At 43.6% G+C, this 71,323-nt stretch overlaps 4 protein-coding genes and 1 long non-coding RNA gene across 5 annotated transcripts; all 5 read left to right on the top strand.

Annotated features, from left to right (window-relative positions):
- The first annotated feature begins 160 nt into the window (after window positions 1–160).
- Window positions 161–1,126, top strand: LOC146758625 (olfactory receptor 14C36-like). Its single transcript, XM_085514889.1, has one exon. It carries the CDS (start codon window positions 161–163, stop codon window positions 1,124–1,126), a length of 966 nt encoding a protein of 321 aa, XP_085371015.1.
- Window positions 1,127–10,935: 9,809 nt separating this feature from the next.
- LOC146758624 (olfactory receptor 14C36-like) lies at window positions 10,936–12,170 on the top strand. The gene has a single exon (XM_085514584.1). It carries the CDS (start codon window positions 10,936–10,938, stop codon window positions 11,899–11,901), a length of 966 nt encoding a protein of 321 aa, XP_085370710.1. The 3' UTR covers window positions 11,902–12,170.
- Window positions 12,171–39,953: 27,783 nt separating this feature from the next.
- LOC146758623 (kinesin-like protein KIF20B) lies at window positions 39,954–41,803 on the top strand. Its single transcript, XM_085514582.1, has 2 exons — window positions 39,954–41,156; window positions 41,597–41,803. The coding sequence occupies exons 1-2, from the start codon at window positions 40,009–40,011 to the stop codon at window positions 41,766–41,768; spliced, it is 1,320 nt and encodes a 439-aa protein (XP_085370708.1). The 5' UTR covers window positions 39,954–40,008; the 3' UTR covers window positions 41,769–41,803.
- A 669-nt stretch (window positions 41,804–42,472) lies between these two features.
- LOC146758622 (kinesin-like protein KIF20B) lies at window positions 42,473–45,160 on the top strand. Its single transcript, XM_085514596.1, has 4 exons — window positions 42,473–43,048; window positions 43,288–43,413; window positions 43,677–43,816; window positions 45,014–45,160. The coding sequence occupies exons 1-4, from the start codon at window positions 43,009–43,011 to the stop codon at window positions 45,158–45,160; spliced, it is 453 nt and encodes a 150-aa protein (XP_085370722.1). The 5' UTR covers window positions 42,473–43,008.
- Window positions 45,161–49,810: 4,650 nt separating this feature from the next.
- Window positions 49,811–51,882, top strand: LOC146758621 (uncharacterized). The gene is made up of 3 exons (XR_014934033.1): window positions 49,811–50,031; window positions 50,569–50,711; window positions 51,722–51,882. It is a non-coding gene; the product is annotated as an uncharacterized LOC146758621 (long non-coding RNA).
- The last annotated feature ends 19,441 nt before the right edge of the window (window positions 51,883–71,323 follow it).

The following is a 71,323-nucleotide window of genomic DNA, read 5'->3' as shown; positions in this document are numbered from 1 at the left end:
GTGAAGTTCTTGGAAAGAAATTCATGTTATGGTGTTAAATGATCATTTTTGAGAGGGAATACAAAATTTTGTAGCATAGCAGAAGGAGTGTCTCTGAGAATCGTCCCAACTTGTCATTATCTTCTGCACCCTGAACAGGACTCCAAGCCCAGAACAGCAGATGCCCAACAGCAGCTCCATCAGCGAGTTCCTCCTCCTGCCGCTGGGAAACACACGGCAGCTGCAGCTCCTGCACTTCTGGCTCTTGCTGAGTATCTACCTGGCTGCACTCCTGGGCAATGGCCTCATCAGCACAGCCATTGCTTGTGACCAGCGCCTGCACACCCCCATGTACTACTTCCTCCTCAACCTAGCCATCCTCGACCTGGGCAGCATCTCCACCACTCTCCCCAAAGCCATGGCCAACACCCTCTGGGACACCAGGGAAATCTCCTACGCAGGATGTGCTGCACAGCTCTTTTTCTTTGTCTTCTTTATCTCAGCAGAGTATTTCCATCTCACCATCATGTCCTATGACAGATACGTTGCCATCTGCAAGCCCCTGCACTACGGGACCTTGTTGGACAGCAGAGCTTGTGCCACCATGGCAGCAGCTGCCTGGGGAACTGGGATTCTCGATTCCCTGCTGCACACTGCCAGCACATTTTCTCTGCCTCTCTGCCAAGGGAATGTTGTGAACCAGTTTTTCTGTGAAATCCCCCAAATCCTCAAGCTCTCCTGCTCAGGCTCCTACCATAGGGAAGTTGTGCTTCTCATTTTTAGTGTCAGTTTATTCTTTGGGTGCTTTGTTTTCATTGTGGTTTCCTATGTGCAGATCTTCATGGCTGTGCTGAGGATGCCCTCTGAGCATGGAAGGCACAAAGCCTTCTCCACGTGCCTCCCTCACCTGGCCGTGGTCTCCGTCTTTCTCAGCACTGCCTGTTTTGCCTATCTGAAGCCTTCCTCTGTCTCCTCCCTATCCATGGACCTGGTGTTGGCACTTCTGTACTCAGTGGTTCCTCCAGCAGCGAACCCCCTCATCTACAGCATGAGGAACAAGGAGGTCAAGGATGCAGTGAGGAAAGTTATGAACAAATGTCTTTCAAAAGCAGTGAACTGCCCATTTTTTGGAATTCATGGCTTGTAAGGCAGCTTTTTACTGAACCAAGCTCTTTTCTTGTTATTTTCTGCTATTTTACATGAGTAATTTATTTGTATTATTTTTAAAAATATTGTATTTTTTTTCACTACAATGTCAGTATTTAAATCAATTGCTGTTCACCTAGTACCTTTGTAGTTTAGCCCAGACATGCTGTATATAGTAAAACAGGCTCTCTGTGAACCATAACATAATAAAGGTCATGCAGTCACTCTGTCTGTCAGCCTTCTTGTGAGACATTTCAGGAGCTGTCGGGGTCAGATGTTTTCAGAAACCCACAGTCCAGCTGGAAGCAGAGAGCTGTTCATCAGCAGCAGTGGACAGCAGCAGCAGCTGGTTTAAACTTTGGTTGTCAGGTCCCCTCTTCCTCATTCCCTGTGAGACCCTGCACACAACAAGTTCTTGGATGTCTGTTATCATGTCAGAAGTTCCCAAGCTTCCTCCAGGGCTTCTTCCAATTTCTACACGGACGTGTACGTGGCCACTGCCTCCAGGATGGTCTGTGGAGAGAGAAATCTCCTCAGATCTCTCATTGGCAAGTGGCAGCTCTGCCCCGTCCTCAGCCGCTCATTGGTTAGAGGCAGTTCTGGACCCATGTCGCCATCTCATTGGTCAGCAGCAGCGCTGCCAACTCCAATTGGCTGAGCCTCCGCATGTGCGAGTGGCAGCCATCTTCCTTCTCGGGGCTGCCCGGCTCTCCCCTCATTCTGCTGAAGCCACACGGCAGCTGTAGGGAGGGAACAGGGTAGTATGGGGCTGTGGATGGCAGTGGGATGGATCTAGGGGTGAATAGTGGGAGATATGGGGTTGTAGTGGGCTGAGGGGGGATACCAAGGGATAAGGAATGGGTGGCTGTGAGAAGAACGCGGGGGCTGTAGGGGGATATGGGTTGTAGATAGCTGTTGTGGGAATGTAGAGGGATGTGGAGGAGTGGAGCGGCTATTGGGAGAGATGTGGGGCTATATGGAGCATTTGGGGGGCTATAAACGGATATTAGGCTGTGTGGGGTTTCTAGGAGGATATGGGGCTTAGGGTGCTAGGGGGACTGCAGGGGTAGATGTAGGTGTATGTGAGGCTTGTTATTCCCCCTTGTTATTCCAAACCCAGTGTCTGCACTCCCCATTCTTCTAACAACTTTGACATAAACAGTCTTTTTACTTCCCCTGCCCAGTTTCTATGACAATTTCTTTCTCTCCCTCATTGTGGGGCCCTTCTCTCACTCTTCTATGCCCCCCTTTCCTTTCATCTACCAGGACTTCCACCTGCTGGATCATTTGATTCTTTCTTGATGTGTCCTGAAATAAGCCTTGCTCTCCACCTTTTCTATTAGCTCATGCCTCTCCCATACCTCATGTTCTCTTTTGGTATTTTGATACTGGCTCCACACAGTTCTCACTATGCCAGGTGGGACTTTGAGCTCTCCCATCTCCCCACAGCCACCCCAAACCTTGACCCAAACAGCACTTGCTCATTCTATGACTTCCATTTTGATACTCGTGCCCATTAACGAGAGTGCTATTACTTCCCTTCATAGCGGCCACTGTTTCATATGGCACCTGCCCCTCAGGAAATGGACTCCCTTTGACCGCTTTTATATCTGTACTGAGCAGATGAATTTAGTGACAGGATCCCAGATCACGGTGCTTCTGACCCTGCCTTTGGTAATCGTGTACAGACCCAGCAATCAGAGAAGTATCATGGTTTAGAAAAGCTGCCGATTACATGGCAAAGCAAATTAGTGACTGACTCATCATTTCTTTATCAGTTTAGCTTTCCATGGAGCCCTTTCCTTGACAGACCAAGTAGTTCCTCAGCATCTTGGAATCATCTCCTGTCAAAATACTTTAGTGATGCGTGAGGGCCTTAATAGTTCTACAAGGGAAACCTCTGGCCACTATAAAAAGGTACCAACATACAGCGACACCCCCCTTTTCTTGGCAGTTCTGAGAACTCAATTTGCCACTGTTGCCCTGGAAGTTTCCCTTTCCCATTAGACCCACTTGTGCCCTGTTCCTGGTATTGGGATCGTATTTTGTAGGGTCCATTTGCCCAGTATATCCTCATAGCTTCCCTTAGAACCAATCTTATAACTCAGATACAAGCACAAATGCTGGTGGAGAAACAGAGCATAGCACAGCCTGAATCGCAGCTACCTTGCACTATGAAAAGGCTGAGATGCACCACGTCCTCACCCGATGCCTTGTTTGAAGGGGAGGTTCAGCAGCCGCTCCACTATTCAGCAAGTTCTCCAGAAACCTCCTTCCTTCTTCCTGAGCAGCAGACTGGATGCTAAAACCTTCCCATAAGTCAGTATTAAACAGCACCTGTACCTGAAGCCCCAGGAGAAAACACAGTTCAGATCCAAGACCACAAAACAGTCATATTCTAGTCCAGTACAATTCAAGTTCTGATTTAAATTTCAGGACTAGCATTTCACCCACCCTGCTATGGAAGGGGAACAGGGAGGGGAAAGGAGAGGGGAAAGCAAAGGAGAGCCTTCTAGCCACACGTGCCCCTATAACCCATTCTATAGCCCCATATCACCCTATAGCCCCATACATCCCAAATAGCCTTGTATCCCACTAGAATCCTCCTACTGCACACCCACAGCTCCCTAGAGACACATGTCCCCCATAATCCTCCTATAGCCCACCCAGAGCACCTTATGGGACTCTTTTAGAACCTCCCCAACAGCCCTACATAACACTGCAGCCCCTAAGCTCCCTAGAGCTGTATGATCCCCTGTAGACCCCTCAGCCCAGCATAAGCCCTCTATCCCCTCCGCAGTCATCTATATTCTCCCCAGAGTCCCCACTGTCCCATATACCCCTATACCACATCAAAGTCCCTGACAACTTTCTATAACTCCATACCCCTCCTATGGCCACTAGGAAGCTCCCCATAGCCTCACATACACCTACATCTACCCCTGCAGTCCCCCTAGCACCCTACAGACTCATATCCTCCTAGAAACCCCGCACAGCCTAATATACCTCTATAGCGCCCCAAATGCTCCCTATAGCCCCACATCTCTCCCGATAGCCCCTCCACACCTCCACATCCCTCTACATTCCCAAACAGCTATCTACAACCCATATCCCCCTACAGCCCTCACATTCCCCTCACAGCCACCCATTCCTTATATCCCTTGGTATCCCCCCTCAGCCCACTACAACCCCATATCCCCCACTATTCACCCCTAGATCCATCCCACTGCCACCCACAGCCCCATACTACCCTATTCCCTCCCTACAGCTGCCGTGCGGCTTCAGCAGAATGAGGGGAGAGCCAGGCAGCCCCGAGAAGGAAGATGGCGGCCGCTCGCACGTGCGGAGGCTCAGCCAATCGGAGTGGGCAGCGCTGCCGCTGACCAATGAGATGGCGACATGGGGCCGGAACTGCCTCTAACCAATGAGCGGCTGAGGACGGGGCAGAGCTGCCACTTGCCAATGAGTGGCTGGGGGCGGGGCAGAGCTACCACTGGCCAATGAGAGATCTGTGGAGATTTCTCTCTCCACAGACCATCCTGGAGGCAGTGACCACGTCTGTGTAGAAATTGGAAGAAGCCCTGGAGGAAGCTTGGGAACTTCTGACATGATAACAGACATCCAAGAACTTGTTGTGTGCAGGGTCTCACAGGGAATGAGTAAGAGGGTATCTGACAACCAACGTGCAAACCAGCTGCTGCTGCTGGACTCTCAGAGGCACTGACAGATGTGAGCTTGAAAGCACAGACACCAGACAGGAGCCCAGGGATGGTCCATTAGCTGTTGCAGGTTAAAGCCGTTGCACAGTTTGATGTACAGCCATGTGCTTCCTGCTGGACTGTGAATTTCTGAGATCGTCTGACCAGTACAGGTCTAGAAATGTCTCACAAGAAGGAGGGCAGAGAGAGTGACTGCATTTCCTTTATTCTGTTAAGGTTCACAGAGAGCCTGGTACATTATGTACAATGTTTCTGGGCTACACAACAACGGTACTACCTGAACAGGAATTGGTTTCAATAATGACTTAGTAGTGAAAAGATTAAATTATTTTTTAAAGAAGAATAAGAATAGATTACACAGATAAAATGGCATGAAACAAACAATAAAGGAGAGCTTGATTCTGTAAAGAGTTGCATTACAAGCCATGAATTCCAAAAGATGAGCAGTTCACTGCTTTTGAAACACATTTGGTCATCACTTTCCTGATTGCATCCTTGACCTCCTTGTTCCTCATGCTGTAGATGAGGGGGTTCACTGCTGGAGGCAACACCGAGTACAGAAGTTCCAACATCGACCAGGAGCTCGGTGGCTGCAGTGCTCTCTTACTCCCTTTGGACACTGAGGGCAGGCTGGACTTTGAGCTCACTGAAGACTATGGGGTGGGTGTCAGTGCCTTGACTCGGCCCAGGTTTCCTGCTTGGTCTTGGGTTCTGCCTCAGCTTTGGGTTTGGCTGGATACTGTTCAGGCAGAAGACAGCTTCTCGAGGAAGTCATAATAGAACTTCCTATTCTGCAGGCAGCCGGAGAGCAGCGATACGGTGCTTTGGAGGCACGTCTGTGCTCTCTGGCAGCTCACAGAAGCACTGCAGACACCTGGCTGCACTTCAGGGGCTCCACCTTCCTGTGGGCTGAGAAAATACCAGGGACGAGGCTAATGATACACTTGCTGTTCCACAGCTGCTTCCACAGAACTGCTTCAAAGGGACATCATCCAGAACGGCCCCGCGTTTGGATGGGCTACTCAGAGGGGGAGGTCTGCATCTGAGAAGGGAGGCGGTGGCCCTGTTTGCCCCATCCACAAAGTCAGCAGAGCTTGAATCCCCCCTCCTACCTGGCAGGGACTCCCTGCGGGACTTGAGGTGGTGCATAGTGATGAGGTTGCTGGCCAGGTGAAACACAGGCCAGCACAGGGTCATGGTCATGTCCTCCGTCCTGATCTCCTTGGAGATTATGTCAAAGAAGCCGAAGGTGGGAATCCAGACCCCCTGCTAGAGGAAGAGAAGGGAAAGTCAGAAGCGTTACAGGCTGGGATGAAGGCTCATCGTCTTCCTCACGAAGGCTCTTAGGCTTTGTCGCTGTAAACTTTCAACCCTGCATGATGGGGACCCCCAAACTGGTTCCAGCTGCCCTGTGGACATCTCATCACCCCACTGTTTTTGGGCTGTTCCACCCTTATCTTTATGGCCTTCATCCCTATGCACCGCCTCAAGTCCCGCAGGGAGTCCCTGCCAGGTAGGAGGGGGGATTCAAGCTCTGCTGGCTTTGTGGACGGGGCAAACAGGGCCACCGCCTCCCTTCTCAGATGCAGACCTCCCCCTCTGAGTAGCCCATCCAAACGCGGGGCCGTTCTGGATGATGTCCCTTTGAAGCAGTTCTGTGGAAGCAGCTGTGGAACAGGAAGTGTGCCTGAACAGCATCCAGCCAAAACCAAAGCTGAGGCGGAACCCAAGGCCAAGCAGGAGACCTGGGCCGAGTCAAGGCACTGAAACCCACCCCATAGTCTTCAGTGAGCTCAAAGTCCAGCCTGCCCTCGGTGTCCAAAGGGAGTAAGAGAGCGCTGCAGCCACCGAGCTCCTGGTCACCAGATGACAGACGTCTAGGAGCGAGAAGCTCAGGCCAGCACAAGAAGAGCCTCAGATGCCGGTGGGCTCAGCATCTCATGGCGAGGCCAGCCTGCCCACGGGGCCCACCGCCACCACCTCTGGTGTGGTGCTGCTGGAACACGAGGGGTCCAGGAATGGGCAGTGGCAACCACCAAGGGGCAGAACTGGGCTCCTGCCGTGTCATGGCGGGCAGCAGGCTGCTGTGCCAATGTAATTATGGGCAGCTGCCAGCACTGGCCGCATTGTCACTGCGTTGCTGTGGCGACATCTGATACACGGCAACCCTGGAGGTGGTGAAGGCAGAGCATGGCAGTGGGTCCTGCATCCTGAAGGAGCATCTGTCACGGAGCAGATGCATCTGAAGGGATGAGCTCCAGCATGGGTTGTGCCAACAAGGAGTAACCCACCAGCACAAGGCAGAACACACTGAGCAAAAACGGCCCTGCAGCGGGGAATGCCTCCAGCCTGATGGACACTAACGCGAAAGTTACGCAGGTCCGCAGCCAGCACAGGAACGATGCTGCAGCCCATCTTGGTGCTCAGCAGGAGAGGCCCAGCATGGAAACCAACTCGGGGCTGTCTACATGTATACGGGGCTGTGGACGGAGACGACACTTTCTATCTGCCACCTCCTTCCCGTGTGTTGTAGGCATTAGCGAGGATTTGGGATGTGATGTGGCAGTACCTCCCCTGTTCTGTCCCCTGACCTGTGATGTATGTTGGGTGCGTATTTCAATCATGCTCTCAAGTGGGCATAGACAAAGTGATTAATGTATATAAGGTGCTAACTACCCCCAGTAAATGCCATTTTGCCATATATCATTCTGAGTTATAGTGGCTTTGGACCTGGCAGGGAACAACACTAGACTTTAGGGCAGAGTGTGGTTGAACCATGGAAGCACGCGGCAACACCCGGCCCAAGGCAGTCTGACCACTGGGAAGTGGCAGATGCAGTGTGACCTGCTTTTCCTCTGCCCTCCAAAGCCAGTTGCCATCTGGGATGCGGTGGCCACCTACGTATGAGAGCAGCTGCTGGTGCACAAGGTGTGCTGGCTGTCGGGTTCCTCCTCTCCCTGTCCAGGTCAGCCTACAGATCCTCTGAGTCTTCCCCTGCACGCACAACAGGAGACTCAGCCCACATTTCCCTGCTGTGCATCCCATGGGCTTCCTGCAAATGCAGGAATGCTTGTGCTAGGCAGGGTTGCAGCTCAGGCTGAGCCCAGCCTCAGGAAGCCTCTGGGTTCCATCAGACTGCTTCCGCCCTGGCTGCTGTGCTGCATTTGGGAGGTCAAGGGGAAGGAGGAGGCTGCACGGCTCCTTCCCAAAGCCTCTCCGCTGCCCTGCCTTGTGCCTCTGAACAGCAGGTGGGGGCTCCTGAGATCTGTCTCTGCACAGGACCAACTCCAGCTCTTCCTGCAGCCAGCCCGTAACCCTGTAGCCCGTGCTTTTTCTTCCACCTGCAGGGTGTCTAGACTCCCACCTTGGGCTCATTTGACACCATCTCCGAAAACATCAGGACTGACGATGAGACAATGACTCTGTGCAGGGCCGCATTTCAGCTGGCCAGGAACCGCAGAGCCATGCACCACGTCCAGTCTGACAAGGAATCCCTGCCAGGTAGGAGGGGGATTAAACCCTTGCTGGCTTCATGGACGGGGCAAAGAAAGCCACCCCCTCCCTTCTCAGAACGAGACCTCCCCCACCAAGGAGGGGTGCCGGCTGGGAGATGGCTGCAAGTAACAGTTCTAGGAAAGCACCTGTGGAAAAGTGACTGTAGGATCAACTCTGATCCTCCTATTTTTCAGCCCATAAGGAGGTGGAGCCCCTGAAATACTGAAAGGTGGCTGCTGCTGCCTCTGTGAGCTGGCAGAGAGGGAAGGCCTGTATCCAAAAAACTGTGACCCTCCTCTCCAGCTGCCTGCAGGACAAGGAGAACGTTGCCTTTGTCCCGAAGGACACTGGACTGCTCCTCTTTCAAGGAATGAACTTTGAACTGAAATACTACTACAACATCCTTGAGAAGCTCTGTGGGAAGGAGACGTTCAGAAAAGTTGAATTCAAGGTGAGCCATAGGTTTCTCCCTGGTCTGGGCAGCCCTGTCAGCCTTGCTCAGGCTGCACGTGGCCCACCAGGACCTGGCCAGCTGCTCAGTGCAGGTGCTGTGATGCTGTCAACTCCTCCTGCCTTGTGCTCCTCCAATCCCCAGTGCCTCAGCCATGAACAGGCCGTCCCACAACCTCCCCGTTCCCCCTGCACAAGCCCCTTAGCTGCTGGACATGTTGGTGTCCCAGGTACCACTGGTGGCCTCCCTGACTCTCCCTGGCCGGCTTGTGGTCCTTCCTATGTGAGTGTGGGCACCTTGAGCCCAGTTCCCATCTCCCAACCCCTTTCCCTTTTGACCTTCCCATTTGTCAGGGTGGGGGGCCCAAAGGCCTACTGCCTCCCCTTGTCATGGACATAGATTGATCTAGATAACTCCATGAAAACTGTTTAAAAGCCCTGGTACACTTCCAAGACCACCCCAGGCACCTTGGGCATCACCCAGTGTACGTGTGTGTGAGCAACTGCCTCCCTGCTGAAGGACTGAAGACTCAGAGCAGGAGCTCAAATGCAGGCAACTCCTTGTGCTCATCTGAACTGAATCAGAGGAATCCCAGCTCCTGTAGATCCATGGGGAGCTGAATCCCATTTCAGCCCCAGGGTTTCCCTCTACAGATGAGAGGGATCCAGCCTCAGATGGATCACTGCCCTTCAAAGGGGAAGTCCAACCCTCCCTGTCCTTGTCTGTGTGCCCTTTTAGTTTCTTTAAACAACCTCTGGAAGGACTCACTGTAAGTCTGGAATTTCAAGTACAGTCATGATGCCATTGTCTTTCAGCTGTTGTCCATGAAGACCCAGAGACATCTCATGGGAGACGAGTGGGAAGGATAACAATGACATCCTCTGCTGATGAGCTGAGCTTGCCTCTTGAGAAACACAGAGCTCATAAAAGTGGGGAGCGCTGCAGGGAGACAGCTGTGCCCAGCAGCCACTCTTGTGCACAGCACAGAAGGGCTGGGATATGATCTGCAGGTGATATGAGGATAGGAGTGAAGAGAGAGACAGCTTACAGGATATGTACAGTGTGAGCAAGCTAAGAGCTTACTGGAGGAGCACTGATCGCATGCCATGACATGGTTAGTCTCAGATCAGGCCATGCATCTACATTTAATACAGGGATAAATAAGTCTGACACATCCCATAGCAGATCTGTCTTCAGGCACTGCATGTTTCTTTACACTGGAAAAAGCCTTGTGCTCCAGCTGAGGGCTTCTGTGCTGCAGCATCAGAGCCCAGCCCTGAGAGCTGCATTTCCCAGCACAGCTGCAGGCTGTGCAGCCGGGGCTGCAGGCGGGTGCCCAGGGCTGTCCTGCAGAGCAGGGTCCCTGCTGTGCCCCAGGGGCTGTGTGCCGGGTATGGGACTCTGCTGCCTGCCAGGCTCAGCACTCAGCCTGCCCGGGGAGCTGCCCAGGGCGCTGTAGGGAGATGTGTGTGGGGAAGGAGACCCCCAGCACGGCTTGTGCTGCCACAGCTGCTGCCTGGGGCAGGGGGATCACAGCTCCACTGCAGAACTGAGTGTCTGTAAGGGTACTTTGCAGGAGGAGAGCCAAGGCAGGGATTTTTCATTTCATTTTCAGAGGGAAGGGAAGATTGGAGGCAGAAATATAAAAGGGGCTGTCAACTCTGAACACAGCTTGGAGACTCCCTAATATTTTTCCAATCAGTTAGCTGTTTAGTAAACAGTCACACAAGTTGTGCTTTCAGCTTCATCTACCTAAAAGGATATAATCAGCTTAGGTTTTAGTTTCTTTGTTTTCTGCAGACATTAATAGTTCACTTGTCTGGCAAACAGGCAGATATCTCTAAGACAAATTGAAGTGCAGAGGGGATGGGCCTGGGGTCTAGAAGAGTAGCTGGAGTAAAGAGGAAAATATCCAGAAGGCTGGGGTATGACTAGGAAATGAGAAGAGAGAAAGAGCTCCCTAATCTTCTTCCCTTTAAGGGATAGTGAAGTTCATGGAAATAAATTCAAGTTATGGTGTTAAATGATCATTTTTGAGAGGGAATGCAAAATTTTGTAGCATAGCAGAAGGAGTGTCTCTGAGAATCGTCTGAATTTGTCATTATCTTCTGCACCCTGAACAGGACTCCAAGCCCAGAACAGCAGATGCCCAACAGCAGCTCCATCAGCGAGTTCCTCCTCCTGCCACTGGGAAACACACGGCAGCTGCAGTTCCTGCACTTCTGGATCTTGCTGGGCATCTACCTCGCTGCCCTCTTGGGCAATGGCCTCATCTGCACAGCCATTGCTTGTGACCAGCGCCTGCACACCCCCATGTATTTCTTCCTCCTCAACCTGGCCCTCCTCGACCTGGGCAGCATCTCCACCACTCTCCCCAAGGCCATGGCCAACGCCCTCTGGGACACCAGGGCCATCTCCTACACAGGATGTGCTGCACAGATCTTTTTCTTTGTCTTCTTTATCTCAGCAGAGTATTTCCATCTCACCATCATGTCCTATGACCGCTACGTTGCCATCTGCAAGCCCCTGCACTACGGGACCTTGATGGACAGCAGAGCTTGTGCCACCATGGCAGCAGCTGCCTGGGGAACTGGGGTTCTCGATTCCCTGCTGCACACTGCCAGCACATTTTCTCTGCCTCTCTGTCAAGGGAATGTTGTGAACCAGTTTTTCTGTGAAATCCCCCAGATCCTCAAGCTCTCCTGCTCAGACTCCTACCATAGGGAAGTTGTGCTTCTCATTTTTAGTGTCAGTTTATTCTTTGGGTGTTTTGTTTTCATTGTGGTTTCCTATGTGCAGATCTTCATGGCTGTGCTGAGGATGCCCTCTGAGCAGGGAAGTCACAAAGCCTTCTCCACGTGCCTCCCTCACCTGGCCGTGGTCTCCGTCTTTCTCAGCACTGCCTGTTTTGCCTATCTGAAGCCTTCCTCTGTCTCCTCCCTATCCATGGACCTGGTGTTGGCACTTCTGTACTCAGTGGTTCCTCCAGCAGCGAACCCCCTCATCTACAGCATGAGGAACAAGGAGGTCAAGGATGCAGTGAGGAAAGTGATGAACAAATGTCTTTCAAAAGCAGTGAACTGCCCATTTTTTGGAATTCATGGCTTGTAAGGCAGCTTTTTACTGAACCAAGCTCTTTTCTTGTTTATTTTCTGCTATTTTACATGAGTAATTTATTTGTATTATTTTTAAAAATATTGTATTTTTTTTCACTACAATGTCATTATTGAAATCAATTGCTGTTCACCTAGTACCTTTGTAGTTTAGCCCAGACATGCTGTATATAGTAAAACAGGCTCTCTGTGAACCATAACATAATAAAGGTCATGCAGTCACTCTGTCTGTCAGCCTTCTTGTGAGACATTTCAGGAGCTGTCGGGGTCAGATGTTTTCAGAAACCCACAGTCCAGCTGGAAGCAGAAAGCTGTTCATCAGCAGCAGTGGCCAACAGCAGCAGCTGGTTTAAACGTTGGTTGTCAGGTCCCCTCTTACTCATTCCCTGTGAGACCCTGCACACAACAAGTTCTTGGATGTCTGTTATCATGTCAGAAGTTCCCAAGCTTCCTCCAGGGCTTCTTCCAATTTCTACACAGACGTGTATGTGGTCACTGCCTCCAGGATGGTCTGTGGAGAGAGAAATCTCCACAGATCTCTCATTGGCAAGTGGCAGCTCTACACTCTCCTCAGCCGCTCATTGGTCAGAGGCAGTTCTGGACCCATGTTGCCATCTCATTGCTCAGCGGCAGCGCTGCCAACTCCAATTGGCTGAGCCTCCGCACGTGCGAGTGGCAGCCATCTTCCTTCTCGGGGCTGCCCGGCTCTCCCCTCATTCTGCTGAAGCCACACGGCAGCTGTAGGGAGGGAACAGGGTAGTATGGGGCTGTGGGTGGCAGTGGGATGGATCTAGGGGTGAATAGTGGGAGATATGGGGTTGTAGTGGGCTGAGGGGGGATACCAAAGGATAAGGAATGGGTGGCTGTGAGACGAACACGGGGGCTGTAGGGGGATATGGGTTGTAGATAGCTGTTGTGGCAATGTAGAGGGACATGGAGGAGTGGAGGGGCTATCGGGAGAGATGTGGGGCTATGTGGAGCATTTGGGGGGCTATAGAGGGATATTAGGCTGTGTGGGGTTTCTAGGAGGATATGGGGCTGTCGGGTGCTAGGGGGACTGCAGGGGTAGATGTAGGTGTATGTGAGGCTATGGGGAGCTTCCTAGTGGCCATAGGAGAGGTATGGAGTTATAGAAAGTTGTCAGGGACTTTGATGTGGTATAGGGGTATATGGGACAGTGGGGACTCTGGGGAGAATATAGGTGACTGCGGAGGGGATAGAGGGCTTATGCTGGGCTGAGGGGTCTACAGGGGATCATAGAGCTCTAGGGAGCTTAGGGGCTGCAGTGTTATGTAGGCCTGTGGGGGAGGTTCTACAAGAGTTCCATAGGGTGCTCTGGGTGGGCTATAGGAGGATTATGGGGGATATGTGTCTCTAGGGGGCTGTGGGTGGGCAGTAGGAGGATTCTAGTGGCATGCATGGCTTTTGGGGATGTATGGGGCTATAGGGTGATATGGGGCTATAGAGTGGGTTATAAGGGCATGTGTGGCTAGAAGGCTCTCCCTCGCTTTCCCCTTTCCTTTCCCCTCCCTGTTCCCCTTCCATAACATGGTGGGTGAAATGCTAGTCCTGAAATTTAAATCAGAATTGGAATTGTATTGGACTAGAATATGACTGTTTTGTGGTCCTGGATCTGAACTGTGTTTTCTCCTGGGGCTTCAAGTCCAGGCGCTGTTTAATAATGACTTTGGAGAAGATTTTAGCATCCAGTCTGCTGCTCAGGAAGAAAGAAGGAGGTTTCTGGAGAACTTGCTGAATAGTGGAGCGGCTGCTGAACCTCCCCTTTTTGCTGAACCACCGTCCTTTTTCCACACTGATTTGACCTTCTCTTTAGAGACTTCGCATTCCAATTTAATCACACCCCGCTCATCACCAAAAACATCATCCAAGGACTTCATGAAGACAGCAGGCTTCTCTGCAATTAAAAAGGCAAAACAGAACAATGTGATACAGAAGTTGAGACATTTCCAGTTGCTTTCAGATTTTTAAAGATGGATAAATAAATCTTTACCAGCACTGACGACATCAATATAGAACCTAAAGTGGTTTCATGTCTGTTGACTGAATGCACTTTATGGAATTCTGAACTAATCAGTAGGAGAATACAGGGAACAGGAGGGACAGCCTGCATTGCCGTGGGTGGGACTGATATCATATGAAGTAATTGGGATGCAGCTCTTCTAAAGCTGGAGAGCTGGCATTGCCCTCACATGGAGCAGAGCTCATACAGCAGGCCACAGGATTAAGAGGATAAGCTGCTGAACACTTTTGATTTTCCTGTTTTACTGATTCCTTTTATCTATCTTCTATTTCACACATCAGATGTTTATACTGGGGAAAAAATTTCCACCAAATGCAAAAGAAAGGAGAAAGAGGAAATCCTTCAAACTCTGAGCGCATAGAGTAAAAGAGCTTAATTGCTGGGGAGAGCAGATTAGAATCACAGTACCCTTAGAATTGGAAGAGACCCTTAAAGGCCATCTAGCCCAGCTCCCCTGCAATAAAAAGGGACATTCACAGCTAGATCAGGTTGCTCACAGCCTGGTCATTAGTCATCCCAGAGGCAAAACACACACTGAATGATCTCTCCCTGCAGTCATAAATCCTTGGAGACAACAGCATTGACACGGCATGTTACTGATGCAGTAAAAGAAATTGCTCTTGTAACTCTCCTTGTGCTAAATAAAATGATGATAAAAAGCAATGGAATGCTTTGGCAGGACACCAAAACCATCCTCCTTCGTTGGTATTTGCTGCAATGGAACCTTCCACTGGAAGAAAGCCTCTGATGACTTGTCACCCCAGAGAGGTCAGCTTTAGAAGCAGGACTGCTGACAATAGAAAGAACTGGAGCTCCTTAGCATCTCTTACATCCAGGAGGGCTGTGATCAGACCTACCTATCACCTTCAGGTGCGCTTTCTGACAACTTGTCTGACTTCACTGTCACTGTGCCAGCATCCTCAGGCTTAACCTGCTTCATTGTCAGTGTGCAGCAATTGCCAACGTTCTTGATGTCATTGTAATTGTTGGTGTAAAGGAGGTTGCCATTCAGGAACCATTCCATGTCCACGTCATCATGGGACAGCTTGCAGGAGAAGACAGCAGAGCTCTCTTCTTCAATTTCCACATCCTGCAGGTGCTTCGTTACTTCTACATTGCGGGCTGTGAGGAAACAAGGTGAACTGTTACCACTGTTACTATAAATCATACTGGGATGTGGTAGAATGGTTGGACTAGATGATCTTTGTGTAATCTTCTCAGTGAAGACTATACATTTATAAAGTTAGCAGGAGAGAACAGCACAAATCAACCCCAAGGAGAGAAATCTGAGGTGAAATAGGACATGGAAGAGGCCACCCTCCCTGCTCATACCTTCAGCTGTCAGCGTGGCCTCAGTCTGCAATTCCTGCCTTGCACTTGTACACACCAGCATCATCGGGCTTCAGCTTCAGAATCTTGAGCTCTTCTGAATGCTTATCCCTCTTGATCTTGTACTTCTAATAGGGCTTGATGAGTGTGTGGCCCTTGAACCATTTCACAACCTTTGGAGAAGGCCTGAAGTCACAGGACAGGATGACAGATTGACGTTCCAAAGCTGTCTTGTCCTCCAACTTCCTGGTGATTTCTATATGGTAATCTGCAAAGCAGGGGTGGAAGAGAAGAAAGGATGAGGACAATTGGAAGAAGAGGAAAGTCTCTTGCGTCTATTCCATTCCAATTAATGTCATGTTCACAATGGTTCTTTGAACCACTCTAAAGATAAAACAAACGATTGTCTATAGGGAATGCCATTGACTACATTTCTATAAAGTAATACTGTATATTATCTACCAAATGCAAGGTCCAGCTCTTGTTCTGTGCTTATTAAATTGCTCCCAGTTGAGGCTTTTATTCAAATAAGAGTGAGTTGAAAATATAACAAATACTTCAGGATGTGAATGGAGACTCTTACGCTGGGGACAACAGCAGATAAAAAGCCTGCAAGTTTCTTTCAGATGAAATCAATGACAAACTGCATCAAATTTAGGTGCTACCAAACTTAACCTTGTCTAGTTCAGAAATACAATTAATTTCACCTGATCTGACTTCTTTGGTATAGCCAAGGACAAAACCTCAGCTCTGTAGATCTGAATAGTAAGCACATCACAGCTATTCAAACAGATCTTTTACTGAGATGCAGCTGTCTCATTTAGTGTCCAACGACTTTGAACTGGAAATGGAGCAGACCCTCCAGACACACACACAATATTTCAAAGACCCCAGTGAAGGAAGGCTGTATGTTAATTAATTCTTCATCCTCATGATGTAAACCAAGCCAGGATATGTTACCTCTGACAAGCAGATTGGCTGTGGATTTTGATTTGCCAATTGAGAACTGAATGGTGCTTGTCATATCAGTGGTGGTTTTCGGTATGGTCAGCTGGTGGATGATGCCTTCTTGCTGCATAATCAAGTTTCTGCCAGCCTGTTAGACTTCCCCACGTAGGAATACCACTTGGGAGGTTTCACAGAAGGAATGGATATCTCGCATTCAAATTTGGCTTCTTCAGGCTCAGTCACATCCTCATCACGCAGCTCCTTTACTAGATTAATGGATTGCTCTTTAAGAAGGATGGAACAAGAGAAAGCAGAGATTTAGAAGGAATGTAAAAAACCCTTACATTATCACCCCACTTACTCACGTCAGCATTACTGCACATGCACACTACACCTATCAGCTCAAAATGCCTTAAAACATCATTTAAAAATAATATAAAGAAAGGAATGTTGTTAAGAAGTCAGACAATAAGACTGACAACCTGAAAAGAGCCCAGATCTTCTGATTCCCAGTCCAACATCTAAATCAAACCATGCCCTTCCCATCCCAATATCAAACTCCTCACATTAAGAAATGGAATAGAGGTTCAATGAAACACGGACATTGATAATTACTTTGGTTAAATACAGCAACTTAGCTCTGAACAACGAGTTTTCACCTAGTAAAGGTCTCTGTAGCTCAAATGTAATGACTACTTAAGAGAAATTCATTTTCCAGGATGATCTTGCCCTTATCATTCTAACAGTGGCAAAGCTGGGGACTGAACTCTTGAGTAGTGTGCTAACTCAAATGTCTCCCTTTTCTTTATCACACTTAACATCATATATATACCCTAACATTGTATATATTTAAAAAAAAAAACAAAACCCTGTGCTCTTTTCAAACAGCAAGAGAAAATGAAGTAAAAGTCAAGCTATGTTTTTTATCCCTCAACGTTCAAACACAAATCTGAAGTCTAAACGTAGAAAATCAACCTCCTAAGGAAATAATCTGTTTTACTTAGCAGAAGTAAATTCCAAAAGAGAAGCTGGATATTTTGTGGGCAGAAAGGTAGGTAGGTAGGAGTTTTTATTTCTGTGAAAGGTCCTGGTGGTGTTTAACTTCGTTGACACTAAAGCAAAGGATGTTAGCTCGTTTATAACATAAGATAATTTAATCAAAATCGTCATCAGAAGCATAATTACCTTTAACTGTAAGATGGGCACGAGATTCTGCCTTTTCTGCTACAGATTTTATTTCTGCTGCATCCTTGACTTGGACACGTGTGTAAGTCAGCGAGTAGGTCTTTCCTGAAGCAGAGAACCACAGAGTCACTAAGGCTGGAAAGGACCACTAAGGTCATCTAGTCCAACCACCAACTCATCCCTACCAAACTGTGCTCTTGAGAGCAAACCCACAACTACACTTGGCATCCTTGAGCAAAGAGTTCTGAGGCACATGGCCAGGCTGAGCATCATCCATCTGGTTTCACAGCATCACTGCCTGTTCTCTCATGTCAATGAACCACCCATTCCCCCACGTCCACATCCCCACCAAAGCGTAATCTAAACATGGCTTCTACAAGGACTGACCAAACGTGGCCACCGTCACCTTCAAAGTACCTGATACAGAAGGATCACACTCACTGTCAGACAAAACCTCTTTGGAGAGGTGAACTGACTGCCCTGTTCACCCCTACTTTGGAAATAACTGCACTCATTTCCTACCTGCTCCCGGCAGTGTGGGATGGTGGGATAGCATCACACTTCCCACACTAAGCATCCCACCATGTCACTTGTTCCACCCTAACCTCAGTCCCAAAACAAAAGGGGAACTCCCTTCTGAACCCTCTTCACTTCATTTCAGATGTCTTATATGCTTGATCTCCAACCCACCCCCCCACTCAGGAGAAAGATCCCCCTCTTACACCCTACCATCTTGCTGCATTCTAATGTTGTCATCAGCCTTCAGCTTGTTGTCATCTTTGTACCACTGGGTCTGAACCTCATCGTGTGAAATCTCACAGACAAAAGATGCACTCCCATATTCATTCACTTCCACATCTTCCAGTGGTTTAACAATCTTGATATCTCCAGCTGTGAAACAGTAGAGATATATTTGTCAGGGTATTTCCAGAACTGAGTGCAGCATCTTTTCCTTACACATATTTGCATAGAAAATAAGTAGGATTATGTTTTATTCTAAACCATCATCCATTCCTGAGTCATTTCTCTCTTCAACACAGTCAATGCATTATTGCCCTTGAACTAAAAGATAGACTTACTAGCTACAATGGAGCTCCCTGCAAACAGTATTCATGGAAACCAGAATCTCATTTATTCTAAAACCTTTCAAGCAAAATTAAGGGTAGAAAAACAATAGAACTGACTGAATCTTTAAGGTCATTTAGTTCCAGTCCCCCTGCTATAGGCAGGGACACCTCCCCCCACACCAACTCTTCTCCTCAGGGTCAAGGCTTCTCTCAAATCATTCTCCTCTAAGCCTGTACCTGTGCTTGGGATTGCCCTGACCCAGGTGCAGGGCCTTGTACTTGGCCACACTCAAGTTCATGAGGCTGCCAAGGGCCCACCTCTCCAGCCTGTCCAGGTCCCTCTAGGTAGCATCCCTTCCCTCTAGCACATCAACAGCACCTCTCAGGTTGGTGTCATCTGCAAACTTGCTGAGGGTTCATTTGATTCCACTGTCCATGTTGCCTACAAAAATGTTAAATAACACTGGTCCAAACACCACCCTCCACCTGGACACTGAGCTATTGACTGCAGCTCTCTGAGTGTGACCATCCAGACAGTTCCCTATCCTGCAACTGGTCCATCCATCAAAACAATTTTTCTCCAGTTTGGTGACCAGGATGTCATGCAGGACAGGATCAAATGCTCTGCATAAGTCCAAGTAGATGGTGTCTTGCAGAAGACACCGCTCAGCTTGGTGTCATCTGCAAACTTGCTGAGGGTTCATTTGATTCCACTGTCCATGTTGCCTACAAAAATGTTAAATAACACTGGTCCCAACACCACCCTCCACCTGGACACTGAGCCATTGACTGCAGCTCTCTGAGTGTGACCATCCAGACAGTTCCCTATCCTGCAACTGGTCCATCCATCAAAACCATTTTTCTCCAGTTCGGTGACCAGGATGTCATGCAGGACGGGATCAAATGCTCTGAACAAGTCCAAGTAGATGATGTCAGTTGCTCTCCCATTATCCACTGATGCTGTTACTCCATCATGAAAGGCCACCAAGTTTGTCAGGCATAGCTTGACCTTGAGGAAGCCATATTGGTTACCACCATCACCTCATCTTTATTTTCCAAACTATGCCAAGGAGAATGAGACAGAACTCTACGATGTCGTGTCACTACAAACCTGTCTGAATCATTGGCTTCTCTGCATGCTCATCACTAGTCTCTCCTTAGCTTGTGTGCCCACAATGTATGGGGAATGTCATCCACAAGTCTTACCTAGGGGACATCTTTGCTTCAAAATCCCTTGAACATCACACAATCCTTTTTAACTGTCCAGGTCTGCACTTCTTTATGTCAGAATCAGACCATATTTCTGTGCTGCTATTTCCCTTTCCTTCTGAAGGGCCTGGTTACAACTTGGATTAACCTCAGGAGCAGAGTTCCTGCATAAAACAGCCAGTACTGAAACAGCAACCCAACCTGGTTGCAGACTGTGATAAAATGTTTGCTCATTAAGACCGGGATGTGGTAGCATTGTGGTGGAGTGCTTGTTCATTAGGACCGGGATATGATGGTGGAATATGGAGGCCACAAGGGTTGCAGAACACTCTAATTTTATGGGTAGAGTGTGTACTCTGTATAGTTACAGGCAAAGCGCGCCCCGATGGATACAAAGTTCCACGGAAGGACCAACCAAGGAACGACACACCAAGTCGCACGATCACGACCGACCAATTAAAGGACAATACGCTCGGGATGGACAATACAAAAGAAGTTGCAAGGGACGGGACGGTGCGGCAGTTGGAGGAACGATAATACAATCTATTTTAAGTATATTATTTACAGTGGAAGAAAAAGGCATGATTAGGCGTGCGGGGATGCGCATTTGGGATGCCCAACATGCCCATGGGCCTGCTGCAGATGATAAGTGGCCTCTACAAAATTCTCATTGGGACCATCAGAACCAGAATCATAGGACTCACATGCAGGACCTACTAACTATTATTATCCAGGGCATTAGGGAGGCAGTCCCAAGAGGTCAAAATATCAATAAAGCTTTTAATGAGAGGCAAAAGAAGGAGGAAACACCCACTGAATGGCTAGAAAGGTTACGCAAGAATTTACAACTATATTCAGGATTGGATCCCGATACACCGATAGGCCAGGCTCTGCTCAAAACACAGTTAGTAGCTAAGGCTTGGGAAGATATCCGCAAGAAACTAGAAAAGATAGAAAATTGGCAGGATCAGGGGCTTGATGAACTTTTGAGGGAAGCTCAAAAAGTATATGTAAGACGGGAAGAAGGAAGGCAGAATAGGCAGGTTAGGATGATGGTAGCGGCAGTCAGAGAAAGTAGGGAATTGGAAAGGAAAATGGGGGGATGGACGCAAAATCAAATTCCAGGACAGCAAAAATTTAGGAAGCCTGAAAACAGGAAGGAAGAGAGAATATGCTATTATTGCAGGAAAAAGGGACACCTGAAGAGGGACTGCAGGGTTAGAATGAGAGACGAAAAGTCCTTCCAAGAAGACTAGGGGTGTCAGGGGCTCTATATATTGGGGACCCAGAAACAACAGGAGCCCTTGATAAAATTGAAAATTGGTCCCCAAGCTGAGGAGGTAGAGTTTCTAGTAGATTCAGGAGCAGAAAGGTCTACTATACAACTATCCCCCACGGATGCAAACCTTCCCGGGAAACTACCAAAGTAATAGGAGCAAAGGGAGAAATATAGCTGAAGCCTTGGGAATAAAATGGGAAGAACATACTCCCTGGCACCCACAGAGTTCAGGGCGAGTAGAGAGAATGAATGGGGAACTAAAAAAGCAATTGGCCAAATTAACACTAGAAACTAAGCTCTCATGGATAAAATGCATTCCCCTTGCCCTCTTAAACCTTAGGGCCCAACCCCGGGCCGATATAGGAATATCCCCCTTCGAAATGTTATACGGGATGCCATATGATGCAGGAACCCCTAAAGATCACCCGGGGGTGTTAGATAAGAACATTCAAGCTTATATCACAGAATTAATGAAGTATAAACAGGAATTGTGGAAAAAGGGACAATTGACTCAAAGACCCCCTCTTGACATTACCCTCCATCAGATAAAGCCTGGAGATTGGGTTCTGATAAAGACCTGGAGAGAAACCACACTGCAGCCTCGCTGGGAAGGTCCCTATCTGGTATTATTGACTACCAATACTGCCATCAGAACTGCTGAAAAAGGATGGACACATGCTAGTCGTGTTAAGGGTCCAGTACAAAATCACGAATGGAGAGTCGCTAGTCCAGCGGGTGATTTGAAAGTAAAACTGTCACGAAACCCTCCGTCAAGGAAAATGAGAACATGAATTAACAATGATTGTATAAACGTATCAGTATAGAATTTAATGTAGAAGGGAATATTTTGACTATTGTGAATGCAACTGTTGGGATATGTTTTAGAAAGGTAGTGGACCCACTGCAAAAACAGGGATACACAAATTGGTTATTAGCCTTCAGAGTGGCCGTGGAAATTTTAATAGAAGGGGGTAAACCTGGGGGTGAATTTGGATCCTTACCAGCATCACTTAAGTGTATAACCAGTGGGAAAAAGAATAGGGTGCAGTACCCCAAAGACCCACTTAAAAGGGAAGCAAAACCAGCCCCTCCTGAAGAATACTCTTGCTGCCGAGAAGATTATACACCCCATGGCTCGAGGCAACCGAGTCGATGGGCGAGGCAGAGGAGATAAAACATGTGGAGGGGTCTGCTCCATTATGAATGAATCCAAAGATTTAGGATCCAGAAGATACCCCAAGACTGGAAATAACTCCCCCGAACAATTAAAGACTCACAACTGCAGTGGGAAAACTGCCTATCTAAAACTAGCTCAATTGATAATAATATTAAGTCTCATTAATGAGGGTTGGGGTACAGAGGTACAGACACATGAGCCATTTAAGTGGTCCCTAATCAGATGGGAAGATCAGGTGATAAGCACAGACGTGACCCCAGGCGCTCCCATCCTTAAAAGTCAAGTATGTGACCTAGTACCAACACAACCATGCATGAATCGCAAGGCAATCTATGCTTGCCCAGCATCAAATCCAGGGAAAAGTTATTGTAATTACCCAGGGGAATATTATTGTGGATACTGGGGTTGTGAAACGGTTTCACTGGGATTTCTGCCAGGGGGGGGACGAGATGAATATATAACAATTAGTTGGGGTCCCTCAGGTTGTACACCTCCAACTTATGGGACTGACTCTGGTATCGGTAGTGAAGGAACATGCCAACATTTAGAGATAAAAATCCTTAAAACAGAAAACACAGTGTGGTGGATAGGAAAGACTTGGGGGGTACGAATGTGGGAGCCTGGAAGAGACCGAGGGGGCCATTTCCTTATTAAAAAAGAAAGAGTTCCGCCAGACCCCCCAATAGGTATAGGACCTAACGTAGTAATAAATAACAATCAGAATAAGACAGAAGCTGTTACTGTAGGCCCGACCGAAGCAAGCCCTTATATTACCGAATATGGCACCCTTTGGAAAATAATTCAGTCTAGTTTCAAGGTGTTAAACAACACCCACCCAGAATTAACTAAGGAGTGTTGGCTATGCTATGATATAAGACCCCCTTTTTATGAAGCAATAGGATCCGTAGCGAAGATTAGGAGAAGAAATGGGACTAACCCAGCAGAGTGCCTATGGAAAAAGGGAAGGCCTAATGTTCCAGGGATAACTCTAGCACATGTTACTGGAAATGGTGTGTGTGTGGGAACTATACCTCTAGAAAAATGACATCTATGTAATAAAACTATAGAACTACAAAGTCAGGAGAAACCCTCAGACTGGCTCCTACCCGCAGACAATGCTAAATGGATATGTGCCAAATTAGGGGTCACTACATGCTTATCGACTAAGATATTTAATCAAACCACCAATTACTGTGTACAAGTAATTGTAGTTCCACGAATCATATATCACCCTAAAGATTATGTGATCAGTCAACAAGAAACCTCTGAACATCACCTGATTAAAAGGGAGCCATTCACAGCCCTAACCGTTGCAATGCTATTAACTATAGGAGGGGCCGGGCTGGGGAGTGGAGTAGCATCTTTAATAAACCAGCCACAAGGACTGAAAACCCTTAGACAATCTGTGGATGAAGATCTACAGAAAATAGATGAAGCCATCGATGCGCTTACAAAATCGGTACGGTCTTTATCAGAAGTAGTGTTACAAAATAGAAGGGGGTTGGATCTTCTCCTATTGCAGCAAGGGGGACTATGTGTGGCTCTTAAAGAACAATGTTGCACCTACGTTGATCAAACGGGGGTAGCAATAGATACAATGGCTGAACTAAGAAAACAGTTAGAACAAAGAAAAAGAGCCCAGGAGTCTCAAAGAAGTTGGTATGAGAGTTGGTTTAATGGTTCCTCCTGGTTCACTACATTATTATCCACAATAATGGGACCAGTTATTATGATAATATTAGGTTTGACCTTTGGACCCTGTATTTTAAATAGACTAATCGTTATCATTAAGAACAGGCTAGAGGCAGCCCACCTAATGGTAATTAGAGAAAGATATGAACCCCTTGATGGGGAACCAGAAGAGGATGCTCTAGAATGGAGTCGACAAGAACTAAAACGGTTTAATGAGCAAAACAAAATAGTACAATAAAAGAAAAAGGGGGACTGTGATAAAATGTTTGCTCATTAAGACCGGGATGTGGTAGCATTGTGGTGGAGTGCTTGTTCATTAGGACCGGGATATGATGGTGGAATATGGAGGCCACAAGGGTTGCAGAACACTCTAATTTTATGGGTAGAGTGTGTACTCTGTATAGTTACAGGCAAAGCGCGCCCCGATGGATACAAAGTTCCACGGAAGGACCAACCAAGGAACGACACACCAAGTCGCACGATCACGACCGACCAATTAAAGGACAATACGCTCGGGATGGACAATACAAAAGAAGTTGCAAGGGACGGGACGGCGCGGCAGTTGGAGGAACGATAATCCCCCTGTCGCCCAGAGCTGAATTGCCTTTTTGTTTTACCCGCTACAATTAATAAAAGTTTATAATTGGAACATTATTGGCTCATTGCTTATAAATTGATGACACAGACTGAGAGAGAAAATGAGAGTTCACCGCCGGTGAATAATGAGACTTCTCTTATTTTCCTGGGAAGTAATGCCCACTTTTTTACTTCGACGGAGCTCCTTCCCATCCTAGAAGGGAAAATATCAAGTCAAATCTACATTAGTCCTTCCATCTCTGCACTGGGCAAAGGCAGCCTTCAGATCTATGCTTAATTCACCCAATTCCCTAGAATTAATGGAACTGTACTTACTGGAACATATGCTGAAGCTTAAGCACAGTGCAGTGTTTTCAACATGTAGGAATGGCTATAGAACATGCATAAATTCTGGCTGACCTATGACAGCTTAAAGCACTGCAGAGGACTGTTAACAAGCCCGTTTGGACATCACCTTGAATAAATGACGTTATCCCCAAGTAAAGAAAGGAACAGCTGAGCACCGGGGAGGTACACAAAGGGCCAGAGCAAATTCTCACACTGTCAGGTGCAAAGAAAACTCAGATTTCACCCTAAAACCCAGTTCACAACAAAGCTACAAAATCCTGGCTGAGAATTTCTGAATGCTCACCAGTTGTTTCCAGCTCGAAGGTCATCTTCTGGCCAGCAGCCTCGCAGATGTATTCTCCAGCATCTTTCTTCTCCAGCTGCTCCACAACCAGACGCCGTGTTTTGCCCACACATTCCATTCTGAACTTTCTGGAGGAGGCAAGCAGTCTTCCATCCTTGTACCATTTTACTCCAGTTGGATCCTGTGCTACTTCACAGCTGAGGGAGGCACTTGCTGCCAGGGCAGCACTCACTTCTTTCTGCACCTGCTCCTGGTTTATAAACACAGGTTTTGGCTCTGAGGGAAAAAAAGAAAAACAGAAGGACTGAAATGAGACCATCTTGCAGGTTTTTATGTACAGGTTGGAACAGGTTTAGGTTACCACTTGTGCCCAAACTAATAGCCTTCACTAGAGAATATCAGCTCTTCTGTTGAAACAAAGTGTCAAATCTAGGCAAGAAAGAACCTAGGAACTGAAGGAACCAAGAGGGTCCTTGAACACCAGTCCCATGGTTGCAAGCCACTATGCAAACATATTGAACCCAAAAGAACATCTGTCCTGCAGGCAACCAAAACCTGAGTTCCTTTTACTTAAGACCCACTGTGAAACATCAAAACACATAAACATGTGATAGTCAAACCACTGGCTGCCTTTTCATGACCCAGAACAGTACTCCTGGCTTCCTGAACAGACTCCTCATGGCCTCTACCATTGCCACAACTGTGACTGTCAAAGGCACAAAGGAAATATGCTCACCAACTCAGTCCTTTGTTCTTTGTGTGTGATTTGCAGATATCTATCTTACTTTGAGCTCTGGGAATAGTCAGCTCTACCAGGTCTCTTACTGTGAGTAGCAGACTCACCTATCCAGATGCAGCCTCCAACATAAAGGCATAGTAAAAAGGCAGTGTACTACTAGGAGAAGTTCCTGCTTCTCCTGCCACGAAAGGCTGCACGTACAACATGCACTCCAGCCTCACTGCACATACTTATCTTAGTCAAATGTTTCGGTGAACAAGAATTACAGTTTGGGATCTCAGGCACAGGAGAGATTTGAATAATATCTTGAATATTGCTTCCACTGTACATATATTACTAATTATTGTTCTACAGACAGACTGAAACAGGTCTTTGTGTCATACTGAAACCAATTACTTTCTACAAACCCAGGCAATCAAGTCTAGGGAAAAAACCTCAGCACAGACTACTGCACCTGGATCACTGTATAATAGAAACTAGATTTTACTTTACTGTTCTCTGCTGTATTTCAGACAACACCTGTCTTACCTGTGACATCAATCTTGAAGGTGAGTTTCTGGCCAGCAGCCTCGCAGCTGTACTCCCCTGCATCTTTCTTCTCCACCTGGCTCACCACCAGCCGACGCTGTTTGCCCTCTGACTCCACCTTGAACTTCTTGCTCGAGGTGATCAGTTTTCCCTCCTTGTACCACTTCACCTCCGTCTTCTCCTGGGCCACCTCGCAGCTCAGCGTGGCATTTTGAGTCATTACAGCCTTCACCTCCTTTTGTACCTTGTCCTTGTTTGTAAACACGTCTTCTTTCTCTGCAGGGATATCACAACAATCACACCATTTTGCTGTAGTCTGTTGCAGAGCTAACTCCAGTTCCCCATTTTCACTATACTTGCCCTTCACAGGGACCATCATGATGCCTCATTAAGACAGGAAAATACTTTCCCCTCCATTTTGCCTTGGGAAATGATAGGCATATCATTTCATATCATATCATAAATCTAAACATTTCGCAGTCTGATAGCAGATTTGGACATGAGATTTAGAACACCTGCATGCAGTGCTGAACCTCCTCCCTTATCTTTTTTTCTTCTCATGTCTCTTTACATTTCCAGTAAATCAGAAGGGAACGGCCCTCTAGAACAGGTTGCCCAAGGAGACTGTGGATGCTCCATCCCTGCAGGCATTCAAGACCAGGCTGGATGTGGTTCTGGGCAGCCTGGGCTGCTGCTTGGCAACCCTGCACATAGGAAGAAGGGGGTTGGAACTGGATGAGCACTGTGGGCCTTTGCAACCCAGGCCATTTATGAGTCTGATTAGTGGCATTTTCCACCTAATTGTGTCATTCAAATTTTGTAACCAGATCTCTTCAAACATCTCCCCTTTTCTCACTCCTTGCATGCCTGGTGTGCTCTTGCACTGTAACCCTGCAGACACCAGCTGACTACAAGAGCTGCACAAGTTACCCTCCTTGCCTATGGTTTGTTGCAGTAATTCATTCCTGGATGGAAAAGCACATGTAGAAAAGTGTTGCTATGACACTAGATGACAAAGAAAGTCCTATAGCCAAAATGTTTTGCACCAGAGAGGCTGTAAGTTGATCCTCCAGGAAAGAGTAAGTTCTATGCAGACAGTTCTTATTTCTTTTAATCAATTCTGTATTCTGCACATGTTCTTCTGAAGCTAAAATGAAGGCAGCTAAGTAACGTGTTTGCAATACATGAACAAACCTATTCAACACCTTGTCTCTAAGCTTACAAGCAGCGTTTGATGAGCACATCAGTATTTCATGCCCTTCATTCCATCCAGACAGAACCTGCCTGAGGAGCAAGCTGATGGCTGTCAGCTACAGGCAGACCTAGCTTAGTATTGCATTTCTTAGAGCAACAACTGTTGCTTTCATTCACTGAATATACCAAGGCCAATTGCTATGCCAGGCACATTTATGGCGTCAGTGAACAAATAACTCGTTAAAAATTGTAATAGACAGGAGACATCTATTCTTTTAAAACTAGGTGACCAAAGAAGAACAGTCCCTCTAGAGTCAAGCTGTTAATAACTAATAGCACCAACCAATATCACATAGATAGATTACTTCCCTGCCCTAAGACCATCTTGTGACCATTTGGTGCTATTAATTAAGCCCTCTTGATGGCTTTTTTTGAATGAGCCATGTGACATTTTGTGATAGGAGTTACTGCTAGTGTTCCCTTAACCCTACACCAAAGTAGGAGGTATCCATTCTCAGGGAATCATGCAGGCTTCCTCTGTATTTGATGCTCAGAGACAGCCCCAGAACTTTTTAATCTTAGCTTAGCTCTCATCCAATAATGTTCATCAAACAGTGCAACTTGTCCCTTGGGGATGCCTTTGTTCTGCATCAACCAGTTCCAAAGGAGTCTTCTTGGCTTGTTTTAGATCAGGTTTTCAACAGATAAAGCCAGGGTCTTTGAATTACAAAGTGAAATTGCAGAATGCATGATTCTCAACCAAACAGAACGGGAGGTGGGATGCAGGGTGAATACCTGAGCCAACACCACCTGCAAGCAATCCTTCAGTATCTTAGGAATCTCTAGCCATCCCAAATCCAGTGTTGTGCTTGATCTATCATCTCTGCTGACTTTTTAGCTAGCTGATGGTGAGCATCATGGTGGTGATGGGTGAGCAGTCGGCCTAGAGGGTCTTAATCAACCTTAAGGATCCTGTGATCAGAGGAACGTTAATGTCCTGTTAAAGGTCACAAGCGCTGCACTGCAGCATGAGCATACACAGCGAAAGGCTTTCAGTAGAGCTTCAGTTCATAAATGAGGACTGGGTTATGGAAAATAGGCTCAAGATAGAAACCAGAAAACACATCTTAACGCCAGGTTCTGTGAATGCAGCCAGCTGAATTTCACAGATATTGAATTTCAATGACAATTTCTTGTGTTACTTTACCCTCCAGCTCCACCCTGAACAGGAACATGTCAGTGACAAGCATTACTCCTCCAGGCTTGACCTGACAGTGCTTTACTTGTACTATGAGCTAATGCCAGGAAGAGAAGGAAAAGAGTTTCATCCACGTGCCTTCTCCTTCCTTAGTAAAACCAGTGTGAAACTGCAGCCACGTCAGGCTGAAGGAGACGTCTCAGATGTCCTGCCTGGATGCAGGAGGTCACGTGTCAGAGGATGTCTGGCACGTCAAGTCTCATGGCAGTGCAGTGCATGACAAACTGCAACAACACTTTCCTGTGGGCTCCTTTGGGCACGAGGCCCAGCGGGTGACACACCTCTGGCTGCAGCTCTTCAGAGCCTCCTAGCAGCCACGTGATGCCCATGGGAGAGACACAGCTGACCCGCACAGCAGATGATTTACCAGCTAGCTCTGGTTTACAGCAAGAGAAGATACAAGTGGCGATGCTGAATGGTGAAATACTGCGAGTGTGTGGCATGGGTATAAGATTGGTGAGCCTGAGGATGTTCAAAGTCAGGCTGGACAGGGCTCAGAGCACCTGATGGAGCTGCGGTGCCCCTGTTCATTGCCAGGCAGTCCAACTAGCTGACCCTTAAGGGTCTCTTCCCTATCTATGAGATGCACGAAAGCTGATTCTGCAGTAACCAAGCTACCAACAGCAGTTGTTTGTCTTACAGTTTGCCAGCACAGATTTTAAAACAACAGCATTGATTACTCATTTAATAGTCACATTACAGTGCAAAGCACATGGAAATGTCCATCAGCTAATTCAATTAATTCTGGGGGCAGACCTGCCAGTATGAAATATTATGCTAACATGACTGAGAGAAGAAAAGCAAAATTAAGACTAGCTGACAAGCCTTGGCAGGAAGTTCTGCTCTCCATCAATTTAGTCCCATTATTCAATTCTGTTTGGAGCTGTCTCCATGTCTCTCTGGAGTTTGTTCTTTGAGAAGAAGCAATTAAGTAAGCTCTCCAATGCCAAAGTGCATACACTACTCTAGGGCTTTGTTGTTTCTCCATGGACCAACAAGGGTGACAAGCCAGCAGAAGATGATGAAGAGCCTCATGCATACTCAGAGTAAAAAAAAAAGGCAATTGTTGCTGGGAAGAAGGTGCATTTGCATTTGTGTCATCTGCAGAGGGTACTGCAGAAATGGAAAGTCTTCCACTGGAGCAAACAAAGGGCTCTCATTTATTGCAATCAAGGCCCAGCGTGTGGATCTCAGAGATCAGACCTACACCCTGCAGCAAAACAGAGACCTGCGTGGGAAAGTTCAGTTTCTCTCTACATCTGTGTAAGAAAAAGCCCACCATGGAATGACAGCTAAGTAAACATCCCTGTGACTCTTCACAGGTCTCTTCTACATTTGGGATCACTGCTACAAAAAGAGCTGTTTACATCATCTCTCGTGGCCACCCTGAGAGAAGAGGTAATAATCCTACTTATTTTCTATGCAAATATGTGTAAGGAAAAGATGCTGCACTCAGTTCTGGAAATATCCTGACAAATATATCTCTACTGTTTCACAGCTGGAGATATCAAGATTGTTAAACCACTGGAAGATGTGGAAGTGAATGAATATGGGAGTGCATCTTTTGTCTGAGATTTCACACGATGAGGTTCAGACCCAGTGGTACAAAGATGACAACAAGCTGAAGGCTGATGACAACATTAGAATGCGGCAAGATGGTAGGGTGTAAGAGGGGGATCTTTCTCCTGAGTGGGATGTGGGTTGGAGATCAAGCATATAATACATCTGAAATGAAGTGAAGAGGGTTCAGAAGGGAGTTCCTTCATGAAGTCCTTGGATGATGTTTTTGGTGATGAGCGGGGTGTGATTAAATTGGAATGCGAAGTCTCTAAAGAGAAGGTCAAACCAGTGTGGAAAAAGGACGGTGTTGTGCTCACTTCTGGCAACAAGTATGAGCTGGTACAGTCTGGGAAGACCCTTTGTCTCCTTATCCATGACCTCGAGAAGTCAGATGCAGGTTTCTATACCTGTGATACTGGCACTGATGTTGCCAAGTCAAAGGTCGGCATTCAGGGTAAGTACTGTGGAAAGTAAAGGAGTGCTAAAAGCACATTCAGTGTGGTCACTATGTCTTACACCTATTCCCCCATGAGCCTTAATAGTTTCTACAATAGAAGTGTATTACTGCAATTTAGTGCAGTGATGTCTGGAAAATTCCCATTGCTTTTGATGTAAATGTATCTCATTTTGCCATGAAAATCACCAAACATGTCAAGAATGTCCTGGAAATGTTTCCTTGCTAAACATACCTAAAAGGGAGAAATGGTTTGAATACCAGTAGGGTTAGGATGGTAACAAATTAGCTAATAGAAACATTTAATTTCTTGTCATAGGCAAAACCCTTTTTCTCACGCAGCATCCTAGAGTTGTCCTCTCTGTTAGGTTGTTCCCTCTGTAGCTCATTGAATCTTCATTCTGCTCCATGGACTGAGCTGCTCTAATTGTAGTTCTTCCAGAGCAAAGACAAGAGATTCATGTCTCTTTTTTTTTACAGCTTTCTGGTAATTCTGAGTGGAGAATGTCTTAGAGAATACATCAGTAAGGAGCACAGCCATGTTCTGCAAATCCTGAGTTAAAACACCAGTACTGCTACTCATGTCAGTCACAAATGCCTTTTCTCCATATAAACCTCATACTAACCTATCTCTTACCTTCCAGAGCTGAATAGTGGCATTACCAAACGGCTGAAAAACACTGAAATCCAGGAGGGAGAAGATTGTACTTTTGAATGCATTCCGTCCCATGAAAGCATTGATGAGTTCAATTGGACACTGAATGGAAGCAGAGTGGAAAGTGGTGGGCGATATAAAGCTTCTAACGTGAGTCGGAAATATACTCTCATTATCAAAAGTGTGACTCCTACTGATGCTGGGGAAGTCGTTTTTACTGCCCGTGGTCTAACCTCCAAAGCCTCTCTGTCTGTGAAAGGTAATGAGATGGGAGAGATTCTGGGGTCTGATTCCTTCAACTGTCTTCTGATAAGATTGTCATGAGAGCTAACTCATAATATGGTTAAAGTGAATAGCAACCTTCTACTTGAACCTCGAAGCACTGAGAATTTCTCTTAAAAATAAGTAAAAGGAGGAAACATTTTACACAAATGTGAGAACTACCCAAAGCACTGGGGTAGTGTTGGAAATGGGCATCTCACTACAGCTTGTTCCATTAACAGTAAATCAGGAATGATCTGTTGAGGGAACTGTGGGAGCAAATATCCTCTAAGTATAAGCTGAAGGGATGGCCATCACACCATCTAGCTGTACAACAAATTCCTATCTAGAACATGTGCATCTGAGAGCATCATCTGAGGCTCCCAGTGTGATGAGTGGAGAGAAGAAAGAGGCAGTTTTCAGACATGGTTCATCATCCTCAATTGGGTAGATTTAAGAGAGAATAAATGCTGCCTGGAATTCTATTGTCTGTACTTTGCAGATTACTGCTGGCTGTAGGATGGCGTCTGTTGCAAGTGCCTCTCTATCTTATGTGAAGCATGTTCATTATCCAGCATGTAGATGCATGTATTTTGAGAGAGGCATCCTACCCTAAGTGTATGTTACTCAAAAAGCAATGTTTTCTTCCAGGAAAACCTACTGAGGTTTCAAAACAGCTGGAGGATAAGACAGCAGCAGCAGGGCAGGACATCAGCCTGAGCTGTGAGCTGTCAAAACCGGATTTGAACATCAGGTGGTACAAGGATGGCAAAGCAATCAGAAAAAGCCATAAGTACGACTTGCAGCAGGAGGGAACTGGGGCCATTCTGATCATCCATGACTCTACTGCCAAGGACAGTGGGGAGTACCCCTGTGAGACAGAGGACTCCATAACAAAAGCCAGGGTCACTGTGCAAGGTGAGTTGAAAAGCACACTGGGGATGGCATGTAGAGAAGTCGAGGTAAATATCTGCAGCCTGTGGGTGATGTTTTTCTCTTCTGTTTCCTTGAGCAGGATCAATTCTTAGTTTTCAGAAAATATGATGGATTAAAATCTTTTCCTTAAAATAATCTGAAAACTGAATGATTCTCCAGTGTGATGTGGATCTGGGCAGCCTGGTCTGGTGGTTGGTGACCCATTGGAGGGGGTTTGAAACTAGATGATCTTTGAGGTCCTTTTCTACTCAGGCCACTCTATGATTCTGTGATCATTCTATGATTCTATGATCTTGGGTGTTAGTGAGCCAAGAAAAGATGGCAATCTGAATTAGTCTATATTGAATATGTGTAATCAAAACTATATGCAGTTTATCAGATGAGATCCTACCAGCGCATGTATAATGGTATTGAACTTTCCAGATATCTACTGGAATTATCAAACCTATGTAAATGGGTGGACTCTGTGGTCTTCTTAGACTCTTTGCATCTCTATGTGATATTCTGAAATGAGGGCAAAGGAGATTCAGGACACCTCTGTATGCTTGGGACTTGTTGGGGTAACAAATCCCTTTGCCCTACACCCTCATCCTTTTTTTTTTTTTCCTTCCAGAAAAACCTAATTACTTTATCAAGGAACTTTCAGATGTGAAAATTGAAGAAAGTGGAAGTGCACTTTTTACATGTCAGAGCGAGAAAGCCGCATCCTTCGTCATATGGAGGAAAGGCATTGCTGAGCTCAGGCCTGGCAGGAAATACAAGAGGGCACAGAAAGGACGAGACCTGCAGCTGAGCATAAAAAATCTGGAGAAAAGTGACAGTGACGTGTACACCTGTGACATTGGTGATGCCCAGTCCAGAGCCAAGCTGGTTGTACAAGGTATGTGTGAGAGCCATATGACTGCGCATCCTGTTTCTCCACTACCAAGACATTATCCTGGTAGAATTTGTACATTTATGGCAGGTCTTTGGGGCTGCAGCTGTCTGGCCTGAATAGCGGTTCACAAGCCATGCACAGAGCAAGCTGCACGGAAAGGGAAAGAACTACCGACTAGAGCAGTGCCATTGAGAACTTTATGTATCATTTAAAAACCAAAAATGCTGATGTACGGTGAGGCTGGTGACCCAGAATTCAGTGTGAACTTCCTATCTCTGACCTTTCTGAGTTAAGAATAGTCCTCCAGAGTTCTAGGCAAAAATTCCCTTATGCTGCATTCTGGGTAGCTGTCACGGTTTAAACAAAAATCTACCTGTGTCCATGACAGGGGGGACACAGGCAAGCGAGGTGCTAGAAGGAGCTGAACCTCTGTCCCAACTACTTCAGAAACAGCCCAAACCCCCTCGTACACAGCTAAGATCTCCTTCTCAGTTGGAGTGTAGCACTCCTCAGACCTCATTCTCCAAAAGCCCACTACTCCCAGAAAAGATTGGGTCTCTGTCTTGTTGGTGGGAGGAGACATAGCAGTGATTTTTTCAATCACATCTGCTGGGATGTGTCGATGCCCATCTTGCCATTTTACACCTAAGAACTGGATTTCCTGGGCAGACCCCTTCACCTTGCTGCGCTTAATGGCAAAACCAGCTTGCAAAAGAATTAGGATTATCTGTTTTCTTTTCTTGAAAATCTCTGCTGCTGTATGGCCCCACACAACAATATCATCAATATACTGCAAGTGTTCGGGAGCAGTAAAATTATTCATGCTTTATATGATGTTATGATGTGGAATACTGATAGCAAAATTACAAAATTATTAAACCATGACACCCTGGTATTTTTCTTTTTTTTTTTCTTAAATATTTTCCTTTTTACTATTTAAATGTTATGGGCACATCTTATAGAAACACAAGGCTGTTTACAAAGAAGTGCATGCTGTGTTGCTGTATGATGAGCAAGATACATCTATTCTTCATCTAGCAGGAATAGTTGCTGAGCCTTAAGAACAGTTTCAGAAAGCTTTGGGAATTTGGACGTTTTCCTTGTTTCTGCAACACAAAATGAAAATTTACGCTGTATACAAAGAAAAGGGGAGTCCGAACTTGTACGTTAAATTTGAAGGAGATCAATCTGGGGTAATATTAAAAAAAAAAAAAAAAAAAAAAAAAAAAGGGAGTGTGGTCATCAAATACTATAAAATATATTAGCTGTTACTAGAATGCCACTTATCTTCCCCCCATATGAATCACTGTCATGTTGTATGTGAATTTGTGAGGTGGGTTTTGAAGCTGAAATTAAAAACTTCTTGTATGGCTGTCTTCATAGTGGCTATCCAGACTATCTGTAGAAATAACAGCTATTATGTAGTCAGCTATTCACCAGTTTTAACTGATTATAAATTACGTTTCAGGGTGGAGAACATAGCATAGTGCCTGACACCTGTGTTGATCCTGAGGGCATTCTTGATTCTGTGCATTATGATGTCATGGATATTAAAGAGCAAGCTGAGGCAGCACATAGTTCCATTGTATCCCTGGAGGACCCAAAGGAAGATATTGGCTGGTTTGAAAAGCAGCTGGAGAAAACTAACTTTGAACTGATGGAGACCAAAGAAGAGCTAACAGAGAAAAACACCAAACTACTTAAAACTGAAGAAGAGCTGATGCAGAAGAACAAAGGTGAGTTATGCGATGTGAAAGGTAGAAGACAGAAATAGTTCATTAATCTAAAAGAGAAATAACCAGTTTGAGTAGGAATTAGAGGAGATGTTCTACCTTTGGAACCATAGCCTGTAGATAAGTGATAGTTTGTTCCTTGTGTATATTCAGGTTCAGCAATTCCACAGTTTTTGGTTCTTTCTTTTCTTTTTTTCCCCCTCTCCTTTAAACTGCAACTAGCACCTTTACACTTTCGTAAGTATGGGGTTAAATGTCTATTTCTTGATTTTTACTTTTATATTGTAATCTCTACTCTTCTTTATGTCTTGTTGATGCAATGTTTTCGTTCCAAGAAATATAGAAAACTTTTGAATCACTCCCAATAAGTGAAGACCACATGCAAATTAATTAATCTGTTCAAAAGCTACCTAAACGTTAGAATATCTGGAAAAATTGATTACTTAATAAACTATCTATTGGCTACTTATGTAATACAACCTTTTCTGTGTGTTACAGACTTTGAAATGCAGATGATTAAATTGGATGAGTCTGTTGAGCAACTTAAAGAAGCAACTGAGGTAACTTTATCAAGAAGATGTTGTGTAAAATTGTTTTAATACCAACTTGTGGTAGCTTAAAATGCTATTCCAGTAGGCTCCATTAATAGATTTCTTACCGAGCTTAGCTTAACTGAATTTGCCTTTAATGCATTGTGTAATTCAGCTACTTAACACTCCATTAGAAACTGATGACTGAATTTTTTTTATTTTTTATTTCCAATCTCATTCAAGGTGCAGAAAGATGACATTATTACAGAGCTACAAGACTTAAAATCTCATTTAGAAGAAAAAGTAAAAGATTATGTGAGTTTTACACATCTCCGTATCCTTATACAAAAAAAGAAAAACACTAATTCTATGCTTGTAATCAACACATTTTTGGAAAACTGATTTTCTGTATGTAGCTGGTACTTGCTTGAAATTGTAAACAATTCAAATTTATCTGAAGGTAGTTGTTGTTAACACAAACAACAAAAATATCAGTGTGTTCCACTAACTCCTGCCTCACACTCCTACATCAGAGGAAGAGCAACAGTAAAAGTATATTGAGTAGAGTTTGAAGTACGAGTATGAATGGTCAGGATATCTCCACGTTCTATGCAGTCTATAAAACTTTATCCTGACTAATGTACTGCCAGCTACTGAATATGTGAAGACTAGCTTGATTAAGTATGTGTGCATACCACTTCTGGTGGTTTTTGTTCATTTTTTGATGTTTGGTAGCCTGAAGTAGCTCTGAAAACATTTATAGTTAATTCTGTCACTCAGATCTCTAACCTTGTAAGCTTAGCAACTTGACCCTTCTTAGTCTTTGACTGTCTGCATCACTGCAACTGAGTATTTCCATGGTGTTAAAGCTGACTGTGATGAGTAGTCATGTCCTCGCCTATTACTTCTTCCAAGAACAAGGCTCCAACTCTATCTGTGAGATTGTGTGGCCTGAACACTTCTGAGGCTTTTCTTTTCATAAGCTACTAAAGATGAATAATCAGTCCTTGGCAGTGCCAGCATGGCTTAACAATCGTCATCTTGTAAGTAAGGAAGCTTCACTTGTGGTCAAGGACACAATCTAAAATATGCGTGACAGAGCTGACTAAGCTTTAAGGTTGGATTATATCTGTCACGATGAAAGTGATTTTAGCAGCTTAGAAGAAGTGTGATGTGATGAACTTGTATGAGAGCTGACCATTTGCTCTTTGACCATGTTTGTAATTTTGTTGACTTCTTGGAAACAGGAAATTCTTTGATAAACTGGTAAACTCTTGATTGTGTGCAAGTCTTTTACTTTGTAACCTGCGAGGCTCTTGCTTTCCCTTGTATACTCTACCGAGTATTGCACTTGTCATTATCTGAAGGTGTACTTGTTCTGTCTGCTATTGAGATTTGTAACTGATGTCTATAGAGTCACTGGGTAAATATTTTAGCTGTATGGTTTTGTGTAAATATTTGCCTACAGAAGATTACTGAGACTTAAGTGCTCCTTTTGTTAAGCTTCAATGTAACTGATCTTATATCAATACAGGAAAAGACTACCTACCATTTAACTACCATTAAAGCAGAACCGGCAGAAGAGAACACTAATAAAGGAACTGAAAGCAGCCAATTTTCAGTGCTTTCAGTTAAAGCACTGAAACAAGAGGAAACTGAGTTGGAAGTGGGAAGAAAGCGCAGTACTGACGAGGATAAGCCTACTGTGGAAGAGCCACCTCCAAAGAAATGTAAAGTTTCTTCCATCCTTGAACAGGGTGTCTTCCAAAACAATAAATGGCTTCCTATTCCAGATCGGAAGCAAAAGGCTGTGAAGCGCGTACCTTATGGTATAAGGAGAAAAGCCACTGTGTTAAACTGTAAATAGAAGTAACTGTTATGTAAATATCCCTTTTTCAGAAGGTCCTATGCTGTTTATTTTTGAATGCTTAAGAATAAAAGTTTTTTGCACTATTTTTTTCCTTTTTGCTGCTTTTTCCTCATCTGTTGATGCACTTGCAGATTTGGTAATAGTTTTAAAGCAGTTTCTTTAGGATTGTTTCAACTGCTGTTGCTGATCTTCTGAGTAGCATCAGCTGCTCAAGTGCTTTTTTTTGTTTGTTTGTTTTGTTTTTCCTGAAGCAACTATCAAAATTGTTGACGACCTGCTAATTGCTCGCTCATGGGCAATATTTGAGCAAAATGGTTTGGATAAGCTCTGATGCATTTAACTTCACTTCTGGGCACAGCTGAGCATCAGTGTTCCTAGAATTACGGAAGGCATATACAATGTAGAAGGGAAAATCTAAAACTTAGCTGTAGTCCCTTCCTTTCTTGTATTCCTCTTGCAAAATATGTGCAAGGGAGAAAGTCAAGGCCTTCTTTGGATGAGATGCTGTTCTTGGATGATTTGTCCCTGCTGCCTTTATTTGGCATAAATATTGAATCCTAATGTGACCACTGAATGGCATCACATATAAGCATCTTACCAGAGACTGAGGGAGGGATGTGGACTCCTCCATACTCCAAATAGTAGTGGGTTTGTTCTAATCATATGACCAAAGCTCTCATTTAAAAATTAATGACAGCAATGCTCCACATAGGAATTAAAATGGGTAGCTGATAGTCACAATGTCAGCATGAAGTTTTCTGTTAAGAAGTACAGAGTATTCAATCATGTTAAAATTTTCTTCTATTTGTGAGTATTAATAGCGTCCAATTTCAAAAACCGCTTAATATATATTCTTTAGCTATGTTAAATATACACAGTAGAACAATGAGCACAGGTATGTTGTGCTGGTTCTTTTGTAGAATTAGTTATATAAGTAGCACGAGCAAAAGTGTTTTAGGAGATGCTAGGTTATCTCAGCTTCAGGTTCAGGGTATTTACACCATTCTCTGAGCTTTTAGGTCTTGTTTCCTATGCTCTGCAATAATGCTTTTTCCCTACTTCCTGTGTAAGGAGCTTCTAGACTGAACATTACACATCTTCTCCCTAGTCTTATTTATCTTGCTTTAGTGCTTGCTTGTTGTTTTCAGCATAAAGTGTTTAGATTACTTATAAATCATATTCCCCTCACTAGTGTTGCTGGGAGCAGCAGTCAAAACCCAAAACCTGGTTTGGGGTGAAATATGCCACTGCTGTTTCTTCAGTATGACTTTTAAATCAGTTGAGGGCTGTATATAAAACTCCTTAGATGAGTTAAGAGGCTGTTTCCATGCAGTACATGTGAATCTGTATGTAATGCAGGCTGCACGTGGGAGCTATAAAATTCTGCATTTCTGTAGTTGTAGCAATAAAAGGACTGTACAAGAATCACCATGGAATATATTGTTGTGGTGACCCAATCCCTAGTAAGTCTTGACTTATATTTATTTTTTTTAATACTTAAAGTATGCATATTATGGAATGGACATAACTGGATTCTAAAGCAGTGATGAAATACAGCAGAAGTCGCTTTTGATAGAAAGAAAATGCATGTGATTTTAGCTAATTGCTCACCAGTTAAAGAAAAAAACAGCCCCAAGCTAATGGAATATTTATGGAAACTTGAATCTGCAAATTTGTACAACTTTATGAGTGAACTTTATATGCAAAAGAGTAAGTGTGGACAGAAGTAGGAATCCTCATATTTTGTTTAGAGATCAACTGAATAAGAGAGACAGATATCAACACTTAAGTGATCAACTTGTCCAGGGTTTTATCTTTCTTTTGAAAGTAAGAGTGAAATTTCTTAGAGAACTGTTTATCTACCATTTAGATGTAGATGGAGTGATTCCTGGCTGCCTTATAGGGATTGCTGAAGCAGGGAAGATAGAAAGAATATAGCTGTGAATTATCTATCTCGTTCCCATGTTTCTTAAATCTAATAAGATTTCCTACTGGTGTGGAGCGGAAGGTTTGAGTAGTGCCATGGTAAATGTGTTCTTCCAGACTGAAAACCTTTTGCTGTTAATTCTGTATAGAAATCTGAGGCACCTGATTACGTGTTCAGAGAACTTTAATTCCTTCACTAGTATCAAATACTATGTGATGTGAGGGCATGGCTTGCATATTTGTGACAGTTTTTAACTTAGAAGTTGCTACTTGGTGTTGTGAACTGCTATGTAATAATGATTTTAATCAATCTGAGCTACATTCCTTTTCCCTTTTTTTTGTTTGTTTGTTTGTTTGTTTGTTTGTTTTACAGTAGTTGTAAATGAGAGAAAGAAAAAGAACACTGTAGAGCAAAAGAAAATTGAACACATGAAACAAAAGTGCTCCACGTACCGAAAGGAAGTACTAGCACTGAGGGAAAGAACTGAAATCTTGGAACATCATTTAACTGTGCTTAAAGAACAATGCAGAAGAGAAAAAAATAAAAAAGAAGATTTCAGTAAGCAGGTAACAAGCCTGCGTATTGAGCTTTCTTTTTCTGAAGAAACAGCTGATGCCCTCCGTGAACAAATTCTGCAGGGTCAAGCTGACTATCGGGAAATTGCTTCTGAACTGGATGAACAGAAATCTATAAATATGACACTAGAAAACAAAAATGCCCAACTAACTAACAACATAGAAGTTGCCAAAGAATATATAATTGATAAAGTGTCACAAGTAAAAGAAATGTGGACCAAATTAGATGAATTATACAAATGTCACTTAGAGTTCCATGCCATCGATACTGACTTTGTCAGTGTAAAGGATTCCTCAGACTCTGAAAAAGATGAGACAGGGACATCTCAAATTAGTTCTGGATGCATTCAGTCACAGACTTCTTCCATCTCAGATCTTGTGCAGGACCTCTCCTTTAACTATAGTCTTGAAAGGATTTGGGAAGTATGCAGAAGTATTGTTGATGTTTCCTCACAAAAAAGTCAGCACATCAAAGCACTGCTTCAAGACAATGAAAACCTAAAGGCGGGACTGAATAATGCTGAAAATCATAATCATCAACTTGTAATGAAGCTATGTGAGATTACAACTCACACTAGTCAGGAAGATGATCTTGTGAATCAGTTACATGAGCAAATAGAAAAGAAAACTCAGGACTTTGAAGAAAAGACTGCAGAAGATCAGAGAGTGATTGCACAATTTCAGGAGGAAGTTGCCAACTGTGAGATAAAAATAAAAGAGCTTGTGTATCTCCTGGAGGCTTCCAAGGCAATGGAAGACAATGTGTCAAAACTCAATGAATTACTTAAAGAAAAAGAATCTATTATTGTTAATCTAGAGACAGTTACAGCAACTCTGCAGGAGAAGTCTGCTAACGTAGACAAAAAGGTTGAAGAGTTAAGTAGCAAAGAAGCAAATCTGATTCAAGAAGTTATGCAGCTAAAAAACAGCTTGGAGCAGATGAAACATTCTCTTCAGGAAAAGGAAAAGAGTGAAATGGAGGAAGTGCAACGTATAGAATCGTAAGTAACCACTGAGTTAACTTAGAGCCCTTTGAGAATGAACTAGAGTTAAAAATAGTTAATGGGAACATCCCTTCGACTTAATGCATTTGCATGCTTATCAATGGCCAAACTACTACTTTAGGATGCTTTGGTATGCTACTTGAGTTCCAAGAGAAAACAGGAGTGTGCAAGGAAATAAAGAATAATATGGGGATTTCTGGTGGTTTTGTTGTCCATCCCTCAGAATAGCATCTGAATAATTTATTGCTTCAGCATCTGATTATGAGAAGCAAGCTGAAATTCAAAAGTAATTGTTTAAATCTTGTCACTGGTCTGGATAGATTTAAGAGTCTATTTACAAATAGAAACCAACAGGCAGGGCATGGATTAAGCTGTAATTGCTGTTTCCATGAGATGTGTAACAGTAATGTTCTTTGTGTCTTTATTTTTAACATAAGGCTAGAAAATATTCTTTCTGAGAGTTCTGCCCTTGTACTGAATTTGAAAAAAGATTTGCAGAGGAAAGAAGAAGAGTATGCAGATCTAAAAGACAAACATTCTGATGCCGAGAAACAAATTCAGCAAGTACAAAGCGAGGTTTGTAGTCAACTGAGCTATTTTTTTCTGTAAGATTATGCTTGGCTTTCTGCTGTTAAAACTTCTCAAACTTTAACTATGAAGCTGGAAATTTCACACTAGTGTGGCTAGCAGCAAATCTTAGGTAAAGTTGCCATTGAAGCTCTAGAGGGGACCAGAAGTTAAAACATGGTTTCGCATAGATAATGAGCAGAGGAAAGTAAAGTTGGTTGGTAGTCTGGAATAAGGTTTGTGAAGAGAATAGCTAATCTGCCTCTGGAGGGGACTTGTTATTATCTCTAAGTTACCGGTGACTTGCCATTGGTATCCGTGGTAACTCCAAAGCCTAAAACCTAAGTCTTGTGAAAAAACGCTGATAACTGGGAAGAAGAATGCTATTTACTTGAAGAGAAATAGACTAATTTCCAGAGGCTCTTTAATATAAGCATGTATATTTTTTTTCTTCAATTTCAGCTTCAGTGATGTTAATAGTTAAAATTTAATTATTAAACAAGAAGATATCTTAAAACCCATTTTGCAGGTACTTAGTCTGAAAGTTTATTGGGTGTGCTTGGGGTGGAAAATTGAAGCTTAAAAATGAATTCATGTCTTCCTTGGTAACCTTGCACTTGCTGTCGTTTTCCTACTCAGCACTTGTTTGTGAATTCCTCTTTATTTAACAAAGAAGTATTTGGCCAGGTTGGATTACAGAAGTCTTTTAATGAACTGTGATCTGTGCTTACATTACAGGTGTCCACGATGCGTTCTGTGGAGGAATCCCTCAGGAACAAGATGGAAGAACTTGAAAGGATTAATAACCAGTTTAAGGATGAGCTGGATTATAAAGACTTCTATATCCAACAAATTAAGCAAGTATTTTACTTGCTCTTAATTTTTATTAAATGAATGATGCAGGTTTTCCAAGCAACAGGAAAAAGGTCAAAAAAAAAAAAAAAAAATTGGAGCAAAATGAAAGTGGCCAACTGAAATTAGTGGTAGACCATGAAAGATATTCAAATAATTAGTCACTACAGAGCACTGGCAGATTGTTTTCAATACAATAATCTGCATAGTAAATACATATGTAATACATGCATATAACCTGATCTTGTTGAGTGACATCATGATATGTTAATTGAAATGTCTTACCATAAATTCTTTTTATCAGCTTGAGTCCTTATTTATGCTTTATGAAAAGCTTATTAATTCTAGGCTGTCTTAAAGATTCTGCTTGTTTTTACTGTCTATGCTTTTCTTTCAACATGAAATATAGGAGCTGGTGGAAACTGAGAGGATGGAAGATATCTCCAAAGACTATGACCAACTATGTGACGGTCAGCCATTATTTGTGTGTGTGTGTGTGTGTGGAATATCCGTGTAAATGTTGTCACATTGCTAATGACTTTGAGTCTTCTGTGTTTCGATTTTAAAACATATCTGCATGTATTTGTATGTAAATATTTCAATGGAGATGCTCTATTTCTTTTAAAAGAGCTTTTGGTCATGGGAGAATCTCGATTTGAGAATAATGGGAGCTAGTACGGAGTTCATCTGTAAATTTTCAAACCTTCAGATCTGTGTGCAAGGGATAGAACAATTGAAGTTATGCGGATGACATTAGAAGAACACGAGGTAACGCAGCTTGAACAAGATGAAATGCTTCAATCTCAGTTAGAAGAGAACCAAAAATTAGCTTCAGGTAATCTTTCCAGGGAAAGGGAGCAGGGATGCAAAAGGGGTTTAGACGTACTGTGATAGCCACTTCCATTTTCATGTAACCGTTACTTAGGCATTAACGTTCCATAGTAAACAACAAATCTCTTGTAGTTAAAGGCTTCTGTTATTTCTTTATGTCTGTAGCAGATAAAACCGAATCTGCTTTAGTAAAAAGTCATTGGTGTGGTATTTCAAATATATATTTGAAATGATATGCTATCTAACCTCACTTTGTGTATTGAGTAGAACTGATTGCATGGAAACACAAATACAGTGAACTGGAATACCAGAGCAATGGTGACTGGCAGCAAAAGAACAACGAAAGTGATGAGGCAAATTTGAATGAAAACAGTACAGAATTAATAAAGCTGCAAAAAGAGCTGGAGGTAACTTAACTTCAAAGTTGTAACTTGATAAAGTAAACTGTTATATTGATTACAGAAACTTCCTGTAAAAGCTGCAGTGCAACATGCAATAGGGACCAGGTGCAGCTTTTTTGTGGTACGTTAAGAATGGCATCACTGATGCCCCCATAGTATAGGAAGTGTAGCCTTCCCTACATTATGCTGCCATGAGCAGTGCTTCTTTTGCTGGCCTCTGAACAGTTAGTTGTCTTATCCCATCTGATGTTATTTTTTGTTGTTGTTGTTTGTTTGTTTTTTTAAATAAAAGTAATGGGCTGGCAGTGGGAGTTTTCTAAGTGAGTATACAATAGGTTACATCCACTCTGTTAGTGGAATGGTTCTGAGCTTCTTTCCTCCTTCACCTTGAGTAAGCTTATTCATGATATATTTTTTTAATGCACAGAGCCAATTCACTTTTTCAAGAAGAGGGGAAAGTTGAACATTCATTGCTTCATTCTATACCACGTCAATGTCCTATAAGCAGAGTATACTTATACAATTGTTGTTTGCAAGAAAGGAATACTAACTCAAAGCAAATTGTAACTTACGGTGTATTTGTCAGAACTGTTTTCTGTTAGTTGCTTGGGCAACTAATATAAGCTATCGAAATCATCATCTAACTTTATCACCAGGAAGCCTTTTTTGTTGGGCTGCGGGTCTACTAATTTTCCTTGGTTAAAAGACTTTTATTTTTTCCAAGCAGTTTCTCAGGTGCTCTGTCCTATATATGAGAATGTCTGCCAGTAGGTTTGATAGGAAAGGAGACTACTCCTACAGTGTAAACTATGTTGCTTTTCTTTGTCTTTCAACCCTAAAGGAGCTGCAAGTTTTTCTACAACTGCTGCAAGGCAGCGTAAAGTGTTAGAAGTTTTTAAGTTAAAAGAGTTTTTCTTATACTGACTTTTGGTGTAAGTTCTGTAAAGCTTGTGTGAACATTTATAAAGAAAAAGAGATGTTTTATGGGGGCTCTCCAGTCTGAATAAGAAATACTGGAAATGATTATTTTTTAATGGAAAAGAACTAATGATTATCCAATACCTGCCTTTGGGAATATTCTGTAGTAAAAACTGCTAATGTTTCTGTTATCTTGCAGAAACAAGTCTATTTAATGATGACCTGGCTTTTAAGACTTTTATTCCTTAATGACTCACTATTTCATTTTTGGTTTCTTTGAAATAGGAAAGTGAGACTAAGTATCAAACTGATAGAAAAAAGTGGCTGGAGGAGAAAGAAGAGCTCCTAAATCAGATAAAAGAAGCTGAGAATCTTCGCAACAAAGAAATGAAACAATTTGCTGAGGACCGACAACATTATGGAAAGCAATAAGCAGAAATTGTAAGTGATGAGGTCCTGGCAGAGTTGTCTGGTGCCTGTAGTTTGGAGACAACTACATACCAAGTATTAACAGTAAGGGTGCATAAGAGCAGCTTGTCCAAGTCCCCTTGCTTTCTTATGCGCCAAAGCCCATATGAGAACTGCTTGATTTGGAAAAGGAAGGAATGGGGGGGCCACAAAAAGAAAGATCTTTCATAAGTGCATAATGAAATGTCACATATGTGGGACATCAATAAGAAAATTACAGTTGAAAAATAGATCACTATTTAATGAGACTAAGAAAGTATTTTGTACAATAGCTTTTGTTTGTTCTCTTTTCTGCAAAGTAGAAGTCCATTAAGCCTTTATAAGGAAGAAAAGGCAATTGAGTTTCTAAAGAAACCCCACAAACTTCTCTCCAGATACTGAATAAAAATACTTGGTCAAACGGCCACAGTTTTGCTCCTTTATCACTTTCCAAATAGTGACTGATAACAAAGTCACTTGAGTTACTTGAGCTGTTTGCTGGGCTCTTGTCATGTAACTTCTTACACATGTGATTCTGTACATTCTGCAAAGCTTTTTTTACATCTGGAAGTAGTTAGTCCCGACTTTCTAGACCTGCAAGCAGCAGAGAAGGATGTGAGGAGCTTAGTATTATTATCAGTTTGTGACTTTATTTTCCTAAAGCTCATTAGTAATCATTAAATGAGCAAATTGAAGTTGTTAAATAATACTAATATTTTTTCACAAGGAGAGTAATGTAGGTTGTCTAATAGAAGCATGGTTTTGCTTCTGTAAGTTTGTAGTGCAACTAGTTCTAGAGCTCCTGTGGATCTTGAAGAGATCATACATTTACTAAGACTGTAAAACAGTGCTAACTACCGAAGTGTTAGAACAGTTCAGTGTGTAGTAGGTGATGTTCACTGTTCATCTGTTCTTCTTTTAGGAAAGACTTGTTGCCCAGCTGGAAAAAAAGGACCATAATCTTCAAAAGTGGCATGAGGAGAGAGATCAGTTAGTTGAAGCTTTGGAAAAACAGCTCAAAACTTTGGCTTCTATTGCCATACAAAAAGAGACAGAAATAGCAGAACTGAGACAATCTGCCTTAAAGGATTCAAGCAAGGTCAGCTCTCCTTTCCTCCTACCTGATTAGCTACCCATAAATTCTGTAAGACTCCTGTACCTGCTCTTTGTATTTTGGGTGTGCTTCTGTTCTTGAACACTGTCGTATTGACATCATGTGCAACTAACCAAAAAAAGCACCAGCTTTTATTTTTGTTCTTCAGAAACAGAATTTCTGTTAATTACTAAAATTTCAATTTTTTCAGTAGTTCAGATAAGCAGATGTCAGTTTGATGCTTATGATCCTACAATCATACTGGACATCTGTAGCTTTTTCCGATAATTCACAGCATTTCCGGATCCCAAGCTAGGCTCAATACTCAGACAGTAGTTCTGTCTCAGGTTTCTTACTTTCTTTGCTTTCTCTGAGGTAGTACCTACAATGGCATGAAAAGACAGGAGGGGACGTGGAGAGAGATTAAGGGAAGCATCAAAAAGCAGAGGGGGGATGATCTCTGGAAGTTGCATTTCTTATTTCAACATCCAGCTTTTAATCAGGATAGCCAATCTAAGCCGTAGCATAGAATTTCAGAAGCTAAACAGAAGACTAAATGAGTTGTGCTCTTTTGAGAATGTTTGGATTCACTTTCTCTGAGAAGAAAGATGTTCTCATAGCAAAACTTCCCCTACAACTGCCAACTTTCTCACAGTACCGAGGATTTGGGAACAAATAAAAGCTCGGGTTATTATATCTTAAGGGAGATGAAGGCTGAAGCACATAAGTAAAATAGAAGAATCAAAATATATTGTATTACAACTTCCCAGGCAATTCTGTGACTACTGCACTTGTAACAGTGACCGTACAAATCCGTGAAATGTTACTGTTCTTGAATAGTTAAGTGTTCTAGCCTGTAATTCTAAAACTGATGCTACTAAGTAATTGCAATACTGCCTGTGTGTGTTAATTCCTTTTGCCAATCCCACAACTCAGCAGTTTTTACTGTTTATTAGGATAATGCAACTGTGATAGAAGAGTTAAGAAAAGAACTGGCTGACAAAGATGACTTTATAAAGGAATTAAAACAACGCATTAACCACAGTAGCCCTCAGACTTTGCCAGAAATACCTTTACTTGAAGAAAGACAAAGTAGAAGGAATGACTCTGTAAATGAAAAGGTATGATTATATTTATAGAAAGTCAGTACTTAACATCTTGTTAACCCCTTTTTGTTCTTCTGTTTTCCTAGGAGATACTGGAGCTAGAATCATTTTTCTTAGCATATAGTCCTTTAACTACATATTCAGTGATGAGTACTTGTTGGTTCTTTTTGTCTTCCACTCAAACATGAGCTCTCATCTTCTCAAAAATATTTTATTTACTAGAACACCATCTCTCTGTGTACATTATGGAACTTTTCCATGCAGTTTTCCATGTATTCGTATGTGGATGCTGAAGATTAGGCAGAGGTTTAGCCTTTGGTGTTCTAACATAGCAGCTGTGAGCGTGCAGAGTATGGGGGGAATGGATGACAAAACGACCAGCGTTACAGATTTTGTCCCTAAATAATGTCTCGCTTTCTCTCTTTTGGAGGCAGAATACTGCCTGAGACTGTTAGTGAGACCCAGTAGGGTGTATCTGAAGATCACACAATGAATAGATGTTACTACCTTCCCACACTTGTGCTGTGTTTCAGCTTACGTGTTCATGTGGCGTCTGAGCTTGAGGTTTTACACTGTAACTTTAGAAAACTCGAGATATTTTGGAGGTCTAATGCATAGCCTAATCTTTACTCCTTTTAAATATTTACAGCCTAGGAAACAACAAAGCAAAACTAAAACTGGAGAAAGTATTCCATTAAGATGCAAAGCTGAAGACAATTATTTGTCACGTCGATGTACTAGGAGCCTCACTTCATTAAATGAATCTGAGGTTAGTATGAAACTTCAGATCTGAAAATGTTGTGATTGTATTGCTTTTGATAAGGAATGAGTAGGAAAAGATCTCATGTTCTCTAAACAATTCCCAAGTTTTAATTTATTTATCCCTTTCAAGGTGATCAGATCACCTGTTTTTATAGCCTTTGATAGGAATAAAAGCTGTTGAAACAATTGTGTGATGAATTTTTGTCAGGTGCTGTTGAAAACTCTCCTCATGTTAATGCTTATGAAGTGGCTCATGATTAGATAAGTTACTTGGAAAAAATTCATGGAGCCACTGAAACGGGCACAGCAAATTGAATTTATTTTCTTCCTCTGCAGGATTTCTGGATATTGTTTTGTTAGCAGATGATGTTAATCATTCCTATATAAGTTTTTAATTGCTAACTTTCATAAAATAGCAGTTACATATATTTTAAAAACAAAGTATTTATTAACCAACTTAATTCTTGGAAATACAGTGGGTGGTGATACTCCATTCAGATTCTTAGCAGAGCCTGATAAAGTGTCTCTGACTACTTTTTGTCTTTCTACAATTAAAAAAAGCATTAAAAACAAGCATTAAAAAATGCTATTTCTACCTCAGTAAAGTAGTTGAAGAATTTAATTAATGAACTGCTTTAATGAACAAAACTAATAGCCAAGCTCAGTGATAATGGTTTAAGAGAAGGGAATTTCTCTTAACTCCATTGTGTATTTTCTTTGAAACCTGTAGACATAAATCAGCTTTTTAGACGTCATGAGATGTCTAATACTGATATCTTAATGTCCTGTTTTTATAATTGAATGCTTATTTATTATTTGATTTACAGTGGAATAGTTACCACTAGCAAATACTTCCCTACTATTAGCAAAGGTGTTTAAAGTGTTCACTTTTGTGACATCAATTGTTCTTTCCAAAAGAATCATGGCTGAAACTTGTCTTATTTTCCCAGGATTTTGTGAAAAGTGAGAACACGAAAAATACAAAATCTGTCATGGCTTTTAATTCACCCTCTGCAAGTGACGAGAAAATGGTTGTTTTTTGTTCTAGTTTTGAAGCTAGCTTGGGACTTCCTGTAATTGTGTGGTCACACGAAAGAAGCAGTGTCTTATCCTTATGTGTATACCTGAATGGGAATCTTACATGCTTATGAGCTCTTCCTATTAAATTCCATAAGCTAACCAAAGGGCAAGTCAGTCTGTCCCCAGAGCGTGTAATGGCTGTACTGTGTAATGATTTGGAGGGAAGGATACTGCACACTGAATAGTTGGGAAGAGAAGCTTTAGTGTATTATCGTGTGCTTTTGTAAGTGAAGCCCTTGTATTAAACTAAGGTTCATATCATTAATATGCATGGCAGTTATTAAAAACAGATGTTCACATGTGATAGCAGTATCCTTGGCATGGTCAGAGTATGAGTAGTAGATTTTTCCCATCTGTTGTCTTCTGTTTTGTATGTTTGTTTATTTTATGTAATTAGAACAGCTTATGTAAGAAACAACTCCACCGCTTGGGAGCTACTTTTAAAGAAACTACTGCCTTATTAAGAAACTTTAAGAAACGTATGCCTTGAAATAGCTGAGATTTCTTTAAGGGAGACAACTCCCTAAAGGGTATAAAATTGTCTACATTACTTGCCGTTGTGGTATCATCAGCATAATGAATAGAGGTGTCAGTAGTAAAGCTCAAAATGTCAACTTCAAATAACGTTGAACTAAAATGAAGTTTAAACAATGCTCTTGTTTCACATGTTCACATCTCTGTTGAACAGAAATCCGGAAAAGACTACTTCCTGAGAAAGCGAGTACATGCTTCAAGACTGACTAAAAAGAAGGATGAAACACTGCAAAAAGTTGGAGATTTTATTCAAAGCTCTCCTTCTATTATACACTCTAAAGGTTGGTGTAGAATAAGTTTTATTCCATGTTTTCTAGACATTGTAGAATGGCTTGTTTCTGCTGTAGGCTATTAATGAATGTGTTGTTAGACTTGTCTGCCATGTTAAGTTGTCCTTTGATTTATGAAGTAAATGCATTTATTCGTCTCTTCAGAGATTCATTATTACATTTGTGAAAACCTACAAGTATACAGAGAAAGTTGGTTCTGTCTTGTGCTTCTGTCAGCACGAAAGTTAGGCCTGTTGTTTAACTCCTGCTGAAGTTTCTGACTTCCACCGACTTCTGAGCCATGATTGTCTTTCATACTCCATTTTAATGTGTGCTTTAAGTTGCCGTACCTGAACCTATAAACAGTTTCAGCTATAGAAGCAATAAAGAACCTCGATGAACAAATACAATTTCTGAGTATTTTCACTTAAATTTTACGTGTCATTTATAAACCAAGTTTGTTACGAAGCTTTTTTTGCATTCAGTGATTTAAAGACTCACAAAACCAGTAAGTTGATTGGTTTACGTATCAAAACAAATTTCTTCTAGCCAAGAAGCTGATGTCAGCAGTAAGTTCTCCTAAATCAAACGAACCTGAAAGTCTCGAAGAAGGAGAGACCAAGCCAAAACGATGCAAAAGGAAGCTGTATTCCACTGTCGTTTCTGGCCCTCTAGATATACCTGCTTCTTCGGTAAGCGATTATACTGTAGTCTTGGCTTAAAATAAACTACTAAGGAGTCCAAACAGACTGGAGGTTTCATCTATTTGCAAGAGGAGGTTGAAAGTACTGAGGTATTTCTTTATTCTACCAAGTCATTCTTGTTGGTCTTCCTGCTGTTCTGTTTTAGTTTGTCCTCAAAGATCTCTGTGTTTGGCTGGCTTACAGTTTACTAAGTAGGTGATGTAGCAATCACGGAGATGTCTTCTAATTTGGAATCATAGATAATTTCAGTGTGTTGGAGTGGGATTATTCTACTACACGCTTTTCTAGAGCACAACTTAGACAGCTTTTTAGGTATGCTTAAACTATGATCTCCTGTCTAAGCCAACTTGCAGAGGATCTGATGTGCCAGTTTCATGACTCTGTCGGCAGCTATTGTGCTAAGAACATTCTTGCTCTGTTGGAACTGCATCTTTTAATTATATTAGAGTCCTTTTTCTGTTCAGCATAGTGATCATTTGCCCATACTGTAATATCCCTCTGAATTTTTTGATGATTTGACGAATGATGGGGCAGAAACCAAAATGTTATTTTTTTTTGTTAGAGGATGAAGAAGATGAGAATTTCTTTTCTCACTGTAGTTCTGAGAACATGGAACTGAACCGAGAACTGAAATTCTGGGCAAGTCATAGCTACAGGGATTGAGGCTAAAAATGTTTTCTGAACGCTTCATGTTTCACGAAACAAGTATTATAATACTCTTTTGAAAACAAGTATTTCAAGATGAAAGCTGCCTTCAGGCTTTCCTCAGATGTGTGTGCTTTTTTAAGATAAACAGGATTTTGTACATTCTCCATATTTGTTCCTTGTGATTAAGCTGCATTAAAATGATCTCGGTATCCCATAGTTTTCTGAATAAAATATAATAAGCAAATGCCATTCTGAAATCCATTTAGGGGAAGAAATATGTTTGCGTGGGTCAAGAAGAGCTTGTCAGTCTTGTGCGAAAAGATGAGTAACTTTTGAAATGTTTTCTTCAGGAATCTGAGGAACAAAAGAAGGAAAGTGATCATCTGATCATCAAGCGACGGCTGAGATCCAGAACAGCTAAAAAACCTTGAAGAAGCATGTTTGTTCCCCTTTCTCAGGACATACTTTTATCATATTATTAAAACTGGTTGTTAATAAACAGTAACAGTTACTCCGTTGTATTCTTAAATTTGTATATAGGTGTACAGTGTCTCTCTGACAGTTTCAAACTGACTCCATTGAGGCTGAAATAAATACAAGCTTTCTTAAACTGGGTTTGGATTTTATTGTGGTTAAGGGTTTATTTATTTTTGTCTTGCCTCCCCTGTATAGGAACAGTATCTCTAGGACTGATTGCTATTTACCCATTGTGCAGTAATAACTGTACTTGTTCAGGATGGCCTGGCTTGCTTTTTTCACGTGACTGGTGTACTTAGCAGAACTCTGGCAGAGAGAAGAGCATGAATACACATTAATATTTATGTATACTTAATTTTTGGGCCTTTTTAAAGAATCTTCTTTGGAGAGAAGATGGTGCCAATTCCTCAGTGTGGAAGAAAGGTGCTTTCCCTCACTTGTGCAAATTCAGCTTTAAATTAATAAACTTAGAAAAATAAACCCAATACATTTGGGGGGAATTCTAATATCCCAAATACTGTTCTCCCCCTCAGTGAGCTTTGAACCTTTAGATGCTGTTGGATGAATTAGCTGAAAGGTTCTCAGCTGGCAGTATGTCCTTTTGTTGTCTCCAAGTCCAATAGTTCCTATAGATTCAATTGCTCAGGAGGTAAAAACATTGATGAAAGCCGACTTGGGTGAATATTTGAGAGTTTGATGGGAGTGAATTGCCTTAAAAGCAGCTGGTGATAGAACAATATACTGATTGTATTTAAAAAAACCCACAATCGTACTATTTGTTGCTGTGCCGAAAAGCTTTCTCCTTGCTTGTAGGCTTGTGAGATCCAGGTTTGCAGAAAACAATCTGTGAAAAATCATGGGAATCATGTGGTTTTATGCTCAGCAATCTCATTAAAAACTTGAACTGACTTTTAGAAGCTTTTCTCCATGGTGTTAGCTGGACAAATCTGCATGTGGATGTCAACATGGAGGCTTTTATTGACCTGGAGTAGAAAACAGCATTCGTACCTACCAGGTGAGATGGGCAGCTACTGCACAGGTACACAGAAGAAACTGATGGAAGCATAAGTACTTGAAATCACCCTCCCTCCTATTTATTGACCTATGTATGTGAATGCCGTGCATGAATGCCTCATAGCCAGATGTCAAAATGGAACAATGCTGCCTGAAGTGGTTGGTGACAATATGGAAGACGGTTCTGATTAGCTGCAGTTTGCAAATTACTTGCAAATATTTCATATCCAGAGACTGCAATTTATCAGCCATGCGATATTGGAGGCAAAGTCATTGCAGGGGATGGGAGTGATCTACTTGTTCCAGAAGCTGTTAATAGAGCTCTCGTTGCTACTGGGTACATCATGATATACACTTAATTACACTACTTTTCAAATGGTATTTTTATTATGAGAACAGCCTCATTGCTGCCTGCTGCTGCATGGGAAAGTAGTTGCACACTTGGTATAATTATATGTGGTTCTCTGCTGCAAAACTGACCTTTTACAAAATGTCACATGTGGTGTTTGGTGAGTCTCAGGCTTGCCTAATTTCTGTGCATTTTCGTAAGGCACAGCAAGTGCAGAAAACAGGTTGCTTTGTTTAGCGAAAGAAAAGCCAACCACAAATGTTTAGCTGACTTGCGGAATCAAACTCTATAATCCAGAGATGGGTTGTAAGGCAGGTATGTTTATTCCAGCGTTGCGCAGCGCCGGGTGCAAGGGGGATAGCTCCTCCAAACCTGCACACCGACTTGTAAAGCCGTGATACAGAAAGCAGGCAGAAGAAACATCCTTCAAATCCAGAAGGTAAACTCCACCTATTCATTCCTTAACTGGGTTAATAAAGTGCATGGATTTGCCACCACTGAGTGTATGCATTCAACAATTCTATTACTTGCCTTCAAGTGTTGTACCAAACTACAGCACTTGCTATCAAAAATTTTTGCAAAATTGGAGTCCAAACTCCAGAAAGTCTTCTATCCTTCTACAGTTCTGTATCCTTATAGGGTACCACTTTACCCTGACTGGGCAATCTCTTGCTTTTAACTTCTATTCAGGGCTTCATGTTTGGCCCTGATGCCCACACCCCTAAGTGCATCATGTTTGATATTGCTGTGACTCCTGGGGTACAAAATTGTTTTTCCCCATTTGTGCTAATGTCAGACTTAGAGTTTTTAAACAGTCAATATTGTTGGACCCTTAGCTCCAGCTTTATTAAATTCCTTGCCAGAGCAACCTGGCAGGTACAAGAATTTCTGTATTCCTACTTAGTTTATATTTAATTAATCCAAAAAAAAACGTAAACCTTTTCTTGTTGGGCAATAGCTTCTATTACTGTTACAAAACCATCTATGAGTAGTAAGAAGCACCCATATCCACCAGAAAATAAATCTCTTTATCCTGCTTCCCTAGATGCAATTTCCCGTTGCAGTTTGCACACTGCTTTCCTTTCAGTGGGGCGGAGCCCTCCCTGGGCACTTCAAGCCCCCACTCCCCCCATCTCTCCCTGAGGGGATCTCTGGGTCCTACGGCCCTATTCTGGCACCACAACAGTAACAGCTGTTATTATCACCAATTCCCTTACTATCTGTTTGTCAATCAGTTTTGTTTTGTTTTCATATCGTTCACCTCTTTTCAGTCCTGACATCCCTGTTATACCTTGCCAGTCCTTCCTCCTCCAGCCTGTGTCTGTCCCAAACTTTCTCACTTTCCAAACTCTCATCATTACATAAACTACTAACATCCTATTTCAGTTTCACCTCCTTCTCTCCAGGTGTCCAGTGCTAACACTGGGATTTCAGGTTTCCTACATCTCTGCACATGAAGGCTATTCTCACTTCCATTGCCCCCTCCTCCCCACCTCCCCCCTTTGCTGCTTACAGCAACAGTCTCTGTACCCGGCTCTCTCTCACTCCAAGAGTTCTTGCAAGGGGGGGGAAACAATACAGGGAGTTGCTCTCATACCAGCACACATAAACTCACTTTCTCTTTAACTCTTTTTCCTTTGTACACGATTTCTCTATTTGTACCTTCAGTTACACTTCCACACACCCTCAATTATACTTTCTGTATACCAATAGCAATTACACTTTCTTATACCATCAAAGCAGTTTGTCCCATTCCCTTCAAAACCCACATATCAAACAGTACAATTTTTCAGTTTCCACAAACTAAAATTCCACAATCTTCCACAAACTAAACAATTACCCTTCAGGTATTGAAAGGCTGCAATGAGATCACCCCGCAACCTTCTCTTCTCCAGGCTGAACAAACCCAACTCCCTCAGCCTGTCCTCATAGGGGAGGTGCTCCAGCCCCATGATCATCTTCGTGTCCCTCCTCTGGACCCTTTCCAAAATCTCCATGTCTTTCTTGTACTGAGGGCTCCACACCTGGACACAGTACAACAGATGGGGCCTCACAAGAGCTGAGTAGAGAGGGACAATCGCCTCCCTATCCCTGCTGACCACCCCTCTCCTGATGGAGCCCAGGATCCCATTTGCTTTCCGGGCTGCCAGAGTGCACTGCTGGCTCATGTTGAATCTTTCTTCCATCAGGACCCCCAGGTCCTTCTCTGCCGAGCTGCTCTCAAGGACAACTCCTCCCAGCCTGTACAGGTGCCTGGGGTTCTTCCGGCCCAAGTGCAAAACCTTGCACTTTGCCGTGTTGAACCTCATTAGGTTCACCTGAGCCCAGCTTTCCAGCCTGTCGAGGTCCCTCTGAATGGCATCCCTTCCTTCCACCGTATCAACCGCACCACTCAGATTGGTGTCGTCAGCAAACATGCTGAGGGTGCACTCAATTCCCTCATCGATGTCATTAATATAGATGTTAAGGAGCACCAGTCCCAAGACAGACCCGTGAGGGACACCGCTAGTTAGGGCCTCCACCTGGACATAGAGCCATTGACCACCACCCTCTGTCTGCGGTCTTTCAACCAATTGCTTATCCATCGAGTTGTCCACCCATCAAATCCACTTCCCTCCAATTTGGAGATGAGGATGTGGTGGGAGACCATGTCAAAGGCCTTGTTCAGGTCAGGTAACTGACATCAGTCACCTTCCCTTTGTCCACCAACATTGTCACTCTTTCATAGAAGGCCACAATATTAGGTAAGTATGACCTTCCCCTGCTGAAGCCGTGCTGGCTGTCTCGGATCACATGCTCATTCTTTATGTGAATTTTATGTGAATCCATGCATGTTGTCCAGCAGGATCTGTTTCATGATCTTCCCAGGCACAGAGGTGAGACTCACCAGCCTGTAGTTCCTTGGGTCCTCCCTGCTCCCCTTCTTATATATGGGAGTGACGTGACCCATCCAGCTGCAGCTCAGCACAATGCTGCCATGCCATGTGCAGGGTGCCTTCCATCCAGCTGCAGCTCAGCCCAGTGCTGCCATGACTAGTGCAGGGTGCCCTCATTCTGCAGATCAACCCAATGCTGCCTTGCCATTTGCCATGTTCCCACCCTCTACAGCCCAGCCAATGCTGCCATGCCATGTGCAGGGTGCCCCCCATTCAGCTGCATCTAGACCGAATGCAGCCATAACTTGTGCAAGGTGACTTCGGTCTGCAGCTCAGACAAATGCTGCCATACCATATTCAATGTACCATCCAGATGCAGCTGAACCCAATGCTGCCATGACTTGTGCAGGATGCCCTCCATCCATCTGCATCTCAGTCCAATGCTGTCAAACCATGCGTAGGGCACACTCCAGATGCAGCTCAACTCAATGCTGCCATGCCATGTGCAAGTTGCATTGCAGCTGCAGCTCAACAAAAATGTGCCATGTCATGTGAAGGGTACCCTCCAGATACAGGTCAACCCAATGCTGCCATGCCATGTGTAGGGTGCACTCCAGCTGCAGCTCAAACCAATGCTGCCATGCCATTGGCATGGTGCCCTCCTTCCAGCTGCAGATCAACCCAATAGTGCCATGTCATGTGCAGGGTGATCTCCATCCAGATGCAGCAAAACCCAATGCTGCCATGCCATATGCTAGGTGCCCTCCAGATGCTGCTCAACCCAATATTGTCATGCCATGGACATTGTGAACTCCATCCAGATGCAGCTCAAACTAAGGCTGCCATGACATGTGCAAGGTGCCTTCCTTGCACAGGTCAGTGCAGGTCAGTCCAATGATGCCATGCCATTTGCAGGATGCTCTCCAGATGCAGATCTACCCAATGCTGTCTTGCCTTGTTCAGGGTGTCATCCAGATGCAGCTCAACCCAATGCTGCCATGCCATGTTCAGGGTGCCCTCCAGATTCAGGTCAACACAATGCTGCCATAAATAGTGCAGGGTGCCATGCACATGCAGCTCAATCCAATGCTGCCATGCCATGCGCAGGGTGCCCTCCATCCAGCTGCAGCTTGGCGTAATGCTACCATGCTGTGTGCAGGGTTCCCGCCCTTTGCAGCTCAACCCAATGCTGCCGTGCCATGTGTATGGTGCCATCAAGCTGCAGCTCAATCCAATGCTGCCATGCCATGTGCAGGGTGCCCTCCGGATGTTGCTCAACCTACTGTTGCCATGCCATGAACATTATGAACTCCACCCAGATGCAGCTCAAACCAGGGCTTTTATGCCATGTGCAGGGTGCCTTCCATCAAGCTGCAGGTCAGTCCAATGCTGCCATGCCAAGCGAAGGGTGCCCTCCAGATACAGGTCAACACAATGCTGCCGTGACTAGAGCAGGGTGCCCTCCCTTTGAAGCTCAATCCAATGCTGCCATAGCATGTGCAGGGTGCCCTACCTCTGCAGATTAACCCAATACTGCCATGGCATGTACAGGGTGCCCTCCGTCTGCAGCAAAACCAATGATGCCATGTCATTTGCAGGGTGCCCTCCATCCAGCTGCAGCTCAACCAAACGCTCCCATGCCATGTGCAGGGAGCCCTCCAGTGGCAGAACAACCCAATGCTGCCATGTCATGTGCAGGGTGCCTTCCATCCAGCTGCAGCTCAATCCAATGCTTCCATGCCACGTTCAGGGTACCCTCCCTCCTTCTACAGCTCAACTCAATGCTACCAGGCCATGTGCAGGGTGTCCTCCAGATGCAGCTCAATCAAATGCTTCCATGCCATGGGCAGGGAGCCCTCAATTCAGCTGCAGCTCAACCCAATGCTGCAATGACTTGTGCCAGGTGGCCTCCATCCAGCTGCAGCTCTACCCAATGCTGCCATGCCATGTGAAGTGTGCCCTCAAACCAGCTGATGCTCAACCCAATGCTGCTACGCCATGTGAAGGGTGCCCTCCCATTGTAGCTCAATACAATGCTGCCATGCCTTGTGCCGGGTGACCTCCATCCAGCTGCAGCTCAGCCCAATGCTGCCATGCCATGTGCAGGGTGCTCTCCATCTGCAGCTCAACCCAATGCTTTCATGCCATGTTCAGGGTGCCCTCCCTCCTTCTACAGCTCAACCCAATGCTACCAGGCCCTGTGCAGGGTGTCCTCCAGATGCAGCTCAATCAAATGCTGCCATGCCATGTGCAGGGTGCCCTCCCTTTCCAGCTCAGACAAATTCTGCCATGCCATGTGCAGGGCACCCTCCATCCAACTGCAGCTCAATCCAGTGCTGCCATGCCATGGGCAGGGAGCCCTCAATCCAGATGCAGTTCTAACCAATGTTGCCATGCCATGTGCCGAGTGCCCTCCATCCAGCTACAGCTCAACCCAATGATGGAATGCCATGTCTAGGATGCCCTCCATCGAGATGCAGCTCAAACCAATGCTGCCATGCCATGCGTAGGGTGCACTCCAGCTGCAGCTCAACCCAATGCTGCCATGCAATGGGCAGGTAGCCCTCAATTCAGGTTCAGCCCAACCCAATGCTGCCATGCCATGTGCAGTGTGCCCTCTAGGTGCAGCTCTTAGCAGTGATGCCATTCCATGTGCAGGATGCCCTCCATCCAGCAGTTCTTCATAAAGCTGCCATGCCATGTTCAGGGTGCCATAGATCCAGCTGATGCTCGACCCAATGCTGTCATGCCATGTGCAGGGTGCCCTCCAGCTGCAGCTCCACCCAATGCTGCTTTGCCATATGCAGGGTGCCACACCCAGGTGCATCTCATCCCAGTGCTGCCATGCCATGTGCGGGGTGCCTTCCATCCAGCTTCAGCTCAGCCTAAGGCTGCCATGCCATGTGCACTGTGCCCTCCAGTTGCAGCTCAACCCAATGCTGCCATTTCTTGTGTAGGATTCCCTCCATCAACATGCAGCTCAACCCAATGCTGCCATGCCATGTGCAGGGTGACCTCCCTTTGGAGCTCAACCCAATGCTACTATGCCATGTGCAGGGTGAACTCCATGCAGCTGCTGCTCAGCCTAATACTGCTATGCCATTTGCAGGGTGCCTTCCAGTTGCAGCTCTGCCCAATGATGCCATGCCATGTGCAGGGTGCTCTCCAGATGCTGCTCAACCTACTGTTTCCATTCCATGGTCATTGTGAACTGCATCCAGATGCAGCTCAAACCAAGGCTATTATGCCATGTGCAAGTTGCCCTCCATCCAGCAGTTCTTCCTAAAGCTGCCGTGCCATGTTCAGGGTGCCATCGATGCAGCTCAAGCTCAACCCAATGGTGCCATGTGATGGGCAGGGTGCCCTCCAGGTGCAGCTCAATCCAATGCTGCTATGCCATGTGCAGGGTGCCCTCCATCCAGATGCAGCTCAACCCAATGCTGCCATGCGATGGGCACTGTGCCTTCCAGCTGCAGCTCAAGCCAATGCTGCCATGCCATTTTCAGGGTGCCCTCCAGATGCAGGTCAACCCAATGCTGCCATAACTAGCAGGATGTCATGCACATGCAGCTCAATACAATGCTGCCATGCCATTGGTAGGGTGCCATCCTTCGAGTGGCAACTCAGCCTAATACTGCCATGCCATGTGCAGGGTACCCTCCATCCAGCTGCAGCTCGTCATAATGCTGCCATGCCGTGTGCAGGGTGCCTGCATTCTGCACCTCAACCCAGTGCTGTCATGCCATGTGCAGGTTGCCGTCCATCAACATGCAGCTCAACCCAAAGCTGCCATGCCATGTGCAGGGTGCCCTCCAGATGCTGCTCAACCTACTGTTGCCATGCCATGGACATCATGAACTTCATCCAGATGCAGCTCAAACCAAGGCTTTTATGCCATGTGCAGGGTGCCTTCCATCAAGCTGCAGGTCAGTCTAATGCTGCCATACCATGTGCAGTGTGCCCTCCCTTCTGCAGCTCAACTCAATGTTGCCATGCCATATTCAGGGTGCTTTCCAGCTGCAGCTCAACTCTAAACTGCCATGCTGTGGGTAGGCTGCCCTCCTGAAGCTCAACAAAATGCTGCCATGCCATGTGCAGGGTGCCCTCCATCCAGCTACATCTCAGCCCAATGATGCTGTTAGAGTGTGCTTTAAATAGTAGTAGCTATCTAGTACAAAGACTACTTTGGTCTCTTGTGTGTGTGATAAAAGCAGAGATGAGACAAATGTCCCATTTCTTCTGCAAAGGCTCAAGATAGAAAGGTATAAAAAAAAATTTGTATAAAAATATAACTGCAGATTTCCCCTTCTTAGAAGGACCTCCCACTGACTATATCATTATCCGTCTCATGTAGGATATTGGATTCAGGATCTATAGCAGTGAGCTGTGTTAGTATTGAATCTCATTTGATGTAATAAACCTTCCTTCTCCCTTACCCGCTTGGTCTTTCCAGTCCTTTTCATATGGTTGTAGCCCCCCCATAGTTCTGACCATAGAAGGGTGCATAATTCACTGCCCTCTCTGTGGCAACATGGGGACCTACATGTGCTATAGGAAATGCAGATGTTTGTTTTGCAAATACAGCTCCTTCTTCCCCCCCCATTATGCATGTATGTCATATGGCCCATTTTATATGTTTGCTATTTGCTTGCTGTTGTTCTCCATAGGTGGACCCATTTACAGTGAACTTTTTCATCAATAAATATTTCTATTGAGCAGACTTAAGATCTGGAATTATTTCAGGGTTTTTTTTAGTGTACGAAATACAGGTTTGGAAATAAGCTCTCTCAAAATGGGAGGGAAGAAAACGGGGGAAAGGATTTAATCTGTAGTGGAAAAGTGCATCACGAATGGTTGTCAGTGGACATTTTCAAGGCTGTAGGAAAAGGAGGACGTTAAAGCAGAGAGTAGAGTTTCAAATCTTGCAGAATTAACTGTGTAGCAAAATCAGTGCTTCAGGAAGAGGGAGCTTTCAGAACCTGTCTTTAATTTTCACATGGGAGCTTTTCTTGCAGGATGCGATGAGGGCTGGCGTGTCTCTTGGAATGTATACGGATAGCAAACTCGGTGTCTATGGGCTCCAATTTCCCCAAAAGAATTTAAATAAACCTTTCTCAAGCCAATCCGAGCTAACAGTACAGTAAGAAAATGTGCTCTGTATCTATATGGAGCTTGGAAAAAATGGAATTTTTCTCTGATGTGTCAGGCAAAGCTGGCTTCAGTGAGTGTGCATATGTGAGATTTTGCTTCAAGAACTGGAAAAGACTGAGGCTTGACTGCAGGCAGTAGGCAAACCAGCAACCCTTTTCAGTTTGTTTTAAGCATATGATGTGTGTAGGTCTGAAGGATATTAAGTTGATAAGAATTTTATGGCAATGGGGTGCCTGGTGAGTTCTGGGTTCTAGCTGCAGAAAGAGCTGTATTGTGAATGCAATCCCAGTTTTACAGCAGAGGCTCCATGAGATCAAGCCAAAAGGAATGTCCTCACCAGAAGCCAATTAAAGCCTGTTGTAACGAGGAGATCCAAAGATATTATATTAATCTGTAAAGTATGGTAACTAATGGAGCAACTTGAAGATAATATGCCGTGGCCATGGGAATTAGGGTAGCCAAATCCTCTACATCAATGCCATCAATGTACACCAAGAGAGGTTCTAAAATTCACCTGCCTCTGCTGTAGGTTACCGACTCAGAGGAAGCAATGAAAACTTGGATCCCAGTAATTTCCAGCACAGTTTTTCAGACCATTGAAGTACTATTATTCCTACTCGAGGAGGTTTGTGGACAAAAGCACCAAATCCCATCCCCAAACACAGTAATTGTATTTTGAGTGCCTCCTTCAGTCTCTTATCAATCCCTTTGCCTTCATAAGGGGTTTGCATTTCTTGATCCTGAAAGATGCAGTGTCTCCTAAAGCACTGCCCAGCTGTGCCAGGCAGTGGGAAAGGTGAGAACTGTTGTTTTGAATTGTAAAATCACCCTATTCATAATGCATGAAAGGACCTGTGCCACCGCACAGTGTTTCAGTCCTCCTGCAGCTCTGGAAAATTGGACAACTTCATAGTCTTTTATGAAAATATAATGTATCTTTGCTGCCTTTTGAGTAGTAAATAATGAATTTGAAAGTGACAAATATTAGCAAGCTGCCTTTATTGCTAACAAAACCAAAAGAGAAAAGGAGTCTGCAGAGCCTTTGGCAGAATGTTTAATAACTTTTGTGATTACTGTTTCCCAGAGGTGATGTGTATAATATGTACTTTTCCTCTTTCATTTTATCAAAACACTTATGCTGGAGACCACTGTTGTGTCTCTGCATTCCTGAACTTCTTTGTCAATTAGGGGTTATAGAGGTTTGAGCAAGCACAGTAAAAGCAAAGCTGTGAAGGCTTCAGCATCCTTTAAAAGAGAATTGCACTACTTCAGCTTGGCCCAAAATTATGTAAATAAGCAGTAAGGTGCTGAAAGTCTGCAGTAGTAGAGCAGCTGTGACAGAAACATTTTGCAGATGGATGGTGAATAATAGTAGATCATGACAAAACAGACTCCATCTTCGGGGTATTCAGGTAGAAGAAAATTCATTTTCGCTGATGGCTTTGGTATCTTGACATAGAGACATTCATAGGATTTTATATACAAATTGATTGTTGAATAAAATTTCAAGAGATAGCATTCTTAACTTCAAGTATAAAAGCAATATTTTTGGACTTAGCACACAGAGTGCAGTTGTAGTTGATGTGAAGGAAGAACAGAGGATGGGCAGCAGCATGTGTGCTCCTGGGACAAGCACTCAAGGAGCTCGCCAAGGCTGTGGTTCTCAAGTCAGTGATAACAGGATGAGGTTGCAAGATACATTTAGGATGATATCATGCAAACAAGGAACATTTCTTTTGAATGAAAACACCAGAGCTGGAGTGAAAGCTGAGTTCCCACTGAACTAAGGAATGGGTCCCACAGCTTCTAGACTGAATTACATCTATTTCTTTGCATCTGTTTTTGTAAATGCAGAAAGAACTGCTCAGAATGGTTTAACATCAAGGAACCAATGCTGCAGACTGTTATCCATGCTTGGATGAATGCTGGTCAAGGATGCGGATCAAATCACCAGCAACCATCTACTCTGCAAGGCCAAAGCCAACCATAAAGAACAGCTGCGCTATGGAGAAAAGGAGGAGTTTTCATCCTTTCATCAAACTATCAGTTACAGAACACAAATGCAATTAAAGTAAGTATTAAAAGAGTGATCCTAACTTTTGGCATTGGTAAATAGCTCAGCTAAAGCAGTGCACATTTGCTGTTATTACGTAGGTTTGCCGCGAGGTGGGTTCTAGACAGCATCTGGATCCAAAACTGGTTGGTTCCTTGTAACAAAGCTCAAGCTACAGTCAGACAAACGTATTGAAACCAAGTATGAGCTTTGCTGCCTGCAGTTTGGGGTGGGCTGTCTCCAGTTTCACTTCTCTTTAATATATGGAAAAGTATTCAAACTCTGAGTGTTGCTTTGAGGGTAATCTTCACCATTCCTAAAGACATCTCAAGTGCATTGAAGCACCTACACTTCCTGGTCTCCAGCTTGCTCCCTCTTTACTCTCATCCTGGCTTCTCTCCAGTCATGGCTTTGTACTGCACTTCATAGCACCTCCGAGTGAGAAAATGCATTCTAGCTTCCATCCTAAATCTGACTTCATCACCCCTTTTTTCCCCCTAAACTTCAGTTTTTTTCTGTTTTGGTTCTTGGGTTCCCTTAAACATATAGGAAGATAAGTGGAACATGTTGTCAGTCTAAATGTTTTCTGCTCTTGGGTAGTAAGGTGATACAGTTTTGCCCACTGACAACTTTTCTTATTGGTAACCTCATAGTTTGTGTAATCAGAAAGCATAGTATTAGCTTCACAGACTCAAAGCAGAGAACAGATGCCTGAGAAAGGGAGGTGGAAAGTCACTTGAACTGTTTTTATTACCGGCTGTAGAAAGCCCAGGAAGGTTCCAAATTTGGAGAAGGGAAGTAAGACATGATGCTATTTTTATTTGCCTGCTGTCCTGAGAATAGAACAACCAGTGGAATGATGCCCCAAAGTCATTTCTGGTACAGATGTACTTATGTTGTTAAGATCTACTAAAAGCCTGGATTTTCAGTGCTAAAGTTCAATTGAAAATATGCCTAGGGACTCAAACTGCACAGACTTGCTGAGAAGTTTGTTTTGAGGGAACTTCTTCGTGGGATGCTCTCTCATGGAGCAACCCCCAAAATATCTCATAATTTTAGGGCAAGGAATTGCTCTAAGTCATCACAGAAGTTCTTCAGCAGCACAGTTTGGTGCTGGTGATAAAATACATGTAGCTTTTTCATCTTGAAATATTTGGTATTTTAAAAAAGAAGTCAGTGTTATTTACTTTCCCCTTTGTCCCCCCCAATGGATGGTGTTGCTTATGTGCTGTTGGCAGATGGGATGTGGATCATTTTAATTAAATTTTATTGGACTGTTATACGGCCCATAATTGTGATCATTACTCATTTTCACTGTGGTTCAGACAGATCCTCTATTTAGACATGATGATATTTTGATGAGACAAGCCCCATGTAACTTGTTATGTTCGGGGCCAGTAGCCAAAGCAGTGGAATTGGGTGTTTTCACACCATAAAAATTAGAGTAGATTAATAAAGGACGTAATGGTCAATTTGTGTTTCTAATTGTGCTCAGACTGCGTATGCTATGAGCAGAGTGTCTCCTTGGGCTGCTGGGTTCTGCTGCAGGCTTTTGCAGCCAAAGGAAGGGAGATGTGGCAAGGGGACAGGGGTTAGAAGCAAGGTCTGAGCTGCGAATGGATCCATGATCCAACAGATGCTTTTGTGAGGCTGTGTCCTTTTCTCTGATAGGACTGTCTGCTTACCTCCACCCCATGGTCTCCTTATTGCTTGGTGATCAGAATCAGCTTTTGTCTCCTGGCTATCCAGAAGCACAACTGGCATTTTGGATGTAATACTTCTGGAGTATGGAGCTGCCTCTCCTTTTGTGCCCTAAGGAACGCTGGTCATACATTGACAGGGATCATGGTTCAAGGATGTTGCCAGAAATACTTGGAAGAAAGATGTAGGTTTTGACATCTTCTGACCTCAACTACACTGTGTTTGCAGATGTTTGTGTTGGAGAGTTGAAAGTATTGGGGACTGTGGGCTTTGGGGTGCAATATTAGCAGCTGCTGATGCACAGATGTTAACTGAACTGCAAATATCTCCATCCCAGTAACAAAATGGTGAATATAGTTCAGTAAAGCAATCAGCCACCTCCCTCCAGCTGCCTGGTTTGTGTGTAGAGCCTTTCTCTACTTTTACTTTATCTGTCTCCTCCTCCTTTTAAACAGGGGATGAAACAAAGCAGAATATTCCAACAAATGGATACAGCTGACTTAAAGATCACTTTATTAGCCATTATGCTCTTGTTTATGGTCAATGATTGTCTTACGCTTGAAAAATAAGTAGTGCTCCAAATAAAATGCTTCCTGTGAAGAGTCAGTTAGAAACTCAGTCGCTTCGTTCTGCCTAGTGGTAAATATTCTAATTTTTTAATAAAATGCCTTTTTTTTCCTTCTTGGAATTGGATGAGCTCACCCTAGAACACTGTTTTTCTCTTTCATTTAGTTCTAATAGACTCCAAATCAATGTTACTGTATAGGATAAGAGAACCTTTCCTAACAATAGAATAATAGTCACTAAATTCTGGTGTGAATTTTCACAGAATGAAAGTGTACTAAAATGGATGAAACATCATGTTTCATTTTCTCATGCTGATTTTTCAAGTGAATAATTGCGAGCCATGATTAATGTCACCCCAGAAATCTGGCATGCTTATTTGTGAACATATTAATGAGTCTAGTTTTATTATTATTCAACCAACTCTAATGCCTCAGTGTGAGCCTTACATTTCCCAGTGTTTCTATCCTTATCCTTACAGAACTTTTTTTCTTCTCATTGGTTTTGCAATCCAGATTTTAAAGGCAGTAACTTTTGGCTTTTCAGGACTTTTAACAGTCCCCTTTGTGCTGATGGTGCTATGGCAGAAACTGCTTTCCTTGTGCCATTTAATCTTAATGTAGATATGTGGGATAGGCAAAATAATTACACTAAGAGCGCTGGATGAATCTTTTATTTGGTTCTTAAATGCTCAGATAAAGAACATTACTCATTAAAACTGAATCTGTTGGGTGGAAAATTCATGCACATTTTCGCTGCAAACCAACCAGGAAGCCTTTCCGAGTTGAATGTTTTAGGGGAGTGAAACATGCATTGGTTTTGCCCTTTGGTGTGTATACAGTTTGAATAGACAGTGATGTTTTTGTTCTCTTATCTCAAATACATGTTGGGAATCGGAAAGGTAGAGCAAAGGGGAACAAAGGTGATGTAAAAATACAAAATAATTAGTCACACTCTATGGAGATGCGAACTTTGGATTCTTCAGCTTGGAAAAGGAATCTCTGCTGTGATAGAAGTGAATAAAAGCCTGAGCTGCCAGGAGGAAACATGTAGGGAGAACCTGATCATTGCGTTTCTCACAAGAGAAAATGAAAGACATCATAATGATTTATCAGGTTGCAAATTTAATATAAACAAAAGATGATACTTTTTCATATGACATATGGTTATATTAAGGAGCTGTTTGCCATGCAGTAATGGGAGATGGAAGTTTGCCTGGGTTCCGGTATCCTGATACATGGGAATAATGTTACCACTAGATACTGAATATGTTGTTACGTATCTTGCTAAGGCTGCTTGACTTGCTCCTACTTTTTGTTTTTCCCAGGCTGGCTGCTGGTTGGAGGAAGGTCACAGAATCAGATGGGCTTTTAGCTGCCCCATTTCTGTCATTAATTGTAATGATTTCAGGAGGGATGTGAAAAGGATCCCCCAAGGCCTGACATCTCATTGATTTCCCCATCAGTGTACCAAAGGGTCCAAGAAGCAGTTATCTTGGAGGTTAACACCTTCAGGACTGCACTTGCTGCCACCTGGATGAGTTCGTTCCAGCAAAGCCCCGCTGAGGTCTTTGAGAAATACTTGCATGCAAGTCGCTGCAAAATCTGAGTTCATTTCTGCATTTCCAAGGATGAAAAGGGGAGCATGTCTCAGAATGGCAGAGAGGAAGGTAAGGAAGAGGGGACTGTCAGCAGCAAGAAAAGTCCTGCTTTACCTACCGAGAACAAATCGGACTAGGAAATATCTGGCAGAGTTCACAATAATTCAGACATTGTCCCAGACCTTAATTGCTGGCACAGGCAACCGTGTCCCTGGTAGGAGGGAGGTGGATCATGTCTGTGTGCTCCATCTGCTGCCTGCAGAGACGGGAACATTCCAGGCCAGGTGTTGCTGAGCATTGCTCTTGTCTAGCAGCAAGATAAGTTTAATTAAAGGGCTAATTATTCCCATTCTGGAACGGACCTATTCGTTGTACTTGCAATTGCTTTCTAACTCTCTTCCTCTGGTGTTCATGAATTATACATTTATCTTCCATTGTCACATTACTGACTTGTTTTGCTTAAGTCTTTGGTGTGTGTGAAAATTGGAAACAAAGGGAATTGGCGAGACTTAAGTTTAGGTGATACTTCATTGTAATGGCATTTGTCAGCACAAAAAGGCACTTCATGCTGGCTTTCTAACTTTCTTGTGCAATAGGTATTTTACAGTTGTGGTAACGAAGGGCTCCTATCAGTGGGGAATTGGACCCAGATGTTTGTGTTCTGCTACAACTGTTAAGAGCATCAGGCAAAACTTTTCTTCCAGTTCAACAAGGAGTAACCCACTGATGTCCAAAGAGCTGCTGGATTTACTTCAGGAAGGCAGTCCACTGGAATATGTCTGATTTGAAGTGTTATTCTTTTACATTCAGTTTAAAGTCTTTAATGTAACCTATGCTTGCTTTCTTTGGCTCCGCAGGTCATGCAGAGCTTTGAATCTTTGCACTACTAGTAGCAGATGATAGTTTTCTCTGCCAAAATGTTACAGACTTGCTCATTAAGATGCTGTGTTCTTGTGGGTTACCTTCCTTTTGACCTTTTTGGACCTTACTCAAAAACAGCCAGTCTGGGTGAAACATTGGTTTAGAGCCATACCTTCCTCCTCACTCTTTGGAAACCTGCTGTCCTTTTGTAGGGTCCACAGAAAGGATGGTCATAGATCACCCTGTTGACAGTGCAGAGCTATTTGTTGTAAACAGGAATAATTCAAGTCAAATCTATTCTGAAAAATGAGCAGCTTAATTGCATTTTCACTCTTCTCTTTTCTACCATACAGTGAGGACTTTGGTTTCTGCACATCCTGGAGGACTGGAAAGAGAGAGGGAATCTTCCTGTGCCTAGTTTTGTACCTATGACATCTTACATTAAACATAAATGACTACTTTTATCTAGAGCAGGAATTTTATTTCATGTCTTTTTAGGCCTTTTGTCAGTTAAAGCTTTGAACCAGGTCAAACCTACATGTGAGATTTTTCTCCCTCCACGTAGCCAAACTTCAAAAGACATGTTACTCACCCCATTTTAGTGTTCAAGGCTTGCATTAATTAACCACGAAAGGCATCTTCCATTCCTTTTCCTTTCTTTCTTTTCCCTGGAAGCAGTTTTTATCTTAATCATGGAGCCAGGAGAACCATCACTAGGATGGATAAGGATATACACACAGTGTCGGTAACCTGAATATAATCTCTGAATATTCCATGACTCTGTAATGTCTGTCATGCTGGGATTGAGCCCTGGTGCTGATGAACTGCCTAGGGCACTGTGTTGCAAATGCATTCTTTCACAAGATAAAGCAAAGCGGAGAAAACCATATAATGAATTCCAGTCATGTAACATTATGGACTAAGCAGAAGTGCCACTCCTTTACTAGGATAGTTGTAAGAAGACATTTTTGAAACCACATAGCTCAAATGATAGCAGCCACCAGCCAAAACCCCAAAATATTTCTGCATATGAAACAGACACATGTGGAATACATGGAAAAGCTACGGACTGGTTTATAAACTATATTTGTAGAAAGACCATGAAATTGGAAAGTGATAGCATTGCAAAATATACTGCAAATATAGTTTTGTCAGAAAAACTAGAGGGAGGATTTGGATCTGAGTGTTGATCAGAAGAGCCACAGTGTGGGCAATTCTGCACAGCAATCTCTTCTCATATTTAATGCCATGGAAGGGAACAAGAGACATTCAGTGTCCTTTGTGAACAGACAGGATCTGCTCATTGACTCCACTGTTAGTCCTTTTTCCCCTTACACAAGAGGAAAATTTGCAAGTACCCAAATTTTTTGCTAACTACTGAGGACAAAAGGGGATAAAAATAATCTGCAATCTCTTGAAACCTATGCAAGCTATCTAGGATATACAGCACTGTGACAGGGCATAACTAAGCTCTGAGATCTCCTATCTAAGTTTTCAATGTAAATATGTCTAACATGCATCCCATAAGTACAATTGAAGGCTGGAGAGAGATAAAACCCCAAACCACAATTAAACATTTTTGCACCACGGGAAGACTGGAAGATGTAAAATGGTGGCAGTGGGGCTCAGACTTGGCAGTATTTATGTGAGGAGACATTGATTTGTTTCAGCTTGTGTTTTGAAAATACGGTGTTTCAGCAGAGGTTTATTGTTGATGCATTTGTTGTGAAACCAAAGAAAACGTACATGAAGTTCTTGTCAAAACCATCATGGGAAGGAAAAGGGCAGCCAAAAGTGGAGGAATGGGCGTTCAGGGGCTTGTCAGAGAAGTCAGATGTATTTGAATGTATGGGTCCGAGAGAATCCACCCAAAGGTGAATTTCAGACCCGTGGGTTTGAAGGAACAAGGTGAGAATCTGAAAAATCAGCATGGGTTTATGAAGGGCAAATCATGCTTGAGCAGCACAGCTGCCTTTGGTTAAGAAATAACTGTATGGGTATAGCACAGGACAAAGCGGCCCATCTTATTTGTGGAACTAAAACCATAGCCTAATGTTGGCAACAGTATGGAGCAGCAGGTGGGATCAGAGGGCCCTTCCAACCATCATTTCCTAGATTTTGTGGGTTGCTGAGCTGAAGCAAACGAGGAGCTGTGAAAACATTTGTATGACTTGGTATGGTACTCAGCTATTCAGTGCCATGAGGAGCTATTAGCTTTGGGAAGAGTTCTAGTATATACATTTCTGTAAGAAGAGAGGTTTGTTCCAAACATTCATAGGAAAAACCAACCTTCTTTAATTGAATGCGGTCAGAGAAAGAGTTTATAATCAGGAAAGAAACCTGGCCTGTCATGGGTCAGCAAGGACCAAAAGCTAGGAACCCAGATTATTTATATTACCAGTGTCTTAAAATAATTTAAACTTCAGTCAGTTTTCAAAGCTTCCAAAAACATTAATCCACAACAATGTAGAACTCAGAGATCTCCAGCTTTCATTTCCACAGCCTGTGCCACTCAGGCTGAGCTGGGTGCAGAGAGGCCAGGGTGTGAGCAGGATGGATAAATGCTGCCCTTATCCACACATCAGATTCTGCATGTAGAAATCCTTTGTATTCGTTATTCATGAATGCAATATGGCATGAGGATCCATGATCTTTATGGACAATGAATTCTGAACTCCCTGGGAGAGGAGAATATTTGCCTGTAGAAACCCGAGTCCAAGAACTGAACGTGCCCAGTTGGGGAAAGCACACACAGAAATAGTCTCTTGTTTCTGGCTGCGGCTCATACAGGCAGATCACTTATTTATCTCATCTAAATATTTGACCTTTATGCTTTTTGGAAATTGTATTTTTTTTTCTTTTTCTTCTTAATTATGTGGAAGGAGCACCTCCTTTCAGTGCTCTGATGGATTTCTCTATAAATAGCCCCTCACATCCCAGAACTTCACAATGAAACCTTCAGCAAAGTCAGCATCCTGAGGACTTTTTAAGCCTGAGATGGGAACCACGTGGAGTTTAATCATTAATCACCAGCCTTTAATTAACAGCTCTGGGCTTTGAACAAAAGGTGCTTGCTGCAAGGCTGCTGAGGGGCCCTGAGCTCTTCTGTGCGCTTTCATTTGAGGGACCCAGTGGCATTCCTAAAGGGGGCTGTTGGAGTAACCTTCTCCTTGTGGGAAGGGGTCACGCTTCCCAAGAAGAGCAGATGTTTGTGGCCCAATCTCCATTTTCACAACTGCCCTGCTGGCAGGCTGGAGGTCTGAGATGGCTCAGTGCAGGGATGCTACCAGTTCCCTAAGCCCTACT

Source organism: Coturnix japonica, chromosome 13 (genome assembly GCF_054131305.1).
Source record: "Coturnix japonica strain WE chromosome 13, WE-NBRP24, whole genome shotgun sequence".
Taxonomy (NCBI): domain Eukaryota; kingdom Metazoa; phylum Chordata; class Aves; order Galliformes; family Phasianidae; genus Coturnix; species Coturnix japonica.
The sequence above is the reverse complement of the archived record's forward strand: the minus strand, read 5'-3'. Positions and strand labels throughout refer to the sequence as shown.

Excerpts from the sequence above, each read along its gene's own strand:
- LOC146758625 (XM_085514889.1), top strand. The coding sequence starts at position 161 with ATGCCCAACAGCAGCTCCATCAGCGAGTTCCTCCTCCTGCCGCTGGGA.
- LOC146758624 (XM_085514584.1), top strand. The coding sequence starts at position 10,936 with ATGCCCAACAGCAGCTCCATCAGCGAGTTCCTCCTCCTGCCACTGGGA.
- LOC146758623 (XM_085514582.1), top strand. The coding sequence starts at position 40,009 with ATGAAACAAAAGTGCTCCACGTACCGAAAGGAAGTACTAGCACTGAGG. Across the intron at positions 41,157-41,596 it reads GAAGTGCAACGTATAGAATC|GCTAGAAAATATTCTTTCTG; the intron begins GTAAGTAACCAC and ends TTTTAACATAAG.
- LOC146758622 (XM_085514596.1), top strand. The coding sequence starts at position 43,009 with ATGGAAGATATCTCCAAAGACTATGACCAACTATGTGACG. Across the intron at positions 43,049-43,287 it reads CTATGACCAACTATGTGACG|ATCTGTGTGCAAGGGATAGA; the intron begins GTCAGCCATTAT and ends TCAAACCTTCAG. Across the intron at positions 43,414-43,676 it reads GAACCAAAAATTAGCTTCAG|AACTGATTGCATGGAAACAC; the intron begins GTAATCTTTCCA and ends TGTATTGAGTAG.